At 44.6% G+C, this 72,089-nt stretch overlaps 2 protein-coding genes across 6 annotated transcripts; both read left to right on the top strand.

Moving 5' to 3' along the window:
• Positions 1 to 21,906: 21,906 nt before the first annotated feature.
• nap1l1 (nucleosome assembly protein 1-like 1) lies at positions 21,907 to 39,092 on the top strand. Of its 5 annotated transcripts, XM_079235868.1 has the most exons (16): positions 21,907 to 21,988; positions 25,455 to 25,493; positions 26,436 to 26,524; positions 28,234 to 28,336; positions 30,280 to 30,421; positions 31,149 to 31,241; positions 31,603 to 31,731; positions 31,902 to 31,973; positions 32,063 to 32,202; positions 32,586 to 32,731; positions 32,835 to 32,854; positions 33,125 to 33,247; positions 33,976 to 34,008; positions 34,120 to 34,170; positions 35,452 to 35,488; positions 37,384 to 39,092. In XM_079235868.1, the coding sequence occupies exons 2-15, from the start codon at positions 25,477 to 25,479 to the stop codon at positions 35,455 to 35,457; spliced, it is 1,164 nt and encodes a 387-aa protein (XP_079091994.1). In that variant the 5' UTR covers positions 21,907 to 21,988; positions 25,455 to 25,476; the 3' UTR covers positions 35,458 to 35,488; positions 37,384 to 39,092. The 5 variants fall into 5 exon arrangements, with proteins under 5 accessions (XP_079091994.1, XP_079091995.1, XP_079091993.1 ...); XM_079235869.1 differs by lacking the exon at positions 35,452 to 35,488 and having other exon boundaries at positions 31,149 to 31,229; positions 37,387 to 39,092; XM_079235867.1 differs by lacking the exon at positions 35,452 to 35,488 and having other exon boundaries at positions 31,149 to 31,229.
• Positions 39,093 to 40,211: 1,119 nt separating this feature from the next.
• Positions 40,212 to 40,697, top strand: phlda1 (pleckstrin homology-like domain, family A, member 1; the record flags this gene model as incomplete). The annotated part of the gene is made up of 1 exon (XM_079236035.1): positions 40,212 to 40,697. One exon carries the CDS (start codon positions 40,212 to 40,214, stop codon positions 40,695 to 40,697), a length of 486 nt encoding a protein of 161 aa, XP_079092161.1.
• Between the last annotated feature and the right edge of the window lie 31,392 nt (positions 40,698 to 72,089).

Genomic DNA, 72,089 nt, shown 5'->3' with positions numbered 1-72,089 from the left:
CATTACAACTACTAGAATCCATTACAAAAGTATTGTTGTTTGTGTTTGTTTTGTTTTTAGATCTGCTGCAGTACAAATTAAACAAAAGATTCTGTACACAAGTAGGAGGAAAGTCACAAATGTCCCGCGGCCCAACAGGAAGCGACCCACTAACTTGCATCATTACACGTCACTGCACACGTTTGTGGATCGTCTCGGTTACCACTACTGAAGTAAAAGAAAAACAGAAAACATTCGTCTTTACAGTTGCTTACAGCTTTATTTTTTGCCAGGAAAATGAATGACTCCACTTTCCCAAAATATGAAACAGTGTCGTCATGACGCAAGGGCGACAGGTATGTGTGCCCACCTGTGGGAGGTCGGGGGCCGATGGGGAGAAACACAGCGACCATGGCAACCACAGCCCTCTCCACAGGCTTAAAAAAACAAAAACATTTTGAAATCCTTTAACCGCGACTGAAGTTCAACCAGATGTCTGCGGAGAGGTTTCAGCTGATTGGACAGAATATCACACATTTCCACTATTGTTGAACATGCTGTAAAAGACCGAATGCCGAATAAAAAAAGGGCAGTGCAATAAGACTAGTTCTTGTATGTCAAAAACAAAAGTTACCATGGAGGGAAGTGACACCTTTTTGTGCTTTAGAAAAAGGCTGAACTATATATTCTGTGCAGTTTGTTTAAAGCTCTTCAGGCGGCTCAGACTCACTGTGAGCCTGACAGTTTTTGCAAAGAAGACAAAACTGGAGCATCATTCAATACGACCGAATCTTTTTTTTTTTAGAAAACAAAGAAGCCATAACCCCGTGGTCACTATATTAATTACACCTGTACAGGCGATTCAATCCAACTGCTTTTATGATGCCCAGAATGTTCGGTCTGTCATGGAGGTCTTGGCCTTATACTGGACTCTACTGTTTTATTGAGAGACACATCTCAATGTAACGGACACCATCTTTAACTATGACCCTCAATATTAAAACATTAAATTGAATTTACACATTTCCGACATAAACTGAGCATTAGATTGTACAGGTGTCCCGAAAACAGCGGCCACTGAGGGAAAGCGAATGGAAACGCAAATGTGCCGTTTGAGAAATGGGAGATGAAGTTCATCCTCTCGTGACCATGAATATCTGAACATTGTCGTGGAAATCCATCCGGTAGCTGTTGAGATATTTCAGGCCCAAAGTGGTGGACTAACAGGCTGATGGAAAACATTCTAGCTGTAGAACATTTTTACAGAGTCCAAATAAAATGTGTGCACAAAGTATATCAACAGTAAGGTTACATTAAAATGTCCCGAACACGAGTACAGATTCACAGCAGGAAACTGCCAAAAGCACCTTCAGTGTTTCTGTAGTCACACGTGCACAGACAATAATTAATTACTGCAAATTGAGGCTTAAAAGCGCAACGCTGCAGATTGTTTCTGCAGATTTCTTAACTTGCATTCTTCTTAGAGGGTTTTCACAAAAGGTTGCACACAACCACAGAGTTTTGAAATTAGTTTTTTTATATCATTTCACACCCGCAACATCGTTCGAGAGGTGCAACATCAAAGCAGATGAAATGAAGCTCAGAGCATCTGGAAATTCCTGGAGTTCATACGCAAAGAAAAAAAAGTTAAGAAAATAAAAAATAAAATTAAAAAAAAATCGACCACAAAATCTTAATTTTATTATTTTCCTGGCATCTCAAACGCATCCAATTTTAGTAATAACCTACATTTCCCAGCATGCCGTATGCTCTCATTCTGCAGCTTTCAATCATATCTGGCCGTTAGGATGTGGTTATGAAATGTGTGTCCACACGGTAGACTGTGGTTGTGCACTCTTGTTGCAGTTTGTTTTGATGATCCGATGTGACACATCGGATCTTATAAAAATATAAGATTATAAAAATGATTGTTTTGGGGTTGGTGGGGTAGTGCACTATAGGCCCCTGAGACGCGGCTTAAGAGTTTGTCCTTATTGGAAGAAAAAAAATCCCCTTACATTACTTTTACTTTTATACTTTTAAGTAGTTTTTAAACCAGTACTTTTACACTTTTACTTAAGTAAAAAGCTTGAGTTGATACTTCAACTTTTACAGAAGTATTTTTAAACCCTAGTGTCTATACTTCTACTTGAGTAATGAATGTGAATACTTTTGACACCTCTGCTTTTATGTAAAGCACTTTGAATCACCTTGTAGTTGAAATGTGCTCTACAAATAAACTGTAACCGGTTGCAGCGGGTTAACTTCCCCATAAACCGACTGTGGCTCTGTGAGTACCTTCTGCCGGCTCAGCATCACGCTTTTACGGCTCCACTGTTTACTGCTTTATCAGTTCAATGTCTGCTCCTATTCTATTTCCATGGTTCCCAGCCAAAGGCATCATTAAAGATGCTTCTGAAAGCTGCAGATGGAGAGGGCCTCCGTTGTGGCCGACAGAGGGTGCGTTACATCACCTGAAAAAATGCCCTCTGCCCACTTTGGCAGCCGTCGTCGCCGGGAGGCTTAAATGGGTTAACAGACATAAAGTGAGGTAATCCGCAGTGCTTGCGGTTGCGGCGGGGTTGGCGAGGTTGCGCTGGGTGTTGGGTGCTGGGTGCTAGGTGCTGGGTGCTAGGTGCTGGGTGCTGGGTGCTGGCTCAGCGTTCTGTTTATCCCCCCCTCCTCTCCGTAGAATCGACATAGCATAAAAGAACTGCTGCAGCGAGCCGCTCTCATTCACAGCCGGATTAGTGGAGCATTTAGCCGTTTTTTTATTATGATTTTCTTCTCTTTCTTTCTTTCTTTTCTTTTTTTTCCCCGGCTGCACCTCGCCAACACAGACATGGACACACTGCGGAAAGCTCTGGCCGTCTCCCAGGGCAGTGCTGTCCATATAACCGGCTCGCTCCCTGCCTTCTCCTCTCCTCCTCCCCAACATCTGGGTCAGAGATAAGGGGAAGCGTGGCGTGTAATTCAGGCAATAAAACCATCTCTTTCTGCGCACACTTTCTTCGGTCTGGCCAATTTCACAGGCGGTGATTCCTTCCTCCTTGAACATGTTGTGACCATCAGACAAATGTGTGAGCTTTAGTTTTATTTACAGCATGGCAACGAGACCTGATTACTGGCAATGAGATATGTGTTCGCCTCCCTCCCTCCATCTTCATCTGAGTGCACGCCTTGGATGGGGATGTTTTTCATCCTCTCGTCCAGGTCGGTAGAGCGGCGTCTATTTTTAGAGAGAGGAATTGCTTTGGGAACCCCGATAAGTGCAGCCGCCTGCCTCTCCGTCGCTCCCTCTTCTCCGAACCCTACGCCCGCTCTCATGCACATCTTAAATGCGACCCCCTTTAACTTGCAGTATAGATGCAGCCAGACTCCTGTGAGGCGTTGTATATTTTCCCTGTGGGAAAGCTTGAGGAGATGGAGTGCTGACAGGGCGGCTGGTGCATGCAGGCGTCTCTGTCGGGTAAACATATGCATCGGCGCTGAGGACCGTCTGTTCACGAGCGCAGATGATGTTTATCATCGAGATGTGACATCCTGTGATGAAAGTGTGTCGCTCAGACGTTTGCGCTTGGCACATGGCTGCACGACGTCCTGGAGCCGCTGTGCTCTGACATTCATATCACTCCAATAGTAATGAATATTACTCCATGTGATGGGAAATATGTAAATGCTCCAGTGTTTTTATTCGCTGGCTAGTTTGTTGGGAAACCAAACACAGGTGAAGATACGTGTTTGACAAAAGGATGACGATGGATTTTTGGGCAAATTTATGGATGTGATTGTGACTGTTTTCTTTCCACTAATGGACGGAAAAAAACAACAACATTCAAATTATATTTACTATGTAGACTCACGTGTGTAGAGGTCAGTGCAGCTTTTAGTTGTTTATATGTATGCTTTCATATATTTAACATGCATCTTAATTAACAAACTAATCCACCATGATGCCTCACACTTAAACAAGACCACCACTGCGGTCGATTAGTCTTTTTTAGTTGTTTTTTTCGGTTTTCAGTTAGGTTCCTAACTGAGGGAAATAACCTTAAAGTATTAGCCATGACAAGAGCTGTTGGAACTCTCTAAATGCTTAGGAAAGGTGCTGCAATGCTTCCTTTCTTGTCTCCTTTAGCTTAGGATAAGGTAATAACGCAAACAGACTCATGTCAATAACAGCCAACGCATTATTACGTGATTACATAATTACGTAAACTATTAAATATATAGTTTACCAACAGGGCTGTTATCTGGCCTTCTCCTCTCATTGAGTCTCCTTTAAACTGGGATCCATGTCTGTGTTTTTGACACCATCCAATCGTTGTTGAGATGCTGTTTATAAATCTGGAGCAAAGTAGTGGACTGACGTACCGTCCCCAGTCCGGAGCCAGTAGCATGGCCAAAAGCCCCTCCATTTGAGAGGAGGTACCATTTTTTGTCGCTTGGATTGAGACTCTACCGTCAGTGGTTTGTCCTCCATCCGTCATTCCCCTCCTCCTGTTCCAAGAAACATTACCAAAGACACATTCTCCCTCTCTGTTTCCTTAACAGACTCCCGGGCCCTGTCTCAAGTTTCCTTCATTTCTCCTTGCATCGCCATTAAAAACAACAAGCCGATCCAATGGAGGCGTAACGACTGAGATCATCAGCACGGCTCTCTTTGCTCAGATACAGTTTCACCGCTGCAGCGTTTTCTTTTGAACTGAGGCCTCAGACAGCGACAGCTGCACATCCAAAGCCGGAACCGTGTCTGGTTTGATGACCTTTGACCTCTGAGGGATGTTGGAGATGCAAAGAGACATTAAGATTCTGTTCAGAGAGCTGCAACTCCTCAGTTGGTAAAACTCCACTGGCTCAAACTGAGTCCCTCTCTTCTGTTCCTGATCCGTCTCTCCCACCTGTCCTTGTTTCTTTGAGCAAGTCGACACCAACAGGTTCCAGATGTTGGGTGTGTGTCATGTGTGTGCCATGTGTGTGTGTCATGTGTGTGCCGTGTGTGTGTCATGTGTGTGCCGTGTGTGTGTCATGTGTGTGCCATGTGTGTGTGTGTCATGTGTGTGTTGTGAAAGCGGCTCCAGCAACTTCCCAGTCCAGGACCTCATTAAATGCACCACCCTCGCTCCATTCGGAAGCAAAGCATGCTTCATAGTGGACGATAACAGCTAGCTGCTTCCATCAGCATGCTAGGTGTCGGTGATTAGCAGGTATACTGTTTGTTACCTTCACCATCTCGGTTCAGCATGACACACTAAAGGCAGCTACAGGCTGATGGGGATTGCTGTGAATCTTTGCATCCTCCACTCAAACCGTCATGGTGGCTCTAGAGAGGGACAAAAGGTCATTAGGGTTCATCCTCTGAGACCCATGAATGCCTGCACAAAATAAGTTGCAGATTCATCCTGTAGTTGTTGAGATAATTCAGTCTGCCCAGCGTCGCCTTCCTCAAGTTTACCCATAATGCTGTGCACGTCTGTAGACTCAGCGAAAAAAGACACGCACTGATTTTAAACTAGGTTTAACAGAGATAAGTCAGAGTGTTTGTCCCTCTCTCACGGGACCGCCTCTCTTCTTGCTGTTACATATCTATCTCAGGCTGCTATAAATAGAAGAACACGTTCACGTCAGCGGTGGAAAAAAACGATTCCCTTTGTGTTTGAGTTGTTGACTGTTTCTGTCATCAGGATTTTTCTTCAAATAATCTCAACCTTTCTTTTCTTTTTTTCTTCCTCCCCATCACTGTCTCCAGTATTACTCGGCACTTTCTCGCCTCGCAGGTGAACTGTTCTGTCACACGACCAGCGATTCAACGACCCCTTACATGCTCGCTCCCATCACATCCCCAGTTTGTCCTTTCCAAACCCCTCTCCTGCCCCGCTCTCCTCCCGCTAATGAACTCCTTGAAGGCAAAGGTTTCTCCCACTGACTCCCAACGGCTCTATCTGCATGTGCTGTCACCGAGACTGACGGCTGAAATAACACAGGAGGAGGAGGAGGAGGAGGAGGAGGAAGAGGAAGAGGGGGAGGAGGAGGAGGAGGAAGAGGAGGAGGAAGAGGAAGAGGGGGAGGAGGAGGAGGAGGGGGAGGAGGAGGAGGAGTGTTTGGTGCCACTTGGTACAGTGTGTGTAAAGTACAAATTTGAGGTACTTGAGTATTTCCATTGTTCTTACTTCTCCTCCACTACATTTTGGAAACCAATATTGTACTTTTTACTCCACTAGATCTATTTTATTTGAATATATAATAATAATATATATAAATATAATTTATTAATATACATGAAGCTACTTGACAGTATATGTAGTTCCACCAGTTCAACACTAATTATCAGCCAGTAATATAAAATATTATCCTGAAAAAGGACTGAATGAGTACTTTTACTTTTAGTGATTCAAGTATATTTTTATGCAGATACTTGTGTACTTTAACTGAAGTGAGACACCCGAGTACTTCTTCCTCCACGGGGAAATCTAAAAGTTAACGTCACAGACTCTAGGCCTGTGTGTGCTTTATGTTTAGGCTGCAGTTTTGTTTTGGCTCGCTTTAGAATGAAATACATCATATATTCACACACACACACACACACACACACACACATATTTTCTCTGTGTATCTGTACACAGTGTTATTCCCCAGGTTCCGGTGTCACTAACACACTTATGTTATCATATCCACCTTTGTTTTTCTCACCAGGCGGACAGCCTGTGGAAGCAGGGAATAGAGTGGCTCTCAGCTGTTTACTGAGGTTCGCCTCCATCTGAGGATTTACTTCCACTCTGCCATCTGTGCTTCACCGCCACTGGCTCTGATGTCGTCACTATTTCAGCTTCTTGACTGACGGGTGCGGATGTTGAAGTGGACTTCATGAAACCCGGTGACAGCTGAAAACCGGAGGCACGGCGTGCTGAAGGAGAGGAAACTGTTCAGTTAGCGGTCCTCTGATCACGCTTTGTTGAACTGCTAGAAGGGGGTTGAAAGAATTCACATTTTTGCTGTCTGACTCACCGTCAGCTGATATCTTTTTGCACAAATGATAAAAACACTTCAAAGGGAGAAAAAAATAGACATGAACTGAGCAGCTGAGCCATGAAGGCCTTCTAAAAACAGAACGCCAGAGTGACATCAACACTAATGACTCAAAAACTGATGAAATCCTTTTCACATTTACTGATGTGTCTCTTGTCTATTTATAGCAGACAACACTGATATAGCCTTTTTACAGGGGCTGGGTTACGAGACAACGGGCCCTGGACACACACATGTGAAAGGGCCCCTCTTAAGAGAACACACCCAGACTGAAAAACTCTCTCTTTATGATATTTTTGTGCTTCTATGTTGTCATTTTGCTCCCCGTTTTTGTGCTTCTTTGTGGACATTTTGCACCTCATTTTGATAATTGTGTGCCTCTTTGTGGTTGTTTCGTGCCTAGTCATTTAGTGCCTCTTTTTGATTGTTTTGCACTTGTTTGTGATCATTTTGTGCTTCATAATTTTGCACCTCTTTTGGGATGTTTTCCATCTCTTTGACGTCATTTTGCACCACCTTTTGATTCTTTTTTTTTTTACATTTCTTGTGGGGTTTTATTCTTCTTTTTTTCATCATTTTATTGACTTTCCAACAAGAAATGTCAACAGTGACTTCAAACAGTCTCGGCAGGCTCCTTCAGTAATCAATCTATGGTTCTAAGAAGCCAACTGCGTTTCATCTTCTGACTCTAGTCCGATTCCAGGCTATGCCACTCTGCCTTTTTGCTCACGCACTAGATGATGATAATGTTTATAGTGTCTGACAGCAGGTTCAAGTTTACTTTATTTCCACATATAAATAATAAATGCATTTCCAGCATCAATCATCCCCGTCATCAACAAATGTAAAAGAATGGCGGAGAAAGGAAGTGTCTATTATAAAAAGAACAGACAGATGAGGGCTGAAATGTGTCTCGTGTTACCAACAGATTAACAGACCTGATTTAATAAACTGTAATAAACCTTGGCCATTGCTGGGGGAACACTGTAAGGTAACAATCAATGGAGGAAGGTTAAGCTTTCAGACTACGGAAGCTTTTCATTACCAAACCTCCAGATGCTCCTATGGCCCTGTGGAGCATCGGGTCAGTAACAGGCAGAATTAAAACACAAGATGGTTTCGACGGCCTTCGCTAGACAGCGGATGGTGGAGACGGTCAGGAAATAGATAGACACCAAATCCATCCATGTGTCCTCACTGGATGCTGGGGAAGAGGTAGCAGAAGCTCTCGTTGCTAAAATATCAGTTATACTATATACTCTGTGTTTGCATAGTTTGTGATTTTAACATGAACTAAACTAAGAGAGTGAACATGCTTACCTGCTCTGCATGGTAACACTGCCGTTGACAACATGTTCACATGCAACCATTTCCATCATTTCGTCCACACCATTTGCCGTCGGTTTGTCTGTCTCGTGCACTTTTTTTCTGTAGTGCAGTCATGCTGCTAGCTTCCCGTGTTATGTAACGTTATTGTTTGAGTGTGCTTCATTCAGTTTTACTGATAAAGCATCCTGCGGCGTTTGCAGTGTTCAGCAGAGACTCTGTGTGTAGCGTGAGAGCGCTCTGAAGGCCCCGGAGCCAGCCAGGGCCACGTTGCCGCGGACAATGACCTCGCTCTGGCCAAAACCAGCCGATGAGGCGTTTTTCATTGAACCTGAGGATTAGGAGCCAGTCGTCCCTCTTCTGCTCAGAGGCCCGGCCCACTGTGAACAACTGCTCACACACACACTCACATTCAATGTTGCAATGCAGCAGTTTAATTCACTTCAAAACACTCGTCCTGCGGAACGATCAAAAGCTTCATATGCTGTACAGTTTTTACACCGATAAGAGTCAATGGCTATGCTAGCTGCTCTGCGAAGCTGTAATTATGTTGCGTTCATGTCATATCAATCAAATTGTAATTATCGTTAATGCCAGTTTGTAAGTAATTCCAATCGATGATATTTCCCACTTGAGGAGAAAAACAACAAGGGTCAACAAACTGCAAGCAAAATGGCTGCAAAGCCTCCATCTCTGACAGCTACTGCTAAAAGAGCTATGCAACAAAAGAAGTTCATTCAGGCTAATAAAATGATTTAACTACAAGCCTAGCAGTGGGGCAAATGTCTTGCAGTAATGTGTGAACACTCCCAAACAGGATGAACAGTAGCTGTTTCAGTTCTTTGCATTCCTGACACAGCTTTGAGCTAAATGCTACTGCTAACATGCTCACTACGACAATGCTAACAGGCCGTTGTTTAGCAGACAGTGACGCTGATGTTAAGCAGGCGCATTGTTACTTTAGCGTCTTAGCATGTTAACATTTTGCTAACCAGCACTAAACACAAAGTACAACTGAGGCTGACGGGAATGTCAGTAGTTTTACAGATATTTAATCAAAAACTAAAGAGTTAAACAAATTTACATTTTGACTTGATATGATGGTGCAAGAGGGAAAGTCAGGGGACTGTCTGGGGACCATGACTGTATCTGAGCCGACCGACCATTTAGTATTGCTAAAAAGTCACTGCAGATTGCTGTTTGTTTTGCTTTTAAGTTGTTGTTGTTTTCTTAATGGCCGTTACGAGGACATGATCCATTAATTAGCCAGGGCCCGGTTAAAACAGCCCAGCTGCTGTCGTTATTGTGCGGGAGGTTATGAATGGATTCATGTGCGTGCTCATAGATGAGCTTTGGCACCGCACCGCTCACGGCTAATGGATGCACGAGTGGCTCCGTAAATAGGCCATGGCACAGGAGCAGGCCGGCGGCAGCAGCCAGGTCATGAATAATGCATCGGGTAAAGAAGGCAAAGAGGAAAAAAGACTTCCGGCTTCAAGGAGACTTCACTGAAACTCCGCTTTTGGAGAAAGTCGGGTGCAGATCCAGAGCTGAAATATTTCTGCTCGGCTCGTTCTTCAAAACACTTCTGCCTTGAAAGCGATTTGTGCAACATGCCTCCCCGCTTCCACATTATTCTGGGCTTTGTTTTCTCGCACATCCGTTCTTTATTTACACCGATGCGTGAAGCCTTCAGGGAGTGACAGTCGTCTGGCAGATGACCCTCCAGAGCTTTCTTTTTATCCTCTCTAAATATTTGTGACTCAACAGTTCTGTTATAGCTCCACAGTACACAGTGTGCATAATTCAATTCACCTCCATTTCCCTTGTCATTTCTTGATGTCCTGTTCACACTGTAGCTGGAAATATCCCAACTCCCCCCCTCTCATAAGTGACACAGATCAAATGTGTTTTTTAATGAGAGTCAACGGTAAACAGCTCCATGGAGTGGCCCAACTCTGCCAGTAAATACGTAGCATTCACACAGATTTAAATTATGGCTTGACTTTTCAAATAGTATTACTTTGTGATATTTTCAGAGACAACTTGTGTCACAGATGAGCGTCTGGCGGAGCGGGGTTTACAGGAATGATGCCGGCTAACGGGCGAGCGGGCCTGTTATTCCACTGTCCGGCGAGTGTGGCGACACATTGTAGTGACAGCGCTGAATGGGATTACAGAGCAGCTTGACGGAACAAACCAGAGCTCTGGAAGAGAAGCTTTTTCATTTCACTGTAGAGCTATTTAAAGCCCCGTCAAACCTGCCTGCAGAGAGAGAGAGAGAGAGAGAGAGAGTATTTTAATAATGATGGAAAGGCAATCATTTTGCAGTGAAGGACTAAATCCTCTCTGTTTTTCTTCTCACATAGTCCTTCTCTCTGTCCCCAGTATGTAGTCTGTCCCTATGTCTTCCTATCTGCTCCTGATACACTACAGCTATATCCATTTCAGGGCCTGAAATATGATCTGATGTCCACTTGTCAAATTATCTCAAAACACAAACAAAGAGGACGTTCATTTTTTGCAATTACGGAGAAAAAAAATCTGAAACTAGGGCCATCTTTGGCTGCACGATGGTGCAGTGGTTATCAATGTCACCCCACAGCAAGAGGGGCCCGGGTTCGATCCCCGGTCTCGGCAGCGTGGGCTCCCTTGGGCTCTCCGGCTTCGTCCAACAGTCCAAAGACATGCAACTTTAATTGAAGGCTCTAAACTGCACAAACAGGTGTGACAGTGAATAGTTGTCTGTCTCTATCTGAGCCCTGAGATAAAATGACAACCTGTCCAGGTGAACCCTGCCTTCACCCAATGTCAGCTGGGATCGGCTCCCTTTATAGGACAAGCGGTTCGGACAATGGAATCTTTTCCCACATCAAACCTTATATTATATTATCTAGAGCAGGCCTGGCCAACCCGCGGCTCCCGAGCCGCATGCAGCTTTGCCTGGTTCCATGTGGCTCTTACGTTCATATCGAAGTTTGTGTTTTTTTGTGTACAGATTGCAAATTTTAATTTGTGATTTTGGGCTATATAAAATAAACTGAATTGAATTGAATATTCACACACTCCTCAATGCTGCGTTCACAACACACTTTACTTGCGTGAGTTTACACATCGGACTATTTGTGATAGTTCGCTTCATTCCCAACCTTTTTTTTATGTTATGTTCAAAAAGGCTGAAGTTATAACATTATTATGTGTGTTGTATTACCTTGTATCCTTAAGAAGCACTTTTGGGTTTTTAATTGAGTGTGAAAGGGAATATTTCTGTGTTTGGCATACTGTGACACTATCTCAGGTTCAAGCACCATATTTTCATTAAATCAAATTGAGAAGTTGAAAATGTTCCTCTCTGTGGTCGCGGCTTGTCCTTCAGGGTGATGGTGCTGCAGCCAGACCAGTTGAACCACTGCCCCAGACCACATGCATGTTCTTATTAGAGTTATGTCCTTCTCAACTGTGACAAAAAAGCTTTGAACAAAGTTAATATGATAACGTGTGTTTAATCTTTGTCTTTGTTATTTTCATCTGTTTTAAGTTTGATCTTTTATAGAGTAATGTGGGTTTCTTAACCCTAAATTAAATGGATTTATGTCATAGTAACAGAGACATTTTCCTTTTTGGTTCAGGGGGGGGAGGGAGGTGAAGAAGGGATGGGGTGATGTTCATGTGTGCCCATGGGTATGATGTGACTCTTTGCGGTAACACAGTAAAAAATGTGGCTCTTAGTCTCTGGCTGGTTGGCCACCCCTGATCTAGAGGTTTTGGCATTTTCATTTTAGCCTGCTGTAAATGTAGACATATTCACCCACCGTTTTTGGTCTCCACCAACAATGATTTGTTGAATCATTGAAATATAAATAATACAGCATCATTCTGGATCCAAACCAATGCATTTAGGTGCAGTTTTTATTGAGCAAGGTGGTGACCTCTGGTAAACAAAAACAAAACTTCCATATTGGTTTTCTAGGACGTTTTGGTGTGTTGGAGTGCGGGTGTCACATCGTCTCAGAGCAAACATGAGGCTGTGACGCAGCATCAGAATAATATCCAGAAGATCACAGCTGGAAGCCTCACACAGCCGCTGTAACCCCCAGATACCGTTACCCCTCTGACCGGCACCCCTCCATCAGCTACCGGAGCCTGATTCACTGCTTCATGCCAACAGGGGTTTATGTGCTACGAACTAGTTAAGTATTTATCAAGCCTCTTGTGTAAGCTGGGGACGGCAGGCGGCTGCCTCTCCCTCTATCTCCCCCCTGCCGAGCTCCATCTATTTTTCCTCCTCGTTATCTGTGTGTGTGTGTGTGTGTGTGTGTGTGTGTGTGTGTGTGTGTGTGTGTGTGTCTGTGTGCTCACAGGGTACCCAGATGTCACGACCAATCCTTCCAATCAAACGTGTGTATACGTGCGAGGCTGTTTCGTGATGATGCTCGATTGCGATGCGGCATCATGGCCTCACGTTGTGCCCCGAGGGATGAGCGGCGCTCCTCCCGGCGTACATCACGGCGAGACAAGAGTAGGCCGAGACGACAGAAAATCAAACCTGCAGTGATTGCGCTCCTCCACTGCAGCGAGTCGCAAACATCCCATCTGGCAGATCAAAGTGGAATTCCCATAATGCTCTGTGGTGGCAGACAGAGGGATGGGCAGGGATCCGGTCTGTCAGGAGCCCAGTGGATTACACCCATCACTGTCTTGTCACTCCATTCTGGCTGGAGGGCAGAGCAGGAGGAGGAAAGGTCACCCTCATCGTCTGGTATCTTCTGCTCTGTTATTGCTGCTGCAGCACCGGCTGTGTTGTCAGGATGCCAAAGGACAAATGTTGTCTTGAAGGACAGATTCTGAAGACAGGTAATTGTATTGGAACGATGTGTGAAATGTGCCTGGAGAAATGTTGTCGCGTGGTGTGGCCATAAGCAAGGGAGTTAGGGAGATAACGTGGGGCTGTAAACAGGATTACACCCATCACTGTCTTGTGACCTCCAGTTCTGCAGAGGGAAGTCGTTGCGAATCGTCTTAAAACGTGCATTCACTATACTGACCAGAAGTCTGGTTGTATAGAAGTCTATATAAATTACTCTACTATGACTCTATTTATTACCTCAGTAAACATTGAAAACATGAGTTTATGTCTCAATCTATAGTTTCAAGTCTTCTTCAATACATTATGGTCATTTAGAGTCAAACAGACCATAAAGCAGGGCTACTTTAGGGCGGGGCTACTGTGATTAACAGGTCTCTGCTGCTGCCAGAGACGTGTACGGCGGCTCTGCGTCACTCCTCTGCATTCCAAATAACTTTTGTTCATTAGTATGCCAAAAAAACTACATGGCGACAGTCGTGTTTAAAAATGGCGACGACGAAATGCCTGAACTCGAGGCGTCAAAACAGCAGACCACAAACCACTGGGTGACGTCACGACGGTTCATCTTATCGGAGCCATAATCACTTTTTAGACGCTTTTCATTTTTCAGCAATAGCCATAACATTTCTGCCTTCTGTCTGTACTTCGATAACTTAATTGTCATTGTCAATGGTGGACGCCATTTTCATGCATGCTGAATGTGCAATTGTTTCATTTTCAGCGTTTTATTATCAGCTGATCAGTTTGTTTTTATTTTTGCGAGCACAGAGCTGTTAGATGAAGAGGAACAGGAATTACACAGGATTTTAATCTTTGTCAGCTTTCACGGATTTGTCTCCATTTTTGAAAGCATTTTGAAAGCATTTTGAAAGCTGCTGAGCTAACATCAGCCCTGCTGCTAATATTGCTCTCCCTGCTGCTTTGCTCACTCAGCCATCAGAGGTTTGCCGCCACCCTCGTAATAATCACATTTGTTCCTTGGTGGAGAGGAGAGAGAGAGAGAGAGAGAGAGAGAGAGAGAGAGAGAGAGAGAGAGAGAGAGAGGGGGGGGGGGAGAGGGGAGAGAGATGGAGAGCATCTGCCATCCAGGACAGGGTTAAAGGAAGCTGGTAGCTGCCATTAATATTTAAATTTGGCATCCCAATCGGCCATCTCTCCTTACAGCTTCTGAGAAGATGTCAAGTCACATCTTTGCAGTTGATGACAGCCTCGTCATCAGTTCCATCCCGCGGAGCCACAGAGCAGAACACCACTGAAAGGGAGAGTTATGACCTCAGACTTCAGCCTCTGTTGGTGCAGAAGTTGGCAGCATGGCATCCTTGGCCATGACCTTTGACCTTCAAGCTCATGTGTTTCTGTTCATATATCATATGAGAAATGAATCTGTGTTGGTGTTGTTTTTTTCTTTTTAAACAGGTTTTTAAGTGGGCGTGGCACGACTAGATAGTGGTGATGTCATGACCTTCTGTGCACCAATTAGATTGAAGAAGAACTTTTGCTTTATGACCAATTACATACAGCTGATCTGTACTTTGTGTTTAGCGTCAGCAAGTTAATGAACATGATAAACATTATAACACCTAAATATCAACAGGTTGGCATTCTCATTGTGAGTGTGTTAGCATGTTGAAGTTAGCATTTAGCTCAGAGCTGTAATGCAGAGCTGTTTTTGGTCTCATTGGGTTTTAAACTCAAAATAAATACATTTGAACTTAGACCTGTTTTACACACCGGTGTGGTTTGTCTGTATGTGTGTCTGTTTGTCAGTGGGATTACTAAAAACCTACAGGCCTGATTTCCATGAAACTTAGGCCAAGGAAGCACCCACTAGGCTTTGGACCGGATCCGGAGCACAGGGCGTATGCACGCATTATTTCTCCCTCTCATTGAAACGGCCCTCTAGTTAATAATATGTGATGTCAGTGAGGAAAGCTTTGGTTTGAATTGTAAACAGTATAATAAAGACTTGCACTTACGGGGCGCCCCTGTAGCGCTCCGACCGCTCAGAGTGCTTACGCTGCTTTTGAAAACCAGATTTCATGGAAGCACACTTCACAGAGAGGATGAAGCAGGAATGAGAGGAATCAGAAGACTGGATGTGTGAACAGATTGTGAGCAGATGGTGGATTACCGTGACAAGAATTGGCACTGCTAAATATTACAAATGAGAAGCAACACACATACACTTTATTTCCTACTTGAAACATAGCTTTTGATCAGCTGGACTGTGAGTCATCAGCTGAGTGTGACACAGTGCCCATCAACGCCAATAACACCAGCCTGGCCCTCCCACGGCCATCGCTCTGGAGACAAGTGTTGTGTCTACTCTTGAACGGAAAGTTGCAGAGACGGGATATTCGCCCCCACGCGCCCCGGAGCCGAATGCCCTGCCCGGCCGCTCAAGAGCCACAACTGAGGCCCCGCCATTTGCATTTGATGGTCTCATTAATTGGCCCATTAGGGAGCCTCGCTGTGTGGACGGCAATTTGCAGTTTGATGGCCCCGGGATGCGACCCTGCACCGTCCTGCCAGGCGCCCTTGAGAGGTACGTGGCATTTGTCCTCATAATGGAGGCTCGGCAGTTTGTTTTTTGGGAACAATGTTGAGTCTGAGGAGCTATTATTGGGCTGCAGTGTCGACACAATGGCAAACTCTGGCTCTGATAATGATGTCATCTAACTCACTTACATAAATGTTTTGCTTTTCTGTACTTTTCTGTGATCTATGGGGTTGTTTCTACAGCAACTCCTATTGACTTCTTCCAGGCTCTGGATGATTATTCTTACACAATTCAAATGCTTGCCTATAGAGAGAAATCAGAGGTTGAGAGGTTTACCTTTCAAAAGAGTTCCACAGGCGTGAAGAAGACATAGCAGGAGCTTTGCTCTTTATTGTGTATTCTGTATTGTATAGTGACAATAAAGCCTCAAACATAAGCAGCACTTTCCAGCGTGGGCTGCCTCCTCCGATGCCCTCCATTCAGTGAGGAGGTCTCAGCTCTTCCCTCTGGGTCACCGCTCTCCACTGGATTCAAGAGCTGCGGATGACTCAACCGCGGGGTCAAAGTTCACCGAGGAGGCAAAGTGCACATCACAGGCCGACTTTTCTTCTCAAAAACAAAAATGCTCTCTTTCTGTCAGAATCGAACGAAGACATTCAAAATGTCAGCTCCTGCTGGAAGTAGTCCTTCCCTGCTCACGCCGCGATCTTCTGCACGCTGCCGACGCGCTCGTCTGTATCTGCTGCTTGATTGTGGCTCGCCTCTTAATAATGCAGAGGGGTGCTGAAACTTTAACTTTCAACTTGAATGCATTTGCAGATCTGGTGTGCATTTCCCCTCCTGCCGCTGTCAGGTCACTGTCCCCGTGTGCAAACAAAGCGGAACTATTTATGCACTTCTAACCCGATAGCTCTTGTGAACAATGTGATCAGCGGATCCCAGACTGAGACGCTGCGACTGCGTGACTGTGCTCGGGGAGGGCTGTGGCCTTTCAGATAACATTAATATGAGCAACTTCGTGTTCGCAGATTCAAATTTATTTCCCAATTACTTTGAATCGACTCCTCTCTTAATAAGCCTGAGTTGCCCTTTTGTCTGCAAAATCCCTGCTTTGCTTCCCATCATGGCTGCTGGCTCACACACAGGTCGCTTTAAAGCTAAAAGGCTGATTGGTTACTATGAACTCTGGGTAGATTCATCAGTCTGTGGATTCTTATGCGAGCAGCCCTGAAGAGTTTGCCCATGCCATTGTATTGCATTGCAAAGCAACATATTGTATATTTGTTGGAGGCCTTGTTATGCTAGGAGCTTGACTTTAGGGACGTTTAATCCACAACTTGAAATATCCCAAGAAAATGGGATGGAGTCCCATGAAAATTTGACATTCATGGTTTCCCTAACACAGACTTTAGGGGTCGTCTAGCGCGCCACAGGTCAGAACTTCAATATGTCCAATACTTTTAGACAAAACGTTTTCTCTTCTTTCAGTTTAGCGCGTTAGCACCAACATTTGCTAATTGCTAAGGCGCTGAACTGATGATCAGCGTGTTAGCATCGTCGGTGTGAGCGTGTAAGCTTGTTGACATTAGCGTGTAGCTCAGATCAGATGTGTGGCTGTCCACAAGACAAGGAATTTTATTTGGGTCTTAGTTTTTTATTTGCTTCTTTTAATTCTTCTTTTCATTTTTATATTTTTCGTCTTGTTTTTTTCCAATTTTGTTTGGATAAACTGCATTTTCTTCTATGAATATTCAGTTTATTTGGGCTTCATGACTCTGCTTTGACTTGCTGATATTCCTACTTGTTGTTGATGCATATGTAGTTTTCAATCTGTATTTCATATCCTATTGCCAAATGTTATGTTGCGTACTATAAGACAATTCAAATAAATATATCATAATTTGGAATCCTTTCAATATCTGTCCGTTGCATGTAATGCAGATACACTTTAGTTAAATGCCTGTTTGTCTGATAGATCTCATCCATTTGTAGATTTTTACAACATCCTGTCCTTGCTGAAATAAGAGCTCTGTAAGTCAGAATCAAATAGTTTTGCTGCATGTTTTCCAGAGTATTTCTCCATCACTGTGGTCAGGCAGGATGGAATAATCAATATCTGTCGAAGTGAGCCATCCCAGTGCCTCCACAGTCCACCATTAACACCTGCACCAGTCTGGGTTAACTACCCTGCTCACTGACAGTATCTTTTCAGCCTCAGGAGCAGGTTGCACTCACTCTTTCCCAGCCGAGGGGATTCAAACAGAGCCATAGTTCTCTCCGGCAGCGGAGGAGAAGTTGTGTCAGTGTTATGCTCCAGACACAAACCCACAGTGACATTTTGAGGCTGCGTGTCCTGTGCTTAAGCTTAAGCATGCACCTGGTTCTCATTCCCATGCTGCCGGCCTCCGAGCACCAATGCTGCTTCTACGTCTTCTACAACTGCCCTGTCCTCTGTGTGCTGCACTTAAGTGTAATTTAAACACTGTTCCTCACAGGATCCAGTCCAGTCTGGAGCTCACCAGATATCCTGCTGACAGCCTCCAGAACTGCACACTCAGCGGTGAGGGTTTTGTTCAGAGAAGGAGCTTCCTTTGTTATTCGAAACGTTTGAGCCTGAAATGTGACGTCCATTCCCTGAATAACTGACATCTGCTTTTTAAAATGAGTGCTGTCTGACAAAGTACCCACAGGGGGGCTGCTTAAAGTTACTAATTTGCGGATTCTTTTGGGATTCTTTTGGGATATATAAATATCTAGGCATCCAAAGTATAAATGCATTGTGGAGATTGGCTTGGTGCCAAGTGCATGACCACAACACACTCATGGTCAGAAAAGCGAGAAAAAGTAACACTTGCTATTGTGAGATGACCTTTTTAAATGGCAGGTCGTTCGGGTTACATCGGAGGCATCGGTGTTGATTGCTGCTCAAGGTCTGTGATCACTGCTGTGTTTTCTGTGGACACAGGTCGAGTGGTGTTGTTTTCATTTGGCTGTTGTACATCAATACAGCCCTAAAGTATTTGAACGCATAACCCTGAAAAAATGCACATAGTTACATGACTACACAGCAAGAGTCGCCAGCATGGCTTATGCATAAGCAGGGAAAGTGGCGTCCACGCTGGAATATCTGAAAATGGAGTGAATCAGCTTTTCCGGCCATGAATAGATATCGTAGAGAAATTATGAAAAGAAAACCGGACGCATATGGGGTAGAAGCAAAGAAACATGTCAGATAATGTTGTTTTAATTTGATTGTGTCTCGCAAATATCCCCAAGTTTTAATCAGTGGGGTCACTGTGGACACTCACTGAAATCTAAATAGAAAACAGAGATTTTACTTGCTGTATTGGGGCGTGTAGATGGCCTTTTCAAAAGAAAAGGCAAAGAAAAAACTAAAAAGATGGATTTCTTTTCTACCTCCTTCAGCCACGTCCAGTCTCCCAGTCTCCCAGTCTCCCAGTCTCCCAGCAGGCCCAGTCGGGCTGCTCACTTAACACCAGTATGGCGCTGAAACTGTCATGCAAAAGATTGGTAGGGTTTAGAAAAACGCCTCCAGTCATCCCAGTCACTGTCTCTCCCTGTTCCACTGGCCCGCCATGACTCAGGGAAATATCCACTTATGAGTTTCTGACATGGAAGGCCCACGTGGGAAGGTTTCCTCTTGTGGGAAAGCGTCGGATGACAGGTCTGACCTCTGGGCTCGTGCCAGACATCGCTCCGGGAGGGTTGACGCGGTGTTGGGAACACTCGGGCTGGTGCTGCCGGGCGGATGAATCACACTGCAATCCTCACCAGGCTCTGGCTTTGATCCGGGTCCAGAGATGTTGGAGGAGCCTCATCACTGACTTCTCTGCATTTGTTATACACAAATTTCTCCTGGAAATCGATAGAATTGTCTCTCATTGAGTGAACACAACTGTTCTTAGGAGCCCTAATAGGCACGTTTAGAGAAGTTTATTCAACATTTTCTCCGTCAGTTTGGTTCCTTTTGACGGGATAGGAGTGCAGTTTGAAGTCAGGTGGCAGTGAATGACAGCTGTGACACACCTGAATATGAACCAATTCTCATGGAGAATGTAACCGTCAATAACGATAAGCAATCGCTCCGAAATGGAGAGGTTTATAGGTACATGCATGCTGGGAAACAAAATGAGGTCAGTCCGGATTGACGCTCTTATTTAACAGTCTTTCTTAATTAACACGGGCACATTATTATGAAAATGCAGGCGTCTAGCGCGCTCTGTTGTAATTATAAGACTCCCCCTGCGCCTTTGATTGAATATAAATATATTTCTATTAATCAGGCTGCTTGTGATCCTGGTAATTAAAAAAAGAAACAAAATTCATAGTTTTGATGTCATTTGGCTAACGAGCAAAATAACGCACAACAAATTAAAGATGAGAGCGAGCTGTAAGTGTAATTACACCCAAGTCGATCCCCGGGGAGGCCGACAGGTGGCCCAGCGTTAAGGCAGGTGCCAATTCAATAATCACAGTATCCGTCATCAGCATGAGAGGTGCAGCTGGCAGGACAAAGTCTTCTCCTGGACAACACTTCAATGACACAGAATGCACAAAAACACCTTGGATGACTTTTTACATTTTTAATCCCGTGGACTCTTTGGCAGGTCCACACTGTTCCTCATCATAGGCTGAATAGATGAAATCTGATTGATGGATCTTGGATTTGAATATTTCTTTTTATACAACATCATATAATCTGCTGATGGAGGCCATGAGTGTTTGACTGAAACATTTATTTATTAAAGCTGGTCAGCGCTGTACTCATTGAGCAAAAATTATTATGGTTTGTATCACTTACTTTTAATGTTTTTTTACTTACTTTTAATGGTTTGTATTACTTAATTTTAACAGTTTGTATTACTTATTTTGAATGTGCTGTACTGTAGCTTTGTATTGTGTGCCCTTCTCTCCACATATAATGTTGTATTGTGTCTTTTATCCTGTAATGTTTGCTCTTGTTTTATGTTTGTTATGGTCTGTCAAAGGACAACAGATGAGAATTAGCTGTAGCTAAAATCTGGTACAGTGCATCAAATGGTGACATTTATGTCTTAACTGTACATGGTCCCTTTTAAATGAAGATATATATATATATATCTTTTTTTTTAAATCAAACTGGTTTTATAAGATCAACATTTGTAACATTCAGTGAAGCAATGAGCAGACGCGGTGATGTTTTGAGGGAGTGGTTAAAGGGAGGGGAGGTTGTTATTGCAGTAGCGTGTCACATGATGATGATGATGCTAAGGAAGATTAAAATAGTTATGATTGGGATGTTAATAAATATCATGCTGCTATTGCTGATGAAAGTGGCGAGGAGGATGACAGCTATCAGGGTTGACAGTGAGGATGATGAGGGTGAGCTTTCATATCAGCCTGTGATGACGAGGATGAGGGCGAGGTGGATGATGAAGATGATGGAGCTGCTGGTGCAGATGAGAATATTGCGATGAGGGTGAGATGATCACGATGCTGAACGAGATGAGATGATGATTAATAACAGGGTTCATACACATTCTGACCAATGACTTTTCCATGACTTTAAACCAACTTTCCATGACCAAACATTTTGTGAATTCTCGGTGTAAACATGAAAGTGAGTAAATGTAGTATTTAAACTAACAATGAGAATACAAAGCATCCAGTAAACCTTAAATGACACAAATGAATGAGACAATAGTTTGATTAAAAGAATAAACATTTATATAGATGCCTGTATGCATGCCTGCTTATATTTTGAGCGTCTTTCTTGTAAAAGCATATTAATTATTTCAAACTCAGTGTAAATGAACGTCATAAACACATGAATATAACACATTTACATGACTTTTACAAAACTTTTCCAGGCCTGGAAATAACCATTTTAAAATTCCATGACTTTTCCAGGTTTTCCATGACCGTAAGAACCCTGCAATTAATGAAATGGTGAGGGAATTGACGACGAGGAAGAAAGAAAAAATGTTTATCATGATAATAATTAATGAGGTGAGGAAGAGGAGCGTTCAGCGACGAGAGGAAGAGGATCGTGGTGCTGATGATGACGATCCTGCTCCCGCCAATAGGGGCACCCTCGCCGCCGCCCCGCCCACTTTACAGCGTTGCCACGGCGACTGCCGGTTTACGTGATGACGTCGGATGTATATGAGCGCAGGCGGCGGGATCTCTCTCCCTTTTTTACCGCCATCGGAGCGGAGTCTTTCTTCCCCGGGACCTCTTCACTGCGCAGCGCCGCTTCACCAGTCCAGCCTCCGGCCACAAAGCGAAAGGTAAGGGACAAGACTCGCGAATGGCTTCGACGCCAACGCCCCGAGCTCACGCGTCGTTTCACCGGTTTAAATTGCAATTCCGTTGCTTGAATTGTCGGGCTGGCAGAGGAAAAGACAGCTCCGCTCTGCTAAGGCTAGTGGAGGCAGACGAGCAGCAGCAGCCATTGAGACAGGCTCCACCATGATGTGTGTGTGTGTGTGTGTGTGTTACCGCCACACGCGATTAAGAAAAATAATGAAACTGCGATTATCGTGCATGTCCGCGTCCCCTGGATCGGTATGACAATCGTCGCATTGGTAGGGAGTATATGACGTCGCACAATTGCCGTAATTGTCAACGTTTTTCTGAATTAGTTGACACGTGTCTTGTATTTTTTTTGGGGGGTGGACATGACCTTATATTTGCTGGAGGACGGTACTCTTGTTGGGGAGCTGCCGTTTGCAGTTTGGACTTAAGGGGTAGCCGTTAATAACAGTTAACGCGCCGGTTTGACACGAGACAGCCGTTGACGTGACACAGCGCGAGCTGCTTCGACCCGCGGTACCGGGAGCGTTGTCACTGCTTCCTCTCGGCCGGGTCACCGCTTCCTCTCGTGCCGTAAAGGAAGCGGTGACCCGGCCGGGAGGCAACGGTGACAACGCTCACGGTACCGCGGTATGGTCGAGCCCTGGCACCGTGTCTGTCGGAAGCTGGTCCTCCCACTTGCTCAGCCCGGGTAGTGCGCAATCAAGCTAGTAGCACACAAGCTAGCTTAAGTAGCCGGAACCATCGAGGCGGTGCAGGGGAACGAGACCGGGCGGGCCGGCTACAGTTAGCCGGTTTACTAGCCTCGGTGTCGGCTTGTACGCGGAGGACGTTAGGATAGTTGTTTGACGTCGGGACGGTAAACGGCTCACGGGGTCTGGGTCCGAATTAAGTTGTTAAAATACAGGCGTCAAGAGTGAGCGGCCGGCACCCACCAGGGCTCTTTTTTTTTTTTTTTTTTGGGGTCAGTCATTGATGGCTCGCTAGACTTGAGCATGCAACACGTGGTCGCTGGGGCAGGATTAGGATACGAGGACTAGTTCTAAAAACTAATGGGACCACGTGTGGTCTGTCCGCAGGACTTGTGTTACACGTGTAGTCAACATTGTTATCACACGGATGTGGAGAAAAAGATGTGACTATTTTGTGTTTTGGTGGCTTTTTGTGACAGGGTGAGATGAGGGCATGATCTCTCTGTACATGCTTGGCACTTGCATTCCTAACTTTAAGCTGCAATAAATATATTGGATAAGTCTACTTTCATGAGTCATCACTTCGTCACATGTGAGTGTTATCCACTGAGCATCTTTGTTGAAATGTGACTACAAAATGTTGCATGGAGATGCCTAAACGTGTGCAGGTGTTCAAAGAACTTCCAGACACATGGCACGATGCACTCTCAACCAATCACGTTGTTTACCTGCCATGTCCGCCCATTATAAAGCTTAAGTATTGACCCCAACTTGAGACGCCCTGACATCACATTTATATTGCGCACCCGCAGTATATTTGAAGAATGTGTGCTGCTGCTAAAAGCTTTCTACATTACTTTCCTGTCAATAACTTGGCATAGTAGAGAATACAAGATGGTGGTGGGTGTCATCTTACTCTTAGATGTTGTAGTGTGATATGGGGCATGTGTGCGCTTGTTCATTTGCACCATTGTTGACTACAAAGAGAGCTTTAAAGTGCGTTTCCATATTAGATAAATGACAGAATGCAGCTTTCCGTGGAGGAATGGGGACATGATTAAAGCCACAAATCTGAGTCAACACACAGCTTTCTTCATCAGTTATCCCCTTATGAAGGAAGAAATGGTTTGATCTGCCACTTTGTGCTGAGCGAACTGTCACATCGGCGCCGCAGCTGAATAATGCTGTCGTAGCTGAAATGTAGGCCAGCTAATGTACAGCAAGATGGTGAGGATATGACGGCTGTTCAGAAAGGATCAGTCCTCTTCTTGGGTTTGGTGTAAATTGTTTATCGCTCTGTGAAAATGGTTGCATCTCGGTGGCTGATTTTTTGGATCGTGCATGAGGTTCTGAAGCTTTGGGCTGCTGGTAAAGCGCCGCCATCCGATCGGGGCCAGTTTACCCCTGGGATGACAGGTGAACGCAATTAGCGGCTCGATTGGATGCCAAACCAGCAGTAAAATGGCAGTCAAAGACCAGGACTAAGGACCGTTGCTATAGTCTGGCCCTATGGAAATGACAGTCTACACACAATGACAGGGAAATATTAACATCAGGAGACTTATCTCTACTATACTTCCTAGCTCCAACCTAAAAATCATGTAAGAATGTTCCATGATTTTTAGGTTGGAGCTAGGAAGTATAGTAGAGATAAGTCTCCTGATGTTAATATTTCCCTTGTAAGGTGGTCCTATGCTAATTAATAATCAAACTGTACTACCTGTCATCCTGTTTATTGATGGAATATAATACTCTATTAAGCAACCTACAACAATGAAATGGAAAGCTCCTGCTTGGCTTTTTTCACGTACAGTAGACAAAATACTTCCCTCCTCCCCTCTATTTATACAACTAACTTCATCTTCATCAGCCTTTCTTTTCCTGAAATGGTCAGTTTATCTAATAAGCTAGGTGTACAGAGTCTGTTAACATTGGCCAAACATGACATTCAAATAATCATTCTAAATAAGTTCAAAATATATTTGAATTTCTGTTAGTGTTTATTGTATTGGTTCAGGTTATTAATGTGTGTATGTAGTAGCAAAACTACTAGCTTTTGCCACAAACTAGTTTAGTTAATAAAATCCAAACAAAACATAGCCATGTAGCATCTACAGCATCTATGTACAGGCCTGACATTAATTTAACTGTGCATTTGATCCGATAATTGTTACTGAGGTTTGTTTTATATAGCAGCTGATTATTCATTCTCACTCATGTGAACTGAGTCGGCCTGGTGAAATGTATTATATCTAACGTATGTATGGATGGCGGTAGTGCACACGCGGTAGTGTTTTGCAGGAGTAGGATGACTTGCAATGCTCGTTTACATTTATTTTTTTCTAGTAAGGCTGGTGCAGAAAGAGGCCGCATCACCGTGTGTATATATGTATATCTATATCTATCTATCTCTAGTGTGACACACAGAGGTCTCTTTGCAAGTCGGACGTAGGCCTGCCACAATAACTAACTCTGTTGGATGGTATATCTTCCCAGAAGTAATTGCGATACACAATATTGTCATTAACACTCTTTTATGCCACTGATATGATTATATAGTATAACGATGCAAGTACCTGTCATTAAGTGTTAACTTTAACATCGTCCCTGTACCATCTTAGTATTAACATCAGGACTTATTTGCAAATGCTGTTTGACCCAAATCTTAAGACAGTCATGTGTGAGTCCAAATAAATTAGTTTGTGTCCTCCAGTATTTCTAAACTAATTACCTTCTCTTCTCTCTCTAGCATCACTCCTGACTCGGCTAAGATGGCAGATATCGACAAGTAAGTGCATACACACAACGCAGGGATGCCATCTCCCTCCCTCCCTCACACTAACCTGCTCTCTCTGTTGGCCATTGATTTTAATGTTGTGCTGCAGACTGACAGACTGACAGCATGACAGCAGCCCTGCTGGTGAAGCTGTGTCATATTCAGTATTGTGCTCTCCTGCACTGCATCTTAAAGTAGGGCATCATGTTTCAGTGCTTGGAGTACCTTCATGGGTAAAACTAAAAACAACCCAGTTTTGATTACGGCTGGTCTTTGATTTAATGAGACTTGTGAATCACCCACTACTGCAGCAGCTGCAACCCATGCAGTCAAGATTGCCAATGGTTGAGCCTCTCGACATCAACCGTTGGCTGCTAACCGCTAACGGTGCCAACTGAGCTAACGACAGCATCAGCTGACATGGCTAACAGAAGATGAGCAGACACTGTTGGTATCGGCATCACTTTAAGGATACTGGTACTGGCTTTGTCATTTAAAAAGATTATGCCCTATTGCCCGGGCAGGAAATAACACTGAACTCTTCCTCTTAATTATCAACCAATGTGCCCTTGAGCTGAGCATGCCAGTAGCGCTGCAGCTATTATTTATTATCCTGGTCAAGTGCTCATGCAGTCTTTGACCTTTTAGTTGTGAATCTGAGTTTTCCCTCGGTAATTTAAGACTAAACATGTTTCCCAGCTTAATCTTTTCCATGTTTTCACCAAGCAATTATATTTTTAGATTTAAGAGGGCGTTAAATATCAAATCAAGTGCCTAGGTTTTGATTTAAATCCCCCAAATTGTACACCGCTCTAATATTCCGCTTCACTCTGACTCTAAAAGTGCCTTATGTAAATGGTGGCAGGTGTGGATTCTGCACACTCAGTGTGATGTGTCTGCGTTTTGTTGGTCTTCCCCTCTGTCTTCCTCCCCCGCCGTGTGTCCCCCGAGCAGCAAAGACCAGGCTGAGATAGACCCTGCAGATATGGAGGACGTGGAGGAAGTGGAAGAGGAAGAGACGGGAGAAGATGAAAACAGCAAAGGTAAGACTCTACAATGCTGCAGCACAGATTTGTGATAGCGTAATTGCAGCAATGTGTAAGAATAGTTAGAGACGGTCTGTCTTTAAAAAAAAAAAAAAAAACTGCAAGCGGAAAGGCATAGTTTAGATGTTGAAATCTTCTAAATCACCGTTTTAAATGTTATTCCAATAGCAGCGTACCAATCTGAACTCTGTCTCTGTCTGGTTCTTAAACTGAGGAGAATTATAATGACTGACTAATGATTTAGCATTGTAGTTAAGAGCTCGGAGGCACTAATCCGTTTTTATTTTTGGGATCTCGCTGCTGTTTACTCATCCCTTTTGACGCCCAATAAATGATTCAGTCGGTTTCTCATATCGGCCCACTGCCGCCTCATTGTGGATAGATAGACGGCTGTTTGGCCTCGTCTATTTATAGCAAGTTTGAATAGTTTTTTTAAAGGCCAGATTTTGAAAGGAGGCTCATTCTGGCTGCCTGCGACTGATCGCTCATAGCGAGCGCACTCTCGGCAAAGCTTTACACAAGGTGGGAGATTATGAACGCATGAGTAATGCAGCATGCCAACAATAACATGCAGCACAAACTTGTTAATAACCTGCGCCCATCACTCGATCACGCATCAAGGCTGCACACGCAGAAGGAATCGCAAATCACAGCTCATAAGTGCATTGTTTAGAAACAAAGGGTGAAGCTTCACCTGCTGCCAACAGTGCAAATTATTCAGCAGCACCCAACCCCATCCTCAAGTTTATTCAGTGTTGCATATGTGATCTTAATTAATAATGTAAATGTAAAATAGGGCCACATTAATGCTCCACCTGTAAATGCAAAGGTGGCAGGTTTACTGCCATCACACCTTCAACTACATGTGAATGTACCCTCCAAAACTAGATGATAGTTCTGCAGGGTCGGACCTGAAACACACCAGTAGCAACAATTAAGACGAGCGATGAACTGCAGTGACCTTTATACTAAAATATATTCGAGCATCTGTGGTCATATGACCCCAAAAAACATCCGCCTTTTTACTGAGCATAGTTGTATCTTCAGGAATTGGGCGCAACAGTCAAAATGCAACCGCTTGTGTACAGCGCGTTAACCTTTTTTAGGGCCCTACTTTAAATGGTAAAGAGTTCGGTACCCAACCCACTCATTATCGTCTCGGCATTTCATCCCCACCTCCACCGAAAAAGCAACAGCTTGCGTTGTGTGAATTCAGACAAGTATAGGTGTATCTTAGATAGATCAGCTGTATAAGTACAGCTGATCTATGCTCGCTGGTTCCAGGCAACATGCTCAGGATGTGCTAACCGAGAAAAGTGACTTCCAATCTCTTTAATCTTCTCGCCTGCCAGCAGCGATGCGGCTGAGCTTTGATAGGTGCGAGCAATGTGTCGGACACTTGGACTGTACCATCTGTCACCTGTCCACTTGCACAAAGGAAGAGCGCTCCTTATTGCTGACTGCCTCCTCGTATGTCTATTCAACACTGGCAATATGCACATTCATTACACACCTTATTATGCCGGTGAGTCCTTTTCCCGAACATGAATGTGCTTATTTGAGCACTTTAATCAAACCTCCAGTTCAGATTTCACCAAGACATGAGCCTTGGTGAAAGCCGGAATCACTGTAATTGCCTTTTAATGTATGTATGGAAAAAAATATGTAAGTATTATTTAAAATTGACTGTGCATTTGTGTTCCCAGCTCGTCAGCTGACCGTGCAGATGATGCAGAACCCACAGATCCTGGCTGCGCTGCAGGAGAGGCTGGACGGTCTGAACGGCTCGCCGTCAGGCTACATGGAGAGGTGAGACAGAATCTGTTTTGTACGGGCGACAACTTCAGCTTGGAAGCTGTTTATGCAGAACAGCTGCAGTATAGTTCAGTGTCTGTAAGCACACTAAAGGATGGGACACTCTTTCTATAGCAGTTGGCTACCTAACAGCATCTTATGACACTTTGTGGCACAAAGGTGGTTAAAAAGGGTACAAAATATTTTGTTTAGGAATCCAGATTCTTGTCTTAGATTCTGGATAGAGCCACAACTTCCAAACATAAACTTGAAGTCACTGAGAAGTGAGAAACAGTTTTGGGAAGCAGACATGGTTACCGGCACATTGCTTTGCTGCTGTGCCGGTAACCATGTCTGCTTCCCAAAATAAACAATAAGGATAAGGTGGATAAGGACTTCAACAAATTGTATTTGAGACAGAAAACAAAGGCTCACTTAAAAGATAAAATTGTTTTCAGCCGTTTCTAGTGGAAGTCTGGTGCCCATTGGAAATGGACTGTATAGTCGGAAATATTCTAAATATAGCATACACTTGGAACTGTTTTTATTTTAGTTTTTTAGCTCTGCCTTTGTTTAAGGTGGCTAACACGCACGTTTCTGACGTCTACAGCGTGTAGCTGGGGCAGAGGGAGAAGTCTGAGCCGCTCTCCTGAATGTTTTTGTGTATTTGGCCGAGGGGCGGTGCCGCCCACTGCTTACCATCAGCGAGCAGCTCTTTGATCAACTTGTCCAGTATTTGGCAGTCACTAACAAATCCACCAGTTTACACCATCCCAGCTCTTGGGACACGCATTCCCTTGCCAGCATAGTGCAGGCGTTTTAATTTACCACACTGCAGAGAAACTTGACTCTGTGCAGCCTCTCCAGCTCTCAAAGTCTGGTTGATGTTGATCGATGATCAAGGCTCCAACCAGGCCTCGGATGATTTCATTTTAACTCAACAAAAAAATGCAAAATGAACTGTTTAACCCTTTGCAGCACTGCAGCTATTTTTAAATGTTATAACTGGATGCTGACAATTGTCCGTAACGGCAAAGTCTTGTGACTCATAAACGGAGATGCGGACAGGTATGACGTTAGAGAGAAGGCCCACCTACATGGATATCAGAGCGGAGCTATAGAGCATTTCATCCTGCCATAGTCCAGGGCTGACTGTATTCATTACCAGTTGTACTAAATCTTCTTGTTTATAAAGGTTTAGCTGAAGTGTTGGGCTACAATGTATTTGTTTGTGTCATACTTTGTTTGGATGAGACAGGAGACGATGTGCACGACAATAAAAGCCCAAAGCTCCCCAGTTAACGGCCGTTGTCTGTACAAATGGGCCTCTGATATGATGGTGCCTGTCGGACATATAGAGCTTCTCCTTCTCTTCTCTTGCTGTAGTCACTCAGCCCAGAGCGAGTTTTAGAAAATGCATGAAAAAATGTACAATGTTGAGGAACTCTGTACATGATCCACACCAGGAACCTAAAGTATACACCAATACATCTGTCTTAGACATTCCTCCTTCACGCTGCTGTTAAATGAAGCAAATCTCAATTCAACCTGTTCTTGGCATGGATTGTTTATTGCTGTGCGTACTTTACTGGAGATCCTCTGGGAGGGTTGCTCTGCGCCAAAGCTCTCATTAACTTCTGAGGCAGCGTTTACCATTTGCTGCACATTAAGAACATTTTGTTCTGCGTTTCTACATCGAGAAGCAAAGGGAATGCATGATCACAAAATATCTTAGTTTTAAAGTTTGTGCAGCCCTTTCTACAATCTTGAACCTAAACTGGCACAATCTATAGATTATTCCCATTAGTGTGATTTTTGTTTTTTGTGTGCAAAATTAACCAGAAGTGTAGTAATTGCAGTTAAAGCACAGAGTGAAATGCATAACAGTAACTGATCTTCACGCCAGGATGTTTCCAGGATTGTACTCATCTCTTGTACTCGCATCCGTCTCCTCTCAGCTTACCGAAGGTTGTAAAGAGACGTGTGAACGCCCTCAAGAACCTGCAGGTCAAATGTGCCCACATTGAGGCAAAGTTCTACGAAGAGGTCCATGAACTGGAGAGAAAGTACGCGGCCCTCTACCAGCCCTTCTTCGACCAAGTGAGTCAGCCATACGCTTTCTTCTTTGTGACCTTCAGTGTTGTATTCCTGCTGCTGTCAGGCTGACGTCATTTTCTGTTAGTTGTGCGGTTTCCTCAAAGCATAAACTAAACGATTAGCATCACACGTCGGTTTGCTTTTAAAAGATTCATGAACCTTTTAAGGAGTACGAGTGTATCCGTGTTCCATGCGTCATCAAATGCATAGTGCGCTACATGGTTGCCGCACTCTTCCTCAGCATCTGTTACCCTGAGCGAGCTGCCATGTTTATGCTGATCTGTACTGCTGTGCATCCAGGAACACAACGTGACCACTTTAAATTTAGGCCAAGACTCTCAAAATGTTAGTGTTTCAGTGTTGAGCTTTGACCTGTTCGGTACAGCCCCACACATGACTCGGCACTACTTCCTCATCAAGTGAGGTTGACCCGGTTCCCTTGACTTTAACTGGATTTTATTGTGAGGAGTCGACTTACCCGTGTGTTCTTCGCTAAAGCAGCGTGAAATGCGTTTTGTTTTCATGTAAACAAAGAGGTTGGAAGCGACAACATTCCCAAGAATAGCAGACTTTCTCTCTGGTCACTGAAACGGCTGCCGCTTGGTGTCGTATTCCATTTACTTTTAGGATTTCCTTTTTTCCGAAGACGACGATATAACCGTCTGGAAATGTACATCACTTGGGTGCAACTGGCACAAACTAAATATTTTTCTCCTTTTCCTCTTCACAGCGAAGCGACATAGTGAAAGCAGCGTACGAGCCCACAGACGCGGAGTGCGAATGGAAGATAGATGAGGAGGAAGAGCTGACAGTAAGTAAGCAGGTACAGGTGACTTATACACCTGCATGCTCCCTGTCTGCCTGAGCACTTGGCCTTCTCTTTGTTTCGTGCACGTAGCCCAAAGTCTCATCCAGAACTGAGTAAGCAAAGTGGCATGCAGCTAATGAGGAAGAACGTGGGATTCAATCACTAGCACCGATATCAGACGTCTGTATTGCAAAGCAGACATACAGTTGATGACATCAGTTTAGTGATCTAATATTATGGAGCTGGTTCCCTTGCTCCATAATATTAGATCTTTGTGGGTGTAGGTGGCGACGAGCCTCGTTTCATAATGCATGATGCCTGGAAAAAACCGGCCGAGCACGAGTCCTTTTGTAAAGAAAATGTCTCCCTCAACCAGGACGAGATGAAGGAGAAGGCCAAGTTGGAGGAAGAGAAGAAGGACGAGGAAAAGGAGGACCCCAAAGGCATCCCGGAGTTCTGGTTAACCGTCTTCAAAAACGTGGACCTGCTCAGCGACATGCTGCAGGTAGGCTCGTCCAGACGGCAGGGAAAGTGGGTCGGAGGCTGCATTTGTGATGAGGGGGGTTTGCTGCCACCTGCTGGCTAAGTTGTGTAGAACATGTTTCCAGTATGGATTCTGACACATGATGGGTTTCTAACTCTGAATGCTGGTGTGCTTCTCTCCCCACCCCTCAGGAACACGATGAACCCATCCTAAAACATTTACAAGACATTAAAGTGAAGTTCTCGGATCCAGGACAGCCCATGGTGAGTGAGCGTGACTGGTGTTGAATGTCTGGCAGCGGTCGGTTCACGCTGACCCGTCTGTAACCGCCATCTGGTTCGCTCCTCCCCAGAGCTTCACGTTAGAGTTCCTCTTCGAGGCCAACGACTTCTTCACGAACACGCTGTTGACGAAAACCTACAAGATGAGGGCCGAGCCGGACGAGAGCGACCCCTTCTCCTTCGATGGGCCCGAGATCATGTGCTGCACGGGGTGAGCCTGAGTCTTTTGTGTTGACGTAGTATTAGTTGTACAGTGATATTGTGTGGTCTTTTTCTGGGAGGAAATCTATTGACATTTTTCCTTTTCAACAAACAAAGATTTCTCCAGTTGTTGTTCATTAATGAAATCAGTCTCATTTTCATACTAATTTGCATCAGTACTTGGTTTCCAACTAAAGATTTTTTTTTTTTTCAGGAGCATTATGATTTCATGGTTTCTGGCACTGTTTATAAGGTCGGCCTCGTTATTGAATAAAACGCCCCCTCAACAACCATGACCTGCCTCGCTATATCGTTTACCTCAACAACCTCACCAGCTAGATGGAACACCAGATATAATTTGGGTTTCTGACGCTAACCTTGCTTCCTCCTCAGTTGCACGATCGAGTGGACGAAGGGCAAGAACGTCACGTTGAAAACAATCAAGAAGAAACAGAAGCACAAGGGCCGCGGCACAGTGAGGACGGTCACCAAGACGGTCCCCAACGACTCCTTCTTCAACTTCTTCACCCCGCCAGATGGTAAGCATGACGGAGCACAAAGATTACTAATCCACGGCAGTTGACTCTAAAACGATCAGTTTGGTATTGGCATAACTAACTAACTCTGCCTTTTTGTTTACAGTTCCAGAAGGCGCAGAGTTGGTAAGTCATTGTACTTCTACTGTGTAACAGCTTGAAGCAACAAATTACTTGTATAAATGTTTTTTTTTCTTCCAAGAATCTTAATTCTAATCTAGTCTTCTCAGGCATTTTGAATATTTACTGTTTATCTTTAAGACTTAAATGTTTTGTACATCACTTCTTGCCTTTTACCCCAAAAAAGAGACTAACCGGTCCAGCCCTGACTGTCCTATAAAGACCTCGAGCATTACTGTTTTAAACATGAATGAACTGACTGGCGTCTGTCTTCAGGACGAGGACTCGGAGGCCGTCCTGGCTGCAGACTTTGAGATCGGCCACTTCATCCGCGAGCGCATCGTTCCTCGGGCCGTGCTCTACTTCACAGGGGAGGCCATCGAGGACGACGATGACGACGTGAGTGTTCTTTAGCTGGACTCAACCGGATGTCCACTAGGGGCTTTGCAATGGACACACGTTTCACTAGACTCTGCTTGACTACATATCTGTCAGGGGCTCGGCTCTCTTTGCTGCTGGCACGAGTTGTAAGGAATGTTCCTGATTCCTTCCATTAGTTGTTGGCGCTATAGTAATTAAAAAGGTGCACACTAGTCGCGTTCGACCCACTCTGGTTTAGGAATAAACTTCGGTGTGTTCGGAACAGCAGGAAAAACCTAAATCAGTTTATTCTTCTTCCAAAGATCTGAATGGGGACTTTAGTTACCTGTTATTGTGAAAATAAGGAACATTTCCATCACTTCTCTACAAACACTGAACAGAGACAACGGGTCACAATAGGCTTTAAAAGCTGCCAATAAACAGAAAACATGACATTAAACATGAGAAATAAAACTTTCATCAGGTAAAGTGTTTTAACGAGTTCTCCAGTGGCTCATTTAAACATTCAAAGCAAACGTTTCTCATCCCAGCGTGTTGCGAATGCGTTTCCATTCGCATCTTCATCAGCGGTGCTGGCACGTCTTCCTCCCGGACAGAACGTGCTCGTTTTAAATTTGATGCCCTAGTTATTTGGATTAACCACTGTTTTAATGGAGGATTTATCAGCAAATACGTAATGTCTTTTCAAATGTATTTGAGGAATACAATGTTGTTTACTAGCTAATCCTCACATTTGTGTTTTACAGTACGATGAGGAGGGCGAGGAGGCAGATGATGAGGTAAGACTATTTGGGGACACAGTTATCGTATGAAGATGTTTGAATATGGATGCGTGTTATTGTGGCGGCGTTGAGGAACCCCAGCAGTCTAAAGCCGTTCTGTGTGTTCAGGAAGGAGAGGAGGAGGCTGACGAAGAGAACGACCCCGACTACGATCCCAAGGTGAGCTCGCATGTCCCCTCCCTCCCTAAAGATCTCTGGTGTCCTGACAAAGACCTGACTCAGCCGTTCTCCACTTTGTTGACTCAGGGTGCTCTTTCCAAAAAGTGAAGCAGCTCTTACTGTCGGCCATTCATAGCATCTCTCAGAGCCTCTTTAAATGCCCCAGTGAGACACGTTGAGCATTACCACCCTCCCCGTGTCCTGCAGGTAGAGAACGGCTGTCAGATTTCAACATACAGAATACATACTGTCAAATGCATCTCATTTTACACCAGCTTTTGGTTTTGCTTCAGCTTTTATTTTGTCGTCGTGATCTTGATTTGGCTTCTAGACGCACGATAAGACCCTCCCGTTAGACATTTTTCCTCTTCACCATTTTCTTAACCAGAGCCCGTTCCTCGGAATGACTTCTCACCAGTCGCTTAAAGTTCAGTTCACCCCAAAATACACAAAACAGACTGTTCCTCCCACCTGTAGTGCTATTTGGTAATATAGATGTTTGTGTGGGTTCCTAGTGCTATAAGATATCGGCTGTAAACGTCTTCTCTCCAATATAATGGCACTAGTGAATCACACAACTTGAGTGATCAATGGCACTACATGTAAGAGGACAAAGATGTATTTTGTAGTTGTGTGTTTGGGGTAAACTGTCCATTTTTAAGTCTGACTGCTGCATGTTACTAAAACCTGAACCTTCTGCAACACACAGATCCAGTTTGCCTTGTAGAGAAGGGAAATGTTACGCGGACAATATTCATTTTAATTATAGATATAAATATTTCAGCCTTAGTCAAATGCATTTTTTGTGTATTTGACATAATACATATAAAATATAGAAGTAGTTTGTTTGAATGAAGTGCAAACCTGCAGAGGTTTACTATAATTTGACTGACTGATAAATAATGGGTTCTCTCCTGGACTCTTTACTCGCTTCACAGCCTTCCTGAAGGAGGCGATGGAGCTGAAAAACTGAAGCTGAGTTCAGAAGTATTGCAACATGAAGACAAATGATCTCCAGTTGCATAATATATTAAAAGTTGAGTTCTAGTACACCATAAGATGCTCACCGTGCACATAGACCAAACCAATAAAGTAATATTAACCAGACTGAAGCGGCTCGTAAACAAGCATGACCTCGGCTTCTTTGCCAAACAAAAACGTCTTTGACATTCTGTATTCTGCTAGTTATGCTTTTATTTTTTCTCCTATTCATTAATGTTGCTTCATCTCCAGTCACTTTGGCATCTTTTGTCAGCTACTCTTTAAATTTTTCCTCACTAGGTTTAAGTGGTGACAGTAGAAAAATAACCCTGTCCTGGTAGGTACAGCTTGTGATCGTCAGCTTACTACCATCACTCCACTCCCCAACCACTGTCAGTTTGGCCTTTTTGCTTTTCCTCCTCCTCATCTCTCTGCACCCCGCCCCGCCCCGCCCCACTCATGATCCCCTCCTGCCGCCGTGCTGCACCCTCCCGAGTTACTAACCCACCGGTTTGTTGTTGGTTTCTTAACCCATAGTGAGTCCTGCATTTGCACCTGTATTTCTGTATGTTGAAGCTAGTCCAGCCCCTCCCCTTTTTATTTTTTCTCCACCCTGTTGAACTCATCCGTCCACAAACACAGGCTAGTTTTGAGTTTCTTTCAGGATGAGGATTTTTTTTTTTCTTCCATAAATTCTGCTTTTTATGGATGTCTGTCTTTAAAACCATTGAAAGCTCATTGGTCCATTGTTTTATCCTCGTCCCTGTTCACATTGGATCTGTTCAGTCTTCTGCTTGTAATGACGGGATAAAGGCCATGAGGGATGTTATGTGAACCGGGTTGACACATTTACAAAGGCCAGCAGCACTCTGAAAGTAGCGTGCTAGCTCGCTAGTAAGCTAGCTTGTATGCTGCAGACAGACTCGCTATTACTCAACGAAGTAATGCGCATTCCTAACCAGGCGACCGGAGCGGACACTACTCGTTTTAGATGCACATTTAGAATATGATTTTATTTGAGAAATGGGATTAACAATTTAAATCTGCGCAATTTTATATATATATTTTTCCGGACAATGTTCAACCTTCTACATTAAATTGAGGTCAATTGTGATTTCTTGCTTTGAGCGTTGGGTAACGTCTTTACAGATAAAAACAGTAAAACACTCTTTCAACAGCGCTACATCATATTGTGTGCGAGACAAGATTTTACAGCAAAATGCCTACAGCGCGATTATAATTTTTTTTTTTAGATTCAACTGTCAGAAGTTCATCTGTGAACAAATGTATTTCACTAAATGGCTGAAGTGACCTTCGAGTGTTCAGTAGCAGCTGCAGCGTGCGTCACCTTCAGAAGAGTCTGCTGACTCTTCATGCTTTTACGTTTGAGAAGAGCTTTAAAAGCTTCTCCTTCAAAGTGTATAGACTGAACAAAGAGCGTCTAATCGTTAACCAGTGGAGATTATGAATCGGTGTATTCAAAGGCTCATGTTTGTTTTTAATTTAACAAATGTGGAACATTAAAGTATGTATTTATCTTTTCATTCAGTGTGTTTATATCAATGTGATGTTTTGCTTAAATCTGACCCAAGACCGTGTCATGTCACCTCTTCTACGGTCCAGACTTTTCTGTTTCTTAATACTTGGATCTAAAAAATAAAACCAAACTAACATTTAGAGCTAGTGTTAAGAAGGTAAACGGCCCTCTCTAATATCTCTATTTTATATTGCTATGAAAAGATCACCTTCAAACAACTCTATTCATTCACGTTTGTTGCCAATAATCACATTTGAACACACCACGTTAACATTATCATTTACCGTAGCCCAAATCTCATTTTTACTGACTGGAGCGTGAACGCATCGTAGTAGAACTCAAAGTAACAGTCTTCTGTTGGCGCCGCAGGACTAACGCTAACTCGCTAACTCCTTCTGCCGGGCAATGTGGCTTTAACCTGGGCGTGTGCCGCTTTTTGGATTTGATACGCCGTTGGTCTCGAGCCCCCGGCACCTAAGGAACCGCAGGAAAACGAGTATCGTCACGTTTTCACAAGTTTTACCATCGAGGGCTCGGCGCCGGGAGATGTACAGATGTGTTAGTTTAGTGCAGCTTGACTGTTTAAGGTCTTGAATTGGCGTGTGTGTGTGCGCGTGCGTGTGTGTGTGTGCGCGCGTGTGTGTGTGTGTGGGGGGTTCTCATCTAACCCCCTTCTTCCCTGTGGTTGCTTACAGAAGGATGCAGTCCCCCCAGCTGAGTGCAAGCAGCAGTGAAGCCCGGCCCGGCTGCCTTGAGGATCAACTGCACTGTAACGGCTTCTCAAATTAAAAACTGATCTAAAAAAAAAAATAGTTACTTACCGCCTTATAATGTTTTGTATTTTTCTTGGTAGAATTTGAAGAAGAAAAAAGTTTCAAGATTTTTGTTACAAAAACTCATGGTATAATACTGGGAGCTGCGTGGCTCGATATACATAGTATTTTACTAGACCAGTTTTGTTTTCCTTCTCTTCCTCCTCTGTACAATAGATAGAATACAGGGAAAAACAAATCTCCCTCAAAAAGCATGAACTTGTTTCTTCACTGCTAAAAACTAGTTTGGGTTCTCGTGAAGTCTTTTGTTGTATTTGCTCTTAGACAACAGCTGTGGTTTAGACTGCATCGCGGCAACGCCCCTCCCTTTCCTCTTCCTCCTACCAAAGTTCCAGGTGGGTCAGGTCCGGTCGTCCCAGGTCAATACTCGTTCTGTTTCTTAGCGGGGCCGAAGCACTGTAGCATTTCCAGCTCTAGTGACGGAGGATGGGTGGGTGAGCTGCAGCCCGGGGGTCTTTTCCAGTTTACCTAATCTCATTTGGCATGGGATCCGGAATCTGTGATTTTTGGGCCACGTCCTGCTTCGCTCGTGCTCGACTACTTTCCACTCTCCATACATTCCAGTGAGCGGACTGGCCCGGCGCCGTCGGTGAACCTCTCCCTCTCCAAAGCGGAGTCCACTTCTCTAACAGCTGGAACGGACTCGTCTAAATTAAGCCAAATTTGTTCTGGCCCCATCGTAGGTTGCTCCCAGGGCTTGGCGCAACCTGGTCGAGTCTTTTTTTTTTTAAGCATTCCAGAGAATTCTTAAGCCGAGGCTGAAGCGGTTTGGTGGGACGGCCGGTTCGGGGCCCAATGACCCAGTGCTTCAGGTTCCCCGTAGGCTCGCAGTGCCGTGGCTGTCGTCTTTTCTATAGCACTTTGTACTGTGGTGTACCGGTGGCGTCCCGTCAGTGGTTAGCTGTCTTGAGTACTCCTTGTAAGCAGCACTTTGTTTGGCACCGGCTGTGTGGACCGTTCACCTCGTGCCATCTGGTTTTTAAGGGCTCTGCCAGAGGCTCCGTAGCGAAGGGGAAAAAGGAAAGTTTCAAGTGTCTGTGGACATGTCAGGTTCACCAACCCCCGTTTCTGTCCCTCACCCGGTTATCACCTTTACCTCACCAATTCGTGACCAGTCAGGTGACTCCCTCAGCCCAGCCCCTGAGGTCCTGGTTCATTTTAATCACTGTGAAAGAAAGAGGGGAGGCGCGTGATAAGGCCACCCTGTTGGCTCATGACCACCACACTACTCCTCGCTTTGTTACCCAGAAGGCCACAGGGAAGCGCGTCAGAGCAATACTTACTAGCCAGGTAGGAGGACAGAGAAAAACCCGTAGCCTGCCTCTTCCCCTCCCGCCCCTATTCTCAATGCCTTCTTATGTCAGTTGTGGAAACAGCCGAGCGTCGCTTGTTGGGCAGCATGGCGTCCGCTGTGGAGAGCAGAGCGTTCACATCCTGTTGAGTGGGGAAGAGACGTGAAGGGGCTTCTGTAGGGTCCTTCTGAGCAGCTGTTGTCAGGGCAAAATGCTATGCTACAAAAATACTAATGTACTCAATAACCGTACGTGTATGTTCATGAATAAATTGGTTAAACATGTGAAATGTGGTTGACTCGTTTTGTTACGCTTGTCTTGATTGTGGTCTTGGGGTTGTTAAACTATTATTTGTATTAATGGTATGATTGGCTTTTTTTATATTACAATTAAAAATATTTCTACTAAACGAAACATGGTCACTCACTACAAGCTGCTCCTCTGGGCCAGCAGTCTGAACCAGTGAGTGTAAGCACTACCTTGAGCCAGAAGAGGGCGCCATCCCTTCAGCTGTACATCGTGAGATGCTCAATGAGCTCCGTGGGGAATATAGTGATGAAATAAAATGAGCACATCACTACCCACTGATATTAAAGGACTTTAACCCAGACGGTGATGCACATTCATAAGTGAAGGGCTTCAAGTGTTGCGTTTCAGATGGTTTTCAAGGTATCCGTTAGTGACAACTTCTAGCAGGCGAACTAACAATAGTACAAACTAGGCTGCTCATAGGATGAGGCCAAATAAACTAGACACTGTAATCTGATGCCTCCAATGGTGGAAGTATTCAGATCGTTTACTCGGGTAAAAATACTTTTTTGCACAAAGACTTGAATGAAAGACCAGACATATTTACACGTGTTGAGAGCATAAAAAGCAGTGTATCAAGTAAATGAGACTATGACCACAGATTAACATGGGAACAGCATATTGTAACATGATGGTAGGTTTCCCCTGTGCAGCCTATAATTTGTCCTCAGATTTCTCTTGAACCTCAGGTAGAGAACCACTACTCTAATGTAGATGAAGCATCCTTTGGGAAAACTCAAGTCCAGTACCTCACACATTAAACACACGTGCGCCTTCCAAACTATCAGTGTAGCTGATCATCTCGACTGCTTTGTGCATCGTCCCCTTCTAATGGATGAAGTCGTTATTATTATCGGGCTGTACTAGTTTTGGAGTCGGGAGGCTGGGCGCCTCTGAGGGGGGCGGTGTCTCCTCTCCTCCAGCAGACCCCTCCCGCCCCCCTCACACACACCGTGACCAGCAGCCAGACAGACAGCCTCTCTCACTCCGACCAGCCGCGGTTCATGCCTCCGCCTGCTCCGGGATAGACCGCCCGTCCGTCCGCCTACTGCACCCGGGGAGGTGGAAGCCCGAAGCGTCCGGGCGAAGATGCTGGAAAACGGGATGAAGGTGTTCAAGGAGGGACTGCTGGAGAAGCGGAGCGACGGGCTGCTGCAGCTCTGGAAGAAGAAGCACTGCGTCCTGACGGAGGACGGCGTGCTGCTGCTGCCGCCGAAGCAGCAGCACGACCAGCCGCAGCACCACCACCACCAGCACCACCACCACGACGTGGGCAAAGTCAAGGAGCTGCACTTCGCCAACATGAAGACGGTGGACTGCGTGGAGCGCAAGGGCAAGTACGTCTACTTCACGGTGGTCATGGCGGAGGGCAAGGAGATCGACTTCAGGTGCCCGCAGGACGAGGGCTGGAACGCGGAGATCACCTTGCAGATGGTCCAGTACAAGAACCGGCAGGCGATCCTGGCCGTCAAGTCCACCCGGCAGAAGCAGCAGCTGCTCGTGCAGATGCCCGGCCAGATGCCCGGTCAGATGCCCGGACACAAGACGGTCCGCAGCGCGCCGAACGTAGCGTGACCTGCGGCGAGTCCCGCGGACATTGGTGCGCCAATAGCGGGTAAGACGGAAAGCGAGATTTAGGGGAAGGGGGGAGGGGGCTCTCCAGATCCAGATAAGGGACCACCTGGGAATCCCTTTTCAAATGAAGGACCCGTGTTTCGTTTTTTTTTAACCCTGGATATGTGTGCTAAGAACGAGGACGTCTGTTTTCACCATAGGCTCCAGTGCGCCCTCACAGATCAAACCCTGAGCCGATATTCTGGCAAGAGGGGGACGAAATCATAGAAAATGTGGATTTACTTTGGCGTAAAGAAAAGTTTGGGAGCCTCTGCTGTAGGCCTGCCCACACGTGCCCCTCGTGGAGGGGCAATGTGCTGGATATCCATCCCCAGGCAGGTTTGATCTTTAATACGAGGGGTTCCCTCATCCATAACACATGGCTTTACGCGCGGAGATAAATCTATCTAAACGTCGCCTAATTGTTGACACCAACACTGGAAAGATGAAGATGTCTTTATATAAAGCATTTAAAATGTGATTCACTCCAGTGAATCAATATTTGAGCATGTTGAAATCCGCGGTTCTAAAGTTAATCATTTGAAAACATCAAATGATGCGTAAAGACGCGCAGATTGCGCGCAAAAAGCCTAGGCGGTCAGGGGAATCCCAGACGTTTTTAAGTTTATGCACATGCATATACTTCCAAATGTATATGTGCCACACCAGAGCCAAGTGACTGGAGCTTTACAGTCATGGACACAGGTGGCTCTATGTGAGGGCGACACACTGAAGGTTCAACCCGGCAAAACATCAGTGGACCGAACACACAATGTGGTATTATTCTGTCATTGTGAAAAAGTGTTGGAAACACTGGTGCTGCCAAGGCTTTTGATTTTGAGGGAGACATTTCCATATTAACTTTGCAAGATACATATTTGAGTCCTGTTTGTTCTCATAATCAGGGCTCCACTTTACTGTAGTATCAGTGAGCAGCATGGCCGGAGACCATGTCTTTTGTATTTTTACAAGAATTTGGGGATTTTAGCACTGCTGGTAGAGTTGTTTTTAATTAATAATACGTGTACGTTTGAGCTGATTTCAGTGTATTTATACTTGAATACCATTGTTTAGGCTAACAGAGAAATCAATTAAATTACAAAAGCTTGATGCTGACTGTTGTAATGAAATGAGCAGTTTGAGGTCCTGTTATAACGAGCCTGTTTCCAGTGACGTTAGAATTGCCTTCGGCCCCATCAGTCTGCAGTCTGTCTAATTGATTGCATCCGCAGGTTAATTGGACACTCGCTGGAGGATGAATATCGACGAGGGTCTCTCCCTGCTGCCTCTCCACACACCTCCACTCCAGGAGAACCCCTCTTCCACGCGGTGGTGTCCACAGACCAGCGTCCTCTTTTCAATACAGAGACTTGTTTCATAAAAGACTGATGGACAAAAAGCATGTGAGAACACAACTGTACTCTACCGTTGCGATGGGTTTATCCTTTATTTATTAGATGTATATATATTTTCTATAAAAAAAAGAAGTTCTGTTTGTTGATGAATGTTTAGTGTGTTTGTTGCTAGAGGGGAACAATAAATGCTTGATCGGTGGTTTTCAAGGGAATAAGCTTACATATAGTTATTTTAGGATGGTTGCTGTAGGTTAGTCAGATCAACTCATCAGTGGTAACATGTGTCATTGATCATGTTTTTATTTTTCAACTGAACCAAAGAACCATTTCATTATGTTTTCGCTCTTGTGCAGTGTTTCAGCTCAGAATATACTAAATACTACAGATATATGATGAGATAACTGCATGTTTGCTTGATTTATTAATAGCCACAGGACATCTTAGTATTTTCATGGTGTACATCGATCATTTTCCAGCGTTCATAGATAACTAAGCTATATCTTGATTTTGTGAGTCTTAAATCCTAGTAAGATAGCCTACCAGATAATTACCCATAGTTTGTTTTCAATGGCTACAGAGTGGAGCTTAGTCTTTATGGTGAGCAAGTGACACACTCAGTTGGGTTTTTGTTGTATTGACTGCTCTCGACGGCAATTTCATTGGTTGCATTAAATCTTAGTGGGTGGGGACCAATAACCGCTGTTTTCTGGCTTCATACTGTAGTCTGAAACCACAAGATGGAGGAAACCAGTAGGCCCAGCTTACTACTTGTAAATGAAAAACAAAAGAGGAAAGGTACCTTGACTTTGTTTAATGTGAAAATTCAGAGATACAAAAACAGGAGAAGCTCAGGTAGCTTGTTGGCCGTGTTGCTCCATCGACATGGAAGTATAACTGCTTCACAAAATAGACGTGGTTTATGAACAGTTATCAGCCGGGAGTCTATGGTACGAATAGGTGTCTGAATAAACTGCATCAATTCATTGCCACATTAGCTACAGTTCAAACTAGCTTGCTTACTGTAAGCTAGCTTCTGTGCTAACTAGCCTGCTCATGGTAAATTAACTTGTGCTAACCATGGACTGTATGGTGATAACTAGCTTGCTCTCTGGTAGTTGGCTACAGTGCTAACGAACCTACTTATGGCAAGTTGGCTACAGTGCTAACTAACTTACTTATGGTAAGTTGGCTACAGTGCTAACTAACTTACTTATGGTAAGTTAGCTACTGTGCTAGCTAGTCTGCTTATGGTCAGCTAGCTTGTGCCAACCAAGAACTGTATGGTGCTAACTAGCTTGCTCTGTGGTAGTTGGTTACATTGCTAACTAACTTACTTATGGTAAGTTAGCTACTGTGCTAGCTAGCTAGTCAGTAAGATATCCTTTCATGATGTGTAATTATGCATCCCACTGTTCTTCTTGGCCCCCCCCCCACTGACATGTACCACAACCAATCTGAATATGTATGTCTCTTGCAGCTCTGCCTCTCAGACACTTCATAAAACTATATCTCTAATCGGCAACTGGAAGTTATGAAATGCATTTTTGTCTCTTTATTTTTTTTCAGGAGAAAATGAACAAGCGTAACAATGTGACTGTTGTGAAGGTGGTGATGTTATACAGGGCAACGTTTAGCGGGAGGTGACGGGTGACGGCTTCCTCTATTGTTGTTTTTTCACGATGGTGGGACGGGGTCCTGTCAGGAGACATCATCTCGCTATGGCTCATGCCGTTTCCTGTTGGCTGGAAAGTACTTTCCCCATCTTGTACCACAACCACAGAACACATGCCTCGTTGTTGTTGTCATCTCCCACACAGGATAATAGCTGTGCCCTTTATCAAATGCGACTGGTGCGATGCTTCTCCGGCATGCCTTCCTGTTTCCATCATTACACACACACACACAGTTATAGCCGTGCCCTTTGTAGCCACTGTCCAATTTTTTTATTTCAACGTGAGATCTATTTTCATACCTCGAAAAAGACACATTCCATTAAAAGAAAACAAAAATAAAAACTGTCTCATGTGGTTTCTTTCTGTCTCCCAGCACAACAACGGCATATGCGAGTCAGCGGGGTTCAGCGGGGTCGCTTAACCGACTTGTTTAAGACGCCGCGGCCCCGTCGGTCTCCAGCCTTTCATGCTTTATAACCACTGAACCTCTCACCCCCCGTTTCCTGGTCTAAATGTAGAAGCCGCGTGGAGAATTGGGTTTCACTGCCAGTTGTTGCCGCTCAGATACACTGCCAGCCAGCGCGTAATGTCAAAAGCACACGTGGCTCCGGCTACTCTCCTGCCTTAACGCTGAGCTAATTCAATTAAACGCAGTGCACATGACGGCATCCTGTCCCACACATGGCGGGCTCGCTGCTGGAAGGAAGCGGCTCGCGCCTCTAAACACTGAAGCGGTAACTGGGTTCCTCGTGTCACCGAGGATCCCAGTTATATTCAAAATGTAGAATAATCACGCCGCTGCAATCAGGATCCAGAATGGAAACGCATGTATATTTTTGACATAAAGCAGGTGCTCATTTCTAGATTGACAGCGGGGAATATGAAGTCATTTTTGTTAAGGAGCTGCTGCTGTGATAACATATAGCAATCACATGATCATACATGTTAAAAACCCAGTGGCACAAATGGAGATCGTAAAAAATAGCAAATTGGCTGTAAAGCAATACCTGGAAGATATTGGGTTGATAAACGCTGAATCATTTCCTAACAATTGTGTGACAAGTTTAGTTTACCAATTTATAGGTAAGATAATGATTAAAGATAAATTAAAAAAGTACACAAATTAAGCGTAATGTGCAATTTGTCTGCAGGCCTGCACACAAATAAATGTTTCCTTGTGTTTGAATAGTGCGCTTCTTTACCCGAGATACATGTGGACATAAACAGTTGCTCTTAATGTTAACATGAATGACTCAGCGCTCTGTCTCTAGTTTCCTTGTAATTACAAATATCAATATTTTACAGGACACTTGTAGACATAACGGAACAGCGAACGGTAAATAACATGTGTATTGTCTGTTCTCAAATGAACCCACAAAAGGGGACAAAAGCTGAGTGAGGACAAGATAAATGTGTCTTGTTGACGTCCCTCCGACACGACGGTGCGGTCCTTTGAAATGCCCGGCGGCAGCTGCTCTTCAATCTTCACATAGGAAGCCTCTGTAGCGCCATCTTGGCATGTCAGTTGACTGCCAACTTATTCCTCACCATTACGTCTCTCTTTGATCGGTGGGAGGAGGGGGCAAGAGGCGCAATGGGACTTAAGTGACTTCCAAAGAGCTACTAATCCAGATATGTGGGGTCCCGCCTGAATCCTCACCACCTATGTTTCCCCATATGATCCCAGGGAAAATATAGATTCACGGCCAGTATGCTTCGTCAGAAGTGCTTGTTCGACGGCCCCAAATTCTTCTTTTTTCTAAATGTTGACTGATGAATTCAAGGTGCAAATTGTTTTCAGAATGGATACCTAGTGTGGCGCAGAAAGGAACAGAAATCCCTCACGTGTGTCTGAAACTGTTGCATCAAGCTGCTCTTTGGGGCCGATGGAGGAACAAGCCTGGCCGGCTGGCTTCACAGCAGCTTTGTGGATGACCTCGTTTGGTAACTGCAGCCATCCTGGGCGACAGCACACGCTCACGATGAATCACGTTGACGGACATGTGTCTCCTCTCTGGACACACACACACACACACACGGTGGGTTGCATCAACCGCACGCAGACTTACTGGTCGCTTCCCCGCAGCGTCTTCTCTGTGACGGGCCTTTTGATTCCTTTTTTTCATCCTTTTAAAATGAATTCTTCAAACATTCCCCTCAGAACTGGACTCAAATCTGTTAGCACAGACCAGAGAGCAGCTCGTGCGTGCAATGCTGATACACTCCCGGATCTCTGGCTCCGCGGTGAGTCCAGCCCATAAACAGGACATTCGTATGTATGCCACAGTGCCGCCTGTCAGATGGTGCATGGAAGCTTGTCATGCCTTGTTGGTTTTACAGCGCTGCATTCACCTGTTTATAAATTCCAGGATATTCCGAGTAATCAATAACCTTCCCGGGATCCATTGTATCTGATTAGGGCCGAATAACATTATGAGCACTGCAGTGCAAGAGTGCCTCGGAGAGGTTGTTGATCCATAAACTGAATACTACTGAAAGGTGTGAGCGGGCTCGTTGGCTTCGGCACCTGTGGGGATTACTGTGATAGGAAGGGCACCAGTGACTCCCTTTGTCTGTCCACAAGTATTTCTATAGTCCATAGTTTAACATTAAGATGGTGCGAAGCCATCAATCAGTTTCAAAGGATTTCCGATGTGTTGTCGTCCACATGACAATCGATCAGGAAAAGACGACACGACACACCTGGAAGAGGCCATTAGAGCAGTGGGGGTGAACTGATCTGTTGTTCTGCCGTAACGGTTTAGAACTGTGCACCATTTTAATCATAGACTGTATAAAATATTGATGTAATCTCCGTGACGTCACCCACAAGCATCTCAAGCGCCGCTGTGAATCTCTAAGTGGGCCTAATTCCTGGATAATGGCCGTTAAACTAAATGCTAATGCTAAAGGAGAAGAGCAAAGAGCTGGATCGGCAGGTGAAGCAGCAGAAGAGACAGCTAGCAGCTAGCAGCTAGCGGCTAGCGACCTAAACTCCTCTGATTGTGCTCGGAGCGCGCGGCAAGCGCCAGTATAAACAAAGCTTGAGACGGCCCCCACCTGTCACTCAAGGTGACCACTCCCTTAATTATGCTAAACTTTAAGTCTCAGTACAATTTAAACAGGTGAGTGATATAAAAAGACACCCCCTGTACGGTTGCCATTCACGGCGATATTAGCTAAAGAGCCCAAAGACGTTTTTGTAGCAGGTTCTCGGCTCGCGACCATAAGTGGAACGTGTGCCATATTTATAAAATTCAGAGATGGTCATGTTTCGGGGCAGTTTATAGTTCTTTTTAAATGGTGTTTCATGCTGTTCTCATGAGAGGATTCAGGACTGGTGGAAAATTAGTTAGCAAACAAATGTCTATTTGCACAACGAGCCCCCATAGCAACGTTAGCTGGTTTGGAGTCCTTGCTTCAGGCCACCGGGCGCATGTAAACAATGACGCTCCATTATACTCACTAACTAGTCTTAACTTCTGTGTTCGGAAGGTCATCTGAACCTTGATTGGAGTTCACATGACACATCATAAGCTTTTTCATGAAACACATGTGGCGTGTTACAGCCCACAATAGACTCAGTGGGCTGTGACACTAGCATGCTACATAAAACACGCTCTGTTGGCATTGCTCCATGAAATTGTGTGACATCTACCTTGCGTTATCTGATTTGAGACGAGCAGTCTGCTGGTTAAAGATGCTCTCCGGCACTCCTGCCGTGTTTGCTTTCCATGTGCTTGACTGGTTCCCATGCCAACCTTTGCTGTAACCAGTTCCAGTTAATGGTCCGATTGGTCTTATCTGATATCCTTGTCGGTCTACTATGTTTTAGAAAAACTTTCCGTGCGGTACACAGGTGTCGTTAGCGGCTGAATAGAAGCCGTAATCATCTCCGAGACGCTCATTACTCAGATTACGGCGACTCTTATCGAGCGGCACATCGCCGTCACTTCCGCGCTCACCGATCACTCAGAGATGCCCCTCAGACGGCTTCGTTATTTCAAACTGACGATAACAGGTACACAAAAGCAAGGCCCATTATTCTGGGACATCTGGCGCCGGAGAGACTCCCCTCCCCCTCCCCCTCCCCCTCGGCTCATCAGCACAGAGAACGGAGAGCAGATTGTTCGCTGTTTTGTTTTCTCCCAACTGTGTAGGCGGGAGATAGATAGGTGTCGGATTGCTTTTACGGCGCTTTATTCAAGCTGCGCGGCGGAATCAAAGCCGACTTGTTTGTGCCTTTGTGTGGATATCTATATCCAAGTATGGGTATACTTCATTATTCTGCACTGGAGGATTCTGGGGGAACATCAAATGAATAATCCCACACTTCAGATCTTCATTCTCACCATTCAGCATCATTACACCATTACACTTTATGTTATTAGCCATTAGCAGGCTGTGCAGTGTGGGACGGGGACATAAAAATCCTGGAATACTTAGCCATCTGCTCAGTACATCAATTGTGTTTTACACTAAGAAAAAGAGATGAGCAAGGCAAGCTGGCCTTTTCAGAATGCATTCCAGCTTGTCGTGGTGTCACTGTGTGTGTGTGTGTGTGTGTGTGTGTGTGTGGGTGCAGACCGCAGTTTGAGTTACGCAAACGCGTCTCGGAGGCTGAGCTAAGGGCATCGCTCGCCTTCTCTGTGATTCATAGAGGCCGCGGCGGTTTGCTTTTGTTCACATCCAAATGGACGAGTGGCAGACGTTATCTCATAGCGGTTGAGTCACAGCCTTCCTGGTCAGGTAAACGGAGAGCGGTGAGCAAGAAGAGAGGGAGGAGGTGAGGCTAATGCTAATGACGCTCCAAAGGCCCGTTGAGGCTCAGGGGCCGGCCGCACAAAGAGCTCTTCAGGACCCTCCACCTGAACGCACAGAGTGGAAGTGGCTGGACTGGAATTGGGCCAGTGTCTCTGAGAGAGAGAGAGAGAGGGACATGTTGCCTGGTCATAAATGAAGAGTTGATACTTCCTCATCTCCTCATTTTGATCTCCCTTTGTCACACTCTCACCGCTCTCTTCCACTTCTCTTCGGGCTGCAGCAGGCAGTTGCTTTTTGCTGCCAAAGAAAGATTTCCCTCAGCAGTTGGTGGAGACCAAAACAACTCAAACTAGAGTGAATCCTGGTTTCCTTCTGCTGGACGTGTCAGTAAGCAACTTTGCGTGTTTTTTAACCTTGTTGCACCAAAAACACATACATGCAGCTTTAAAGATGCCTTTGCATGTTGCTGTCACTTCATGTATTCCTTCCATATCCATCCCTGCATTTGAACTCTCCTTCCACTGTGAAAATGACCATAAAGCCGTCACTTGTTTCCTATTCAGTTTTATGATTATCAAACCAGTTGACCTTCCACCATCACAATGCAACATGATTCATCGTCGTGTGAGTCGAATCAAATTGGACATTTATTGTTTCCATATTTAACAAAAAGTTCTTTTCAGCCATTCAACCTTGGCAGTTCCTCCAAAAGAGTGCAACCTCCAGATTAAACAAGGGTGTTATATGTGTGCCTCGGCAGCAGCCCTGGGCAGTGTTTGTATAACTCAAACTACAATATTTTCTGTGCGTGTGTGTGTGTGTGTGTGCGTGTGTGTGTGTGTATGTGTAGAGTTGTGGACAGTCTGCAGATTTGGCTCTCCTACATTTTTCTGCCCCTTGACCCTCTCTGTGCTAACTGGCACCACCTAGACCACCTCCTTCTCTCTACACACACACACACACACACACACACACACACACACACACACACACGGCAGCACCTGTTGCCAACCCAGAGGCGGTGCCGGTCAGCTGGCTCAGTCTCCCTCCGCGATTAGAGCAGGAAGTCTCTGATAAGAGATGAAGTGTCACCTTGGTCTCTGCTGCCTCTGATAAACTCCATCATTCGGCACAGAGCAGTGCAGCAGGAGTTTATTACGGTCCCCTATTTGGCAGGTAAAGTGAGCGTTACCGTGGCAACGGCAAAAGATGTTACGTGCATTTGTGGGTTTTGCGACCGCACGGTCTTCACCAAATAATCCCTTTACTTGTTTTTGTCTTAAAAGCATCATTGCGTAGTTGCGGCAACAATATTTTCAACGAAATGTGTGTTCAAATCTTACACGATGCACATTTTTAAACTCGTTCAGTGGCTGTGGATTCTGCATGCGTTCCCCATGCTGTGTTTGAAACTCTGAAGTAAGCACAGCAGGTACCAGAGACTTCTTTTTGCTTTCTGAAACTCCTTCGTCAGCAGTTATGAAAAACATGATGTCAGCAAACCAGGGAACATATGTATTTAAGACACACACATCTTCTCATTCAACCAGGAGAGCAATTGCCCTTTTGTTGTGTACGCACACACACACACACACGCACACGCACAGGCACACACACACAGGCACACACACACACACACATGCACAGGCACACAGACAGACAGTAAACACCCTCTCTCCTATCAGTATGACTATGCAGGTGGTGTAAGCTGCAGACTTCTGAACACAAACACAGACAGTCAGATGCACTCAGTCTGTACAAACACAAGCAGTCACGTAGACGGGGAAACACACACACACACACACACACACACACACACACATAGCCCCACCCCCCCTCACACACACACACACACAGGTGATATAGTGTCTGCCAGCGATAACAGCAGTTGGGGCAGCTGAGCGGACACAACCTCCTCCCGGCTTCCTCAAGGTCACCGATAGGCCGGCGGCGGCAGGGACAGCTGTGTCTCAGCCAATCGCTGACCTCCCTCTGTTTGTTTGAAAAGCTCAGTTGGCCTTTTGCATGAGATAACACCTTTGTTACACTGGGATTATCTCCTCCCGGGAGCCAAACAGTCGTTAAAAACAATGCAAATGGAGACAGGCAAATTCATCTGGAGTGTGGAGAGGTAGCCAAGACCGGTTTGGCAACCAACAATGGCTTTTTTGTTCATTTTTCCTGTCAACAGCTGTAGGTGTTCTGTCCCTGGAAAGGGGTGGCTGCAAAGAGATACCTCCATGTTAAGAGGGCGTCATGATTTCTCTAAATCCGGGGTGTCAAAATCATTTTAGTGAAGGGGCCGCATGCTGCCCATGTTGATCTCAAGTGGGCCGGACCAGTAAGATCAAAGCATAATCATGCATACATAGTGACAATATTTCTCTATGTTTTAATCATTGGGGAAGGTTTTTGGATGATAACCCCTATTTTAAAGTCTTTCTACAATAAACTAGAAACATAAAGACATCAGCCCACTGTTCATCTGGCTGGACTCTCCTCTGCAGATTCCCTCGCTTTGTGACGCCACTTTCATGACGTGATCCATTTTTACTTGGAACACAATGCCTCCTGGTGCAAAATACAGTGAAATGTCCCAAAACGTGGTCCTCCATTTGCAGCTTGTACTTTCTCCCTGAATTTCGTCACATCGCCTGTTTTTCTCCCGATCATTGATGGTGCACCGTCTGTACCTCACTGACAGGACGGGTCCAGTCCAGTCCGACCCGGTCCAGCGCTTCAACCAGAGAGCTAACAATGTAATTGTCTGTAGTGGTGTCTGTCATGGGTACCAACTCAAGGAACTCCTCGGTGACCGCCAAAATCTCATCAACACCACGAATGAATACGGCCAGTTGAGCAACATCTCTAGTGATGTCAGTGCTCTCATCGATTGCAACTGAAAATAATACAAATTACTTTACTTTATGCTTCTTTTGGCTCCAAATCTGCTGTTTGCAAAAGCCTGTCGCTTATTTTATTTTGATTCATCCGTTATGCCGAGCTGGACCCGTGGCGGGCCGCATGTTTAACACCCCTGCTCTAAATGAAGAGATGTTTTTCCACATGCCATCATTTGCTCTGACCCTTTTTCTTAATGAGGCGGAACAGCAGATCCTCCTCCAGCCGGGCGTCACAGGTTCAATCCCTCGTGTCGGTGAACATCCCGGCCGAGTGAAGGGACACATTCCCGATCCGGTCAGGTGTCACGTACAAACGAAATAAAACGAGGTCTCGTTCAGGTCCCGTCTTCGTAGAAATGCCTCTCTGTGCTCGAGACTCGACTCGCAGCAGGCGAGTCTATTCCAGGGCGAGGCCGCTGTCATGGCTTCCCTCTGAAATGACACGGACTGAGAGTGATGGTCGGGTCTGAGGAGAGACAATGTTTACTTCGGTGTGAAAAATTGCCTAATTGGAGACGGGAAGTGTGCATGAGATGTGATCGTTCAGCCACAGCTGGATGCAGGGACTCATCGGAGTCTAGTGCAGAGTATGTGGTTATGTTTTCAACTCAGTTGAAGTATAACAGAAAATAAAATGTTCACGTTTACGCTCTCAAGCTCTATTTGTAATAGGGCAGTTAGTCCGGTTTATGTTACTTTTTTTAGAGCGATGATCAGCTCGATCTTGACGCCACCGTGTTTATTAAGTTCTGAATGTGAGAGAATCGCTTTGGAGGATCTCGCTGTGCTCCTTTGTAGTTCTAGCAGCCCAAATGACTGAGTAAGCTCTTCCCAAAAAAAGCTATGATTTGTACGTGCTCAATTGTAAACTGTTTCTGTGTGGCTGTTTCCCTTGCTGTTGATCACAATACGGATGGACCATAAACTGCATACATAAAATCTCAATCTTTTTTTTGGTGTAACTTCCTGTGTAAGACAGTTGAGAGAGACGGATAAAAGAAGTGCCCCGCTTGTCGTCAGTACACGCGATCAGCCGGTTCACGGGTCAGGAGACTCCTCTGCTGCTCGACATCAGCCTGCTCTCAGCAGACGCGCTAGCTAGCATTAGCATCTGCACATGATAGCATGTGCCAGCAGCTCTGCTCAGTGTCCAGAGCACAGAAATATAGATGATTAGTAGAACGGACTTTCCCATTGAAATCAGCGGAGCATTGTGTTCTATGCATGCTCTCACCTACTCGTTACTCAAATTGTGCACATTGTAATAACCTAGTTTTTACAATGTAGATATTTTACGCATCGTGCAAAATCAATAATTTGTAAGAATGTAATGCATTTTATACACGCTCAGGCCTAGATCCTACCATGTAGGAGATTTATGTACATATATTCTGCTGCTTACTTCGTCCCAAATGGAGTCTCTATAATAAGTTCACCTTAGTGTTTCTTCCCATGCTGTGTAGCTCTCCCAACAGCTCTATAAATCTGGCTGTAGCGATCCATCGCCTGTGGGCAAGTCTCCCCTGACTACACTCAGAAGTTTGCGTATGTGAAGATTGCAGCTTGGAGGATGAAAGTGGTTCTGACCCAGTCGATCCTGACGAAGAAAACGGAGATCATTGATCAACCTAGCAAACATTCCTCCAACATTTCACCTTAAACAAAATAGTAACATGTCGTTATTGCAAGAGGAAACGCTGACATCACGGATGTGATACTGCGAGTCAGACATGGAGAGCGCCTGCGGCGATGTGGCGGTTAGGCCGCGCCGGCTCGGGGACAACAGAAGCTGACCTGACATTTGCCAAATCAGTGTGAATGCGCAACCTTTTCGTCCTTGAAAGGCAACAACAACATACCTGACATTTTCCACTCAATCCTCTCCGATTACAGCTAATCTTTTATCGCCTTTGCTCGGCAGGAGGCTCCCCTCCGCGCTGCGTGTCCCGGGGATAGACACACACATTGTTCAGCCTCCTGGAATGTGAGTGGGCCACGGCACACGGTGAGTCAGCGCCCGGGCAGATGTAACAGTAGTCAGGGCTGCTGCTTTTACCGACAGGTGATACCTGTGATATGGGTGTGTTTGGGGTTTTGAAAGTGAGACGCCTCCTGTTGCCATCGCCGTGTGCCTGCTAAACAATTTGGAGAAGAGAAAAAAAAACAGCCCCAGGGCAGATTTTCCTTTTGTCCTCCACCTCCACCTTTGTTCTTTTTGATAGATATATAGCGGCAATTATCCCTGACATTTTCACATGATTGATAATCGGTCGACACAGCAGAATAGTGAGTAACCCTAGGTCATGTAAAAAAAAAAAAAAATCCCAATGGATTTGATAAAGATATTTTTCTTCTAACATTTAAACGTGCTCTCAACCGGGTGAAGGCTGAGCCGGCAGCATGCAGCTAACAGGGCCGACTACCAGGAAGTGCAGACAGCGGCTAACGCTACGTTTCTGCCACGATGACGTCGGTCGGGCCGGCGTTATCGGCTGTAACCGCCGCATCACATCCAGAATGACACACTATGTGTTTCACATGATCTCATTAGATCGTGAAAATGAAAATGAAGCTGCCATGAAAGATAAATACATTTATTCACATAGTGCACATTAAAGTTTAGAAATGAGAAGAGTGTTTAGACCCAATGGAGGCTGGTGGAATTTTTTTTGGTAGGGCCATCTAATCAATTTCAGCAAACATCCCAGTATGATTCAATAAAAAAAAGTCACAAAAACGATAATTATGTTAGATTACTCATCGTTTGCATTAATAGCACACACACATAGAGCCAATTAGCATTTAGCCATTAGCTTTTGAGCTGCGAGTGGCCCCTACAGTTGGGAGACGACTGTGGCTCAGTGTTAGAGCAGAGGCGTCCTTTAATCAAGGGATCGGCGGTTCGATTCCCCAGCTCCGCTAGTCCATGTGTCCTTGGGTAAGACACTCAACCCTAATTTGCCCCAGCAGGTTGTTCCTGCAGTGTATGATTGGCTAGCTAGTCCTAGCTAGTGTGTAAGTGGATGAATGATGATGTAGAGTTAAAGCTCTTCGAGTGGTCGGAAGACTAGAAAAGAGAAATTCAAGTACATTTACCATCACAGAGCTTCAAGTACCGCCAACGCTCAAACTTGCAGATACATGTTGCTGTGCCACTTTCTAGCTTTTACTTGGCTCTCAAGGGTCTGGGACGCCTTTCCATACCAGCTAATAAAGTTTATTTTACGAGTACACGATGGCATAACCTCCCAGATATTCATGAGTCAGTTTAGCTTTGTATGGAAAATAACCAAGAACCTGACCAAGATTTTGACCCAGAACCTGTCAACAGTGCAGAGCTATTGTGTAAAGGTATCTGCTGCAAGAGGACTTGTGTTTAGAGGTCAGATTAGTTTGTGTTGACTGTAAACAGTACAATCTGTCTCCACTGTTCCCTGTTACAGAGGGGAAAGTGTGTATTTGGCAGGAGTAGTAGGATGATGTCACCGCACACCCACACTGTGATTGACAGGTGAACTCAGAGATCTCTCAGCACCACAACGCGTTCACTTTTTCCTTGTGAGGATCAGTGATATCTGATTACAGTTCAGATGTAATTAAGAGTCAGGCGGTTCCTGTGTCAAACTTTCCTCATGGAAGAAGTTGATTTTTGGTGGGCGGAGCTTAGTTGTAGCACTCAATAGTGGCACCGCCTCCTTTGTGATCATTTGGGAACAATGAAAGTCTTTCATTGGTACACACACACACACACACACACACACACACACACACACACACACACACACACACACACACGGTTTGGTAAATAGATTCAGCTGATATCTGAGATGTAATGTTGGTGCTTTTTCTTGATAGTGTTTTTAACATTCAGAAGCAGCTCATCTTTAAGTATTATCTGTCTCTAGCTTTAGTTGTGTGTGTGTGTGTGTGTGTGTGTGTGTGTGTGTGTGTGTGTGTGTGTGTGTGTGTGTGTGTGTGTGTGTGTGTGTGTGTGTGTGTGCTAGCGCTTGTATTGTGTCCCAAAATAATTGCCTGCCTGACCCGTCAGTGCTTCCTTTCTGATCATGATGTTGCCATTGTTGAAGGGAAATTCTAGTTAATCTGGGAATCTGTCGACACAAGCAATGAAAACACGACCAGACACACAAAACACTGTCGCTGTGGTGAGTACAGAGTTATCATAGCTGGTACAAGTCAACTCCAAACTCAGGACCCTATGAACTGAATTCATCCCACAGATCCTCACAGTCACAAACAGGGTCTTAAAGGTGCAAAATGATCAACACAACGTGAAGAGGTTACAGTGTTTGTGTTGTTTTGTCTGTATTGTTTTGCAGAGATATCCACTGAAATGAGCATGCTAACCAGCTAGCCTCCCATCTTGTAATACCACTTTGGCCTGAGGAGGCGATGGTGAGTCCACAGTGGGAGGAGCTCCGGGTCTAACCTGTCACGGTCACGGTTTTTGTTCGAGGCAATGAGCTAATTAAGTCATTATATGGTGACCAAATATGGGCATCCATAATCGTCAGTTTGAATAATTTATATGCAAAAATAAATGTAATGTATACATTCGTGAAATATGTAATCGAAGCTTGTGAATTATACTCCAGTTCCTTTGGTTTGTATCTTAAAACTGTGTGCTCATTAGAAATGCATGTTATCCTTTCTCTCTTTTACTTCCTTCCTTTTCCCTTTTCCTATTCCCCTCGTTTCCTTTAACCTTGCCTTCCCTCTCCACCCTTCCCTCCCTCCATTTTCTGTCCTTCGCAAAAGAATGCCCTTCTTTTTTCATCCTTCCACTCGTTACCTTTTGTCACCCTCTTCTCTTCGCCTCCTCTTCTCTCGTCACATCTGTAATTCTCCCTGACTTTCCTCTCATTGCTTTTGCCCGTCCTTCCTTTCTCTCCCCTCACCCTTTCCTTTTTCTCTTTTATTGTTTCTTATTCTTACCTCTTTCCTCCTTTTATTTTCTCCATCCCTCTCCTCACCACTCCTGTTTTATGTACCTCACCTTCTCTTCCCATCTTTAATTTTCCTCTTCTTTCCATCCCTACTTTATCTCTTTCCCTCTTATCCCTTCCATCAACAATGTAATGTTCCTCCCTTACCCTCTCTCTCTCTGTCTCTCTCTCTCTCCTCTCCTATTTTCTCATTTCCTCCTCTCTCCTTTCATTTCCTCTTCTGTCTTCTCCTTTCCTCCCCTCTCGTCGTCTCCTGTCAGCTCTCCTCTGCTTTCCATTTCACCTCCTTCCCTTCCTCCCCTCCCCCCTCCTTACCCCCCCTCCTGCATCCTGGCGTGCAGCGTTGCGGCGAAGGACAATGATCTCATTCACGGCCGCCTTGGGAAAATGTTTGTGACACTCGGGCTCTCGTGCAGAGCCACCAGGCGGCGTGGACCCGCACAGATGGGGGAGGATGATGGGAAGCGAAGAGCACGCTGTGAGTGAATAGTGGAAGAGAGGGATGGAGTAAAAAGGGACAGGGAGGCTTCTTTCAATGTCACCCTGTAATCCAACACACTTCATCACTTCCTCTTTCTGTCAGCCCGCCCCTCCGCTCGCTCCCTAACCCCCTGCCTCTTAATATTCAGTCTCGCAGACAGGTACATGCATTTGTCTCCCAGGAACGATGCTGTCACATTTATGAATGTTCAGGAGACTGCAGAGAGGGACGTGGGAGTGAGGAAGAGACTGAATTGAAATGTTGTGATTGGGGCCGTTAGGGCTGCTGCCATAGCTGGAGAGCTCAGGAAACCCTGCGTAGTTTGATTCAGCCTGTTTTCCACGTAACTCTTCCTCAAGCTAATCGGTTAGTTATATGCATTGTGATGTAGGGCTGAACTGGAGTGTGTCATTACGCCTTTCATTGCGCTGAATGGTTGGATGGCGAGCGGGAGCTGTCCAGGATGACAGTTAAAATGAACGCCGCCTGTGCAGCGCCTATAAAACAGGGATGAATACGGCGGTTAACTTAAAGCTGCTGTCATCTGTTTGTTTGGGTGAAATGACTGTGTGCAATGTGAAAGGTGAATTATCACCACACTCTTATCTCCTTTTAGTGTTTTTCAGATCATTGTTTTTAGTTTCATGACCTGCAACTTTACTGTTTTGGTTCAAACACTTTCATCGTTGAAATCCTGTTTCTATTTTTCGTAAACTCTGATAAACAAAGCAAACAGCAGAAATGTCAGACTGGAAAACATAGTGGAGCATTTAGCTGCCATATTCACTGAAGATTTGGTGGAGACCAAAGCAGAGATAAAACTAGTGTAAGTATAGAAATGTACTGGCCAATCAGGGTCCGGCAACCCTCTGCTCCGTAGACTCTCACGCAACGGTTTCAGACTTTCCTCCTTTTCTGGCTGCTTTAGTGGATTTGGAGCTCGTGGTTAAACGTTGTGTAACAGTGATACTCGGTACCCGGAGAGATTGGGAGGAGATTTATGTTTCTGAAACGCTACGTTGCTACGTAAAAATCTGTGGAGCAAACAGTATCAGAACATTAGCACAAAAAAATAGACATGATATTTAGATTTGTAAGTGTGGCATTTACTGACAGCAGAGGTAAGTCGCCGACGGAAACACAGGTCAGCTCCTCAGAATCAAAGAGGGTTAAAAAAAGGCTTCACCAATCATACATGGGCTGAAAATCTGAATATTTTAAATGAGAATGCCCTTTCCTTTGGCTTTTAATGGAAAAAAGGTCCTGAATGTAGGGAAGAAATCCCATCAAGCACTTGCCACATTGGTTGCATGAGATACCAGATTGTTTTTGTCTGACTGCAGTACCTAATAATCTTTCATAATGGATTGTGCAGACTGATCAAGCGTTTTGTGAATTCAAACATCACTTCTCACAATGCTCTGTTTGAAACCTCTCCAATCAACAACATTTTCAATGCATGAATCTACAATAGAATACCACTTTATGCACCCTCCACCAGGCTGAGGCAATCATTTGTAGTCATCGCTCCAGAATCCTTCAACGAGAACACGGTTCATGCTGCTACAAATGCAAAATACTGAAGAACTGTGTTTCACATGTTCCTTCTTGTATAAAGTCTCTTGCCTCTTACCGTTTTTGTTTTTTGTATTATCCTGTAACCTTTTGAAACAGTACTAACTCTAAATGGTAATAGCATTTTTTCTCCCAAAATATGAAACATTTGGTAGTCTGAGACAGACTGTGATGTGGTATGCAGCCCAGTCAGCACGCACATACCGTATGTATAATTCATCATCTCCTCTGAAGTCTTCTCTGCATGTATCGACCACTCTGAGGGCGGCCTTTAATCTCATCCTCAATATGAAACACTGGTGGTTTGGCTCCATGTTTGCTGTCCATCAGTTATTTGTCTTACGTTGATTTAATCTGCAAGCTGTCTTTACTTGGGTCCTTTTTTTGGGGACATTTCATTGACTTACATTCATTTCCTGGAGACTTGCCCTAACCCTAAGTTTCCCTTACCCTAACCGAACCCTAACTAATGACCCATGTCAATGCAATGTCTTTTGTCCCCAATTGAAGGCTACAAGGATGACTTACTTTTTGTAAATCTTCACAAATGAACACTCCTTTCATGAGAAACAACCTACGTCACATCATCAGCGTGAGCATACGGACTAGTCGGCACGATTACTTTTTTTAAGTCTCTTTTTATAAACGTAGTCACTTTTTTTGCAAACGCCCTTGCGTAAAAGCTTCAAAATTCCTTAGAGGGGTATTTGCTAACATATTTCACTTGGGAACTGCAAGTGCAGAAAACTCCTTTCCTGGTGTTAGGACTCGTTTCTGCAGCCGTCTATTGGAGCAGCTGTCCCCAATTAACTGGTCTTTAGTCTGAAATGTGTCCCCAACGGTAGCCTACATCAGGCACACACACACACACACACACACACATATAGGAGCATGCGCACAATGTAAGCAAAACATCAACTGAAATAACGAGGGATTTGAAGACAGGGCCTTTAAAATTAGGGTAGAAATGATCTTCACCTATGATGACTCTGTAATTGGTGCACTCGTACAACTTGACATGTTGTCAGCTTCAATTACCGCCTCGACTGTTTATTTCTGTGATCATGTCGGAAAGCAGTGTAAAATGAAGACACTCATTATAAAAAATAAAATAAGAAATGGGACGACTGACAGATACATCACAACTTCACACATTGGTTAATACAGCTGCACACGGGTGAGTGGTTTGTGTACGCTCTGGGCACCGCTACAGTATGTATATATATAAATATATATATATATACGGTACAGTTAGTGTTTGGTAAATTAGCTCTCGGGCCACTGCCGACACTCATTACTGCAAAACGTGTGATCAAGATTACAGCCCTCTGTGAAACAGGGGCGAGCCATTCATTATTGATGATCAAATCCCTCTGAAGAATGACCTAAATAGAGCGGTTGCATAAGAAATGTGTAGCTTGTGAGCCGCTGATGAGAGTTTCCTGTCATTACCGGCTTTTATGAATGAGAAGCAACTTCTAACACCTAGCTGCAGTCTTCTTCTGAACCTCGTCACTTTGGTTAAAAAAACAACAACTGGAAATTATTAGTTAACTTGTTTTTGGAATCATTTCTGATATATAAGTTTAATAAGCTTCTCTCTGCTAATGCTAAACAAATAAAAATAATGTATTAAAAGCATTCAAAGTGAGCACATGTTAAATTCTCTTCTGCCTTCATGCTCGCTGCACTAAAGCTGTATTTCTATTCCGTTCCTTTCGGCGAGAACTCAAGTCAGTGAATTTCACTGACAGGTTGATTCATACTTAAGCCTCCATTCTACTGCATACCTCCCAAAAAACACCAGCTGCAGCGTAAGGATAAATGCATGACAGTGGGACGACTGTGACGGCCACCATTGTGTTACAAACGCTTCCACGGCTCAGCTTAAAATCTTTAAACATGCTGTGAAAGACAGAACAGGTTTACACTTGTGTGTCTTACATTGCTCCCATTGTTAGTCATTTTGAGAAACACACTTGTTTGCTCTCTGGCAGTGTTAGATGAGAAGTGGATTCATATCTGTCTGTTTACTATAAGACTATAGCCAGCTGCCCGTTACCTTAGCTAACCTTAGCTAACCTTAGCTCAAAGACTACGAGGATCTCAGTAATCAACACAAGTGCCGTTATGAACTTGAGTTTGGTGATTTCACCGTCGCCATCTTGGATCCAATGCACAGAAGTGACCATATTTGGGTTGCGGAGGAGTGACGCCGTACACGTCTCTGGTAGCAGAAGCAACCTGTCAATCACAGTTAGCCCTAAAGTTAGCCCTAAAGCGTCCCCTGCTTCATGGTCTGTTTGACTCTAAATGACCATAATTTACTAAATGAACATCATGCTGTTTTGAAGAAGACTTGAAACTAGAGATTGAGACATAAACTCATGTTTACAATGTTTACTGAGGGAATACATCAAGAGAAGTAGAGTAATTTATATAGACTTCTATACAACCAGAGGAGTCGCCCCCTGGTGGTCAGGAGAGAGAATGCAGCTTTAACACATGAAGCATAGACTTCTATACAACCAGAGGAGTCGCCCCCTGGTGGTCAGGAGAGAGAATGCAGGTTTTAAGACACTTCCGCATTGCCTTCACTCGGCAGAACCGGAGGTTGCCGCCTAAAACAGAAGTGAGGGTGCTTCAAAAAGCAGAAACGCATAGATAGTGCTGCAGGAATGAGTCCTGATACCTGAAATCAGCATTTTTGCATGTTCGGCTCCCTCGTTTCATAGTCCATTCTTTGGATGGGTTTTGATTAGATACCTGAAATAAAGTCTGAGGATAAACAGGCTTTGAAGTGTCTTTATAAAAAGGCTAAGTAACTATAGCGCGGTCACATGAGGGCGAGTGCACACAACGAGGCCGTAAAGGCGGACTAGTTGGCGTGATAACGTTAGCAGTCTCATTTAGTCATGTGTTTGCTAACGCCAGACATTATTTAAGACACGGCATGAACTGCCGATTTCATTCACCCTTCAAAAATCACCAGAGTGGTGTTAATTTGTTACGATTATCAACTTGAACAAAACATGTATGTGTCATGAACACGTGTTTTCAACAGAGCTTATTTTATGCAGGAAGCCAAAATTGGAAAAAAGAAAATCCCATTGGCTTCGTGGAGGGAACCAATGCAATGCTAACTTCCTGTTAGTCTACAAAATACATCATCCATGCAGCGCTCTATTTCCCAAAATGTCAAAGTAATGCTTTAACCAGACCTATAGTGAAATGAATTGTCGCCACTGGATTTACCAGTTCAAGGAATTATGGAGATCACTAACCTCAAACCTTTAGCTCAATGCTAAAGCAGCTCAGGATGTATCTCCCACTTCAACAACTCATTTCCCCAGCTAGATACCCATCTTATGTTGAGTAGTGTAAATTGTCGTACAATAATGAATGAATCACCCACACAAACTGCTATTGCTGTAACAATATCCCTGCCTGAAAACACAGCTTCAGCCAATATAATTAATTATGGATAAGATTGGTTTCTACACGTTAATGAGCAGGCATTTGGCGAGTGTTTGGTAATTGGTTCCTCTGACTCAAACATATCCATCATTCAATGTATTAGCTGCTTACGCTTCTATTGGTCGTAAAAAACTGCCAGTCATATTTTGAGTAGAGACAGCTACTGCTATTGGCGTTTAAATTGAAATGGTTCACTCTTCAAAACCTTTCTGTTGAAGATGGACGACATAAGGTAAGCAAAGACTCGCAGTGAACTTCAAGTTACTGATACCTAATATGAGCGCATGCTCACTAAACAGCTAGCAAGTTAGCTTGTTGAGATATTTGCTATTTTTCTTTCATATTGTCTTTAAATAAACACAGTAAAAGGCAGTGGCTGCCGAATGAGGGCCTCTTAGTAAAGACGGGGGCAGAAGTTGTCATTTAAAACTTTAAACATTGAACTTTCTGCCGGCCAGTGGCTGTCACATGTTGCTGTCACTTCCTGTTCATGTGAAAGCTCTTCAGGGCCTGACGGGTCTGCAGGCCGAGCACAAGATGGAGGCACAGACATGTCAAAGGAGTGAAGAAACAACTCAAACACCTGTGTTATTTTTTAGCTGGCAATATGAGAATGTGAAGACGTCAGACCTCAGAAACATTAGCATTATTCAGTGTCTCATTGGGACCAATTGTTTTAATTCTCCAGTCGGAGAATTAAAACAATTGGTCCCAATGAGACATTGTCGATTAAATTAACCATATTAAAAACGACATCTTGCTTTTCCCTTAAAGGTAACCAAGTTAATTGCAGGGCATTATTATTATTTATTAATTGTTGTTCAGCACTCTGGAATCAATCACATAACTGGCTGTAACCTGTTTGAATTGATAGACAAAAACTTTGTTCACGTTTCACAATTTTATCACAGACTTTTAAAAAGAAAACATTTAGAAATAACTACAAGAATAACATTACAATCACCTGCAATACATTCTGTCATTGGAATAAAAGTAGCTTCATATTTTGTCTGTATTGACTCCATTTCCAAAAGTCTCGTTTCACACTTTGGTTCTCAAACATCCAGAACATGATTCTTGGCTTCGCTTTAACAGTGGCTGTGTCCATCTGCTTATCAATTATTATGAAAGGTACCCAACGGCAGTATGTCGGATGTTCCTGGTGTCCCCTGATTGTTGACACGGTACACCACTGGATCTGGGGTGGAACATTTCCCAACATGCTTGTTGGCCGATAACACATGCTGTGACACCACTGAGCCTCTTGCTCCAGCACCAGTATTGGTTAAAAGTCTGAGTGGCAGCCATGGAGATGAGAGCTAACGTTAGAGCTGATTGATTTCAACAGTCCAGCCCTGGAACAGGCCTTCATTCCTGTGATTCCTCAGACTCTATTCAAATTTATATTCCTCCCAAAGCGCCTTCTGACTCTTCCTTTCTGATGGGCCATGAACTATTGAGATGAAGTGAAGCTGAACATGCAAATCTTCACGGATCAGCCGCACCCACTTTGTTACACATTCACCTAATAGACCTCTTCTTGACAGTGAAGTGACAAACGGAAGCACGAGTGTTCCTGGAAGTTTAGAAAGGAACATGGTTCTGCACTTTGGAGACACTTCAGATCCTGGATCTGTTACGGAGAGAGGCCTGTAGCCATGGGGGCTTTTTTAAATGTTGTGTGTGTTTGAAGTAGCTCGACTCATGAGTCTACTTTTCTTTGTTATTACTTCACACATCAAAGTGCTGAAACCACCAGAAAACGCTGTGATCGGACACCATCCCATAAACCTGACCTCAGAAACGTGAAGCGTTTGCTTTGCGCGGTCGGAGAACCCGTTTCTTTTCCCGTGGTTGTTTTGGCAGCTGTCTCTCAGCGCGGTCGGGGGCCGACGGTCGCTACCCCCTCGCCGTCCTCCCTCCCCAGACGATCCACCCGCCTGTACTTTTCCACGGCGGACGGTTTCCATGGCAACGGAAGGGGAGGAAGACGAGGCTGGAGGCTCGACAGAGCGCTGTCTGGCAGACAAACACAGGGGGGGGGGTGGCCGGGAACCCTGAGAGGTCGGAGAATACCCACAGGGAAGGAGAGCAGGAAACAAGGAAGGGAGGTGAGGCTGGAACAAAGATGCACCGCGGAGGGACTCGGCTTTACTTTGTCAAGATGACGCAAGAGAAGTTATGTCTTTTTGAGTTTATACTCAGCAGAGAATACAGTCTGAAACTATTACTGAGAAACATGCATAGATTCTCCCCACAGAGCAGGTGTGTTCATTTTCATGTGATGCATTATCAAAGGGAGGCAGAGGAGTCAGGTAACAAGGGTACAAGTATATTACTACATATGTCAAAAAGAAATACAACTATGTCTTCGTATTTATCTATTCAAATTCAATTATCTTCTCTTCCTGTCAAACCAAATATGACGTGTGCTTACGTATGTTATTGTTTCAATCACTAATATCATGGCATCATGGAAACTTTTAGTCCACCAGGGAGGTGTGAGTGGAGCCACAGTCCTTATCGTACTGCACCTTAAACCCGCCCACTTTTTAGAGGTCCAATCAAAAAATAATTTGTGTTGATGCACGTCTGCTGGGTGCTGGGGACAAGTGTAACATTATGCAATCAAAAATAACAAGGATAAAGAAAAAGGAAAGGAATACAAAGTAAATGTCATAAGCTAAAAACTACTGAGAAACAAGATACTGCGGCTACTAGACTCCTCAAATAGTTATAGTGTGTGTGACATGGGGTAGAGACACACTCCCTGCCTCCAGACCTGTGTCCAGAGAGCATTCACATGAACAGGAAGTGACGGCCACACGTGACGGCCACTGGCCAGCGGGCAGCTGTCAGATTGCAGAGCCGAACACTTTAGAATTAGATCAGAGAACGCCGACACACACTCACGCTTGTGGAGGGACACACACACACACACACACACACACACACACGCACAGAGAAGAAAGGAAGCAGAAGGCCAGTTCGAGCCATTTCCTCTCCTGCTGAGTGGGCTAATTGGGAAGTAAAGTCGTTAATCTGCTCCGCAGCTCTGGTTGCACCCTCTATAAACAGTCTGGCGTGTGTGTGTAGGTGTGTGTGTGTGTGTGTGTGTGTGTGTGTGTGTAGGCTCAAACGTTTTGTATTTCTACTACAGCTGTCTCTGTCCATCAATACCAACTAGGCGTTTGTGTTGGCCTGGAGGCGCAAGAGCTCGCAGTGTTTGACAGGTAGAGAGGGGGGAGGACGAGGAGGAAGAGGAGGACGAGGAGGAAGAGGAGGACGAGGAGGAAGAGGAGGACGAGGCAGATCTGAGGAACCCATCTGCAGCCTGAACCGTCAGAGAGAATATAACCCCGGGGCGCTGGAACACAGGCTGTAGCGCTTTGCGAGCAGCCGTGAATACAGCTTGATACATCACAGATAAGAGGGAACGTCCCCAGAGGCCGCTGCCCGCTCTTAGTTCTGGCCGGAGATCTGTTTTAAAGGCTCTCTTCAGGGACACGATTGAAAGATCTATCATTTAGTTAGCGTTATCTGTGCGGCTGTCAGCCGAGGCCGCGCTCCGATCGATATCTCCCCACAGTCCTGCGTCCGACGCTGTAACGGAGGAGCCGCTAGTTCCTCTTTGGCTTTTGGCGAACGTGATTGTGATCGGAATCAGACCGGTGCACATTGAGGGGAGGAAGAGCTGGAGACGGGAGGCGGGGCTCGGATGAACACGTGTACTGATGCTACGAAGAAGTCATCCTGTTGTGATCGGTTTAAAGAAATACCAATAGGCCACAGGTCTGTTTTCCCTCCTGTAGCAGAACGATAATGTGTAGCGCTGACTCAGCGACTGTGCAAGAAAAAAGATCCAGGTGTCAAGCGTTCAGATTTTTACGGTAACGTTGTACAGGTTGGTGTTGGAATTCGGGGTCAAACACCTGATAGTGATCTATTTTATAATATGCCAGAGCCCAGAACTTCAGAACAGCACCACCTAATGTACATACAGAATTACACCTGTATTTCACCACCGTATTTGTCTCTTCCATGAGCATTCGAGATGTGACAAGTAGTGCGAATGGCGTCAACAGCGTCCTCCTTTTGGTCCGTCTCTCCTCAAAGGTCGTGGTGGTGCACACAGAAAGGGACAGGAGGGGTTGTGTTAGGAATGAAGCGAGAGCTTGAGGGTTGACAGTTCAGTTTATAGTTGGTTTTCTTTATTTTTCCATTTTTAAATTCCAATGAAAAGACCCACACCAACAAGGAATTGGTCTTGTTGAGAAGCACATCTTTTGCCTTGTTTACCTACCTGAATTTGCCGTAAACAACCAAAGTAGCAACCGAAGAGATGTTAAGTGTGCTCCCGACCTACGCATCAATGTGTGTGTGTGTGTGTGTGTATGTGTGTGTGTGCCAGCCTCTGACTGATTTTAAAACTCGCCAGTAAACGTCCGTCTTCCTGTCGTTCTCCCAGCAGTCTCACTCCTTCTCCCTCCTCGTCTCTTAACACTCAACACCAGATTAATAAAGCAGCATGATCACTGCACATTTCATGGATTTGCACCCCCTCACGTGTGTTCTGTTAAATCTAGACGAGCGTGTCTTAAAATGTAGCTTATAAAACCTGATATCTCTTCTTCCTCTGTGCCAAAGAGCTCCACTGTAGTCCAAAAACTATTAAAAACACACCACAGTGTGCACCGGGTCACATGTGTTGATGAAGGTTCATTACCATGAACACACACACACACACACACACAGTGCATATTATTTAGACTCCTCCCCGTACTGCTGCTCAAAATACTCACTAAGAAAAAACTGATAAAAGATATGGCAATACATTGTTTTTTAAGGACTATATGAACATATATAAACGATATAAACATACATTGCCAGAGCAAACTTTAGAGTCTCACTGAGTTCTGTTCGCGAACTCGAGATAAGAACTGAGAAGGCAGGGACGCGTTTGACTGAAACTAAAAGCATCTGGGTCTCAGTTCTTCTCCGTCTGCCTCAGAATGCATAAAAACAGCAGCAGCATGTGTTTACAGTTACGAGCCATAAAACATGTGGACGGCAGGCGTCCACACCCAGCGCCACACACCACATCACACACCACAGGAAGCAGAGCACCGGGTGCCACACTGTCCTGCCATGTGTGTGCTGTATGCGAGCAGAGGGCTCGACCTCATTAGAGGTCATATGGTATCAAATACGTAAGTATAGTGTATACTTAACCACTTTAAAAAGGTCCATAATGACTAACAACCGATCCAATTAGAAGAATCCAGGATGTGAGTCTTTTGTTATCAGCGCCGGCTCCTCCGCATCACGTTTTTCTTAATGAGACACATTTCTCCAACATGGAACCGACCGGTCGACAGATAAGTGGAAGCGCTGAGTGAGCTCCCTCTGACTCACCGGAGCAGTCGTGCAAAGCCTCTTTGATCACTCAGGATGTATGGAGACCTACAGTTGCTTTATCACCCTCATTAATTTTCTTATCGGACACACAGCAGCAATAAATCCACCCCCCCCCCCCTCTCCTCCCGCAACAGAATTACAAGGAAGGCAATGACTTACCAGGATGTGGTGACTGCTGTAGGATTCCAGCTAAGTGGGAGATGTACTGATGGACTGCAGTGGACAGTTTGGCGCGGGGATCTGGGGAAGCCATGTTTCCTGCTCGGGGTCAAAAGAGCAAATGAGGAGGTGACAAGGACAGATGGTGGCGGAGGGTCACTTTGTATGTGATGTGATGTGCTGAACAGACACACAGGCCAAAGCACACACCAGCTGCACAAACACACACTGAAGCTTTATTCCTGTGGTGCCAACACTGGGAAAGGTGATTATTTCTCATCCAGGAAAATGTCATGTTTAGCTAGAACCTTCTGACTAGACCTGAGATCCTGTCACTCCACCTGCCTCTCCTGCTGTCTTTGACCTCCTCGAGCTCAATTCATGCGGCATGCGCATGGCCACGTGGGGCCACGTGGGGCCACGTGGGGCCACGTGGGGCCACGGGGCGTAAATCTTATTGTCATCTGGTCACAAAGGTTTGCGAAGTGCAGACAACCGCGCATGACATGCTTTTCATTTCTTGCACCAAGGCCGAGGATGTGTTTCCCATTCTCGGCTTTGTGTTTGTAAAAGCTGTCACTCACACACACACACACACACACACACACACACACACACACACACACACACACACACACACACACACACACACACACACACACACACACACCTCTTTCTTTAAATTGACTTTTTCTTGTGGTTCAGACAAATACAACAAACAAAGGAGCTGCTTTTTGTTGCAAAATGTGTGGAGAGATTCTATTGTGTTTGCGTGTGTGTGTGTGTGTGTGTGTGTGAATAGAAGTGTGTCCGCTGTCAACGCTTGACGCCCTGTGTCCACACTGTTTTGTTTTGTGGTGGATATTCCGTGTAATTTATAGTGTTTAACACTACAAAACTCTTTATGCATGGATAGAAACGCCACCGCAGAAATGAGAGATAAGGTAACAGTCAAAAGATGTATGGACCACATGTGCATGCACTCTTGTTGCACAGTTAGCTAGCACATTAGCTAAATATGCCGCGGAGCCTTTCAGTATAAATCGAGCGGTATTCGTTTATCAATGAGTTATTCATTCACAGTGCATATGGTCTGTCCCAAAAGTTACATTAGTTTTTTCAACGTCCTCGAGGCAAACACTGAACCAGGAAAAGGAGTTTGCAAACACATCAGAGATCACAGGTTTTTGGTTGACTAGCTTATGTTCCCAGATCTATGTGTAATCGAGGCTGAAGTGGGCGACGTGAACATAGTAGCTGAACAGTTTATATGCTTAACATCAGCGTGTTAGCATTGCCATTTGTCTCGGCTCTTGTGGAACATCGTGAACTTTGAATTTGCTAATGTGTGTCATTAGTCTCACTACCTCACTGCTACATGCTAATGAGGCACATACTATAACGATAATCTTCAGTTTAATATTCATAGTGCTGTAGCCCAACACTTCATGAGACTCAAGCGTATTATGATCCTGTGAGACAGACCGTTGCAGTAAGCACACTCATACACGTTTAAACACAATGTGCAATACACATGTGCACCCCGGAGTTCGTGAAAAAGATGCTAACGTGAACATTAATCTATCTGGTTTCAATGATCTCAGTGTCCGATGATGTCACATCCCATCAACGTCTGCCTTTAAAGTCTGTTTAGTCCATGTGTTCTCTTTCTCTTTCTCTCTGCCAGTCTTTCTATTTTTCTATCATTGTGGGGTTTGTGTGTTGACAGGGACTAGAGTTCTTTGCTCGCAGCAGAGCGCAGGAAACAAGAGGCATCATTGTGTGCCTTACGCGGTGCAGCGCGGCTTTGATCCACAGACGCTGGAGGTCAGTGCAACAGCTGCCGCTCTCCGCCGAGGCGGTTAAAGTCTGTCTCCTCTTTAACAACACTTTCCCAGGCGAACCCTGGTGTCCAACTAGTGACCAAAACAGGGTCTGAGTTGGGCCCCTTTCAGATTCATAAGAAGCATGCATCTGAGAGAGCATACTATTTGCTACATGTACTTTTGTTCAAAATACCTTTGTGTGAATAAACAGCAGCATGTATCTTTTCAACCACACTAATCTGCAATTACTGCATGGTATCATTTAGCCTCATAGCCTCCTTGCCAGTTGGAGACGGCTAACCATGGTAACCCATGTCAATGTCATGTGACCAAATTATAGTTTGTCTGAACACATTTTCAGAATATATTGCACCAAGCTTAGTACATTCTTCCATTTACACTTACATTTAAGCATTATTGACATAACAGTTGTTATTGTCATCACTACTACATTGCATTGTGGGATATGTATGCCAGCTTAAATTGACTGAATTAGGAAATTTCAGTCAGCATTTGACAATGCGTTTAGGATTTAGAGGATTAACTGGAACTTCAGCACAATACTTCACAGGGCAAATAAAGATAATTGCCACGCGCAGAGGAGGGCATTTCTCTCAGAGATGGCAACACATTTAGTGATGAAACAAATAGCACCAGAGGTGGTACAAAGTCCTTGTTCTGCCAAATACAATTAAGACTCGGATCAAGTCCAAGTCCAACGCTTTGAGTTTTCAATCCTGGAAAAGTCCATCTGCGCTCCTCACTGAATTTAAATGTTAACATAAACATAAAATAGACACCACAGATCCACTGTATCTCAATAAGATTAGAATTGCCAATCTTTGATACTCTGAGGATCGGATAATTGACCTGGTAGTGATTCATATTGTACAGGACAGATGTACAGAATGGCCGTCTGAAACCTGCCCTTCACTTTGATTGATTCAAATTGATATTGCTGCACATTCATGAAGTTGGCGGAAACTGTTATTATAAAGGGAGAAAGGTCAAAGTGACAGAGGTTGAGATATCCTGACATTTAGTCTGTGCTCCCTCTGCCGAGTAAGATCACCTCGATGTCTGCAGCCTGTGGTGTCCATGTATCTGTAGCACCAGTGGTGGTTCTACATGTAATTACACCCCGGGCGAGACCCCCTCCGACGGGACTTTTTCTTTTTTATTAGAAGCTTATAAACTTACATTTCTCAATTGCACAAATCCTTCAATAGAATGTTTGAATAACACACTTAAGATAATCAATGCACACAATTCTGTATAAAAGTGCCAAATATATATACAATCAGATATAGAAAAAAATTATCAAGAGCAGAGATACAATAATATAAACTATTAAGAGTAATATACAAATACAATATAGAATAAATAAACACACATGTAAAAACACTTTAAAGAAAATCTAATTATTACACTATTGCACTAAGAACAGAAAACACAAACCAAAACCAAAACTAAAACTTAACCTTCCTGGCCTTCCTTGATGCAAAATCCTCAATAATGTCATCATATGAAATCTACTGACTTAAGCCCACTAATTGCATTAGAGCAGCGGTCCCCAACCCGGTCCGTGGGTCCCTTGGTACTGGGCCGCAGAGAAAGAATTTATAAAAATAAAAAAAAAGTCGGAAATTACATCCGTCTGTGCATAGTCTCAAACGTAACCCATTGACACATTACCCCAAAAGTGAAACTTAAAAGTCTGTTACAACTCAGTGTTCTGGATTAAAATCAAGGCAGAGTTACTGAGATCTGAAACCCTGCCTCCATTCTAACATCCTGTCTTTGTGAAGCGGGTTTTAATGAAGTGACAGAGTGACATAAAGGTTTAAGTTACGGAGTAGAGTCAGTAGACTGGACATAAACAACAGACGTCGGGGCTCGGTCTTTTTCTCCCGTCACCCCGAGATGGACCGGCTCATAGCAGAGAAACAAGCTCAGGGCTCCACTAATGCAGCGTAATGGTGAGTTGTATCTTTATGCACTTTATAATTGTCTTTATGCCGGTCATATTACGTCATATTTATTACGTCATATTTATTACGTCATATTTTTCGCACACCGTGAAGGCCGGTCCGCGAAAATGCGTTTTGGGTTCGCCCGTGCCCAAAACCGCCCCTGTGCAGCACCTTCATCAATCATCTTCTGCATTGCAAACACTCAACACCTCAACAATTAGGATAATTAATTGAGACTAACCAGCCATCATGTAACCGTCTGCCGTCACCAGCCGACCTCTAGCCTGCATGTTACACAGACAGGCGGCCATCTTGCAGGACTTCCCCTGGTATTTGTTAAAGGAGTCCGTTTGTCCTGTTTAAAAGGAGCGACATTATTGGAACCATTGGAATGGAACCAATAAAACATATTTTTCTACTTTTTTTATGGTGGTATTGATGTTATTCTTTTGTATATTTATAGATTGGAGAGAAGGCAGATATCTCTAGAGCCAACATCTTCAAAACTAGGCAACCTTTGGGGTGAACTGTCCCGTTTAGTCTCAGTGCAAATTACCACTGGAGTCACAGGTGGACGGAGAAGTTACATTATAATCAGCTAGAACAAGATGCACAGCGGCTGTATTAAATGTTTTAGTCATCAAACATTAATGCAGTCAAATTCAACACGGTCTCCCATGCTTTTTTCCTGAAAATGCTAATACGCTCTTAATGCTAATATTTGCTAATGCCGTTTTCTTTTCTAAGTCCAGTTTGGTGTCTTTTTAAATCATTGGCAAAACAAA

This window comes from Taurulus bubalis (assembly GCF_910589615.1).
Source record: "Taurulus bubalis genome assembly, chromosome: 20".
Lineage (NCBI taxonomy): Eukaryota > Metazoa > Chordata > Actinopteri > Perciformes > Cottidae > Taurulus > Taurulus bubalis.
The sequence above is the reverse complement of the archived record's forward strand: the minus strand, read 5'-3'. Positions and strand labels throughout refer to the sequence as shown.

Bases quoted from the DNA above. Each gene is read 5' to 3' on its own strand.
- nap1l1 (XM_079235865.1), top strand. The intron at 30,422-31,148 runs GTGAGTCAGCCA...TCCTCTTCACAG, and splicing joins ACCAGCCCTTCTTCGACCAA to CGAAGCGACATAGTGAAAGC. The intron at 33,248-33,975 runs GTGAGTGTTCTT...TGTGTTTTACAG, and splicing joins TCGAGGACGACGATGACGAC to TACGATGAGGAGGGCGAGGA.